Genomic DNA, 61720 nt, shown 5'->3' with positions numbered 1-61720 from the left:
GTTCCAAACACCAGGCCCACCCACTACTGAGAGTTAAAGCAGCGTATTCTTGTGATTCCTGGTTTTAGAACCAGCGTCCTGTGGTCTGGCATCTACCAGATGAATACATCATATTTTATATATAGACTATCATGGATACCAGAGGGGAACAGAGTAAAATAAATTCACCGGTTTCAATGTACCATTTCTATCACCATGGAACATCCTTAGTGGTTTACTTACATTAAGACAATTATTTATGTATTACAAATGCTCTAAAACTTTATGTCTAAATGTGCAAATAAGTTATTGTATAATAACAATAAGCTGGTTTGCATAAATGTCCTGATGATGTGTAAAATTGAAACCTAGAAATGTATTTTGGACAGGCAAACAAGCTCAAAGTATCAAAACCGCAAAACTTTTCTGTTTCTTTACTGTTTCGTCCGCCACTAGTTTTTATGCTAAGCTAGTCTAGCTGCCTCCTTGATCCAGCTCCATATTTAACGCACAGATGTGAGGGTGATATTGAATGACTAAAACAGTACAATAATACTATGTGAAACAATAAAAAAACAACAGGAAAATTTTAAAAAAATCAAACGTGCAGTTTGGCGTAGAGTTTTTTTCACAAGCAAAATTCTTTAGTTTATAAGAAATCTCGATGGGATTACCGTAATCCATGACTCAACAAGCCTGTCCATTAATCTGTGTGTGAGTGTGTCTGCTGCCATGTGATCAGTTGGATCAATGCTATTCTACGATCACTGACCTGGAAAAAGCTGAAAAAGCTTTGTCCGTTCAGCTGTCAATAGACAGTCTAATTAACAACACCCTCTGTGTCAGCAATGCTCAGCCTGCAAAGACACTTCGTAGGATTGTATGGCTCTTCTCCCTTATTAAACCTAAACCTTCTGCAAAGTAGCTATGATCTCCTCTGTCTTCAGTTTTAAACCGTAGAATATGAATGTCCTCGCCTGACATGGCAGGTTGGTTATCTTGGCACTGAAGGAGGCCATCTGTTCAGCCTAAAGTGAAATGTATTGGACCACTTTTAGGTCAGCCTTGCACAATTGTGAATCTGGATTGGGGCAGAACTCTTTCAAATCTGAGCGCTCCACTAAACCATGTGTCATCTGCCAGTTGCAACATTTAGTGTGAGGACACATCTGTGCACACCACATTCAAGCCGATGGATGCCACAAGCAGCGCAGCCTGCTTTCTCTCCCAGAGAGGCACAGGACAGCAGCCATCCCCAAAATCTTGGGCTTCCTGTAGCCCAGTGTGCAATGGTGATCAGGTCTGGCTGGAGGAGCTGATAGGCCTTTCGTCTAATAAGTCATCTCCCAGCCAGCCGCCCAGCCCCAGTATACTGAGCAGCAGCCCAGGGGGCAGCAGAAGCAGCAGCGAAAGCACTGGCAGCCTGCACAGTTGGAATTCTGGGGTTACCTGTCTCCTGCACAGCTCCATCAAGAAACAAAGCCAGGAAGCCTTTCAGACTCGACTCAGGGAGGAGCGAGGGTGGGGGAAGCTTGCAGCATGTTATTCCAGAGGCCCTCGTTGCAGAACTCATCAACAGGCAGAGCGGGGAGGGGGCAGCCATTATAAAGAACTGCAGCAGAGGAGGGGCTCTGCACAGATTAGCATTAAGAGTGTAAAACTACAGTGGGTGCTGGAGGAAAGAATCAAAGCCAAACTGAAGTTTTCACAGTTCTTGGATGAGGTAACTTCCAATGTGCTGGACACAAACAGCCTGCAGGCATTTGGAAAACCAGTGTCTCCCTCTGGCTCTATCACCACAAACCCAGATCAGCCTGAAGACCAAATCCAAGTGGTGCGCCCAAGGCTGCCCCGCTCAATGTCCAAGTGGCACAGCCTTTTACCAGAGCCGAAGACTCCAGAAGAGGAGACCTCCCTTGACTTGCCACGTAAAACGTATCTGGAGACGGACATTGACTCTGTCAGGAGGGATGATCAGCTACCTGACCTGGCTATAAAATCTGAGACGCCGCTGCAGCTGGAGATAGTCGAGAAATATGTGATTCCACCTCCTCCACAGTTCTATCAAGGATATAAGTCAAAGATTCCTTTTCCTGAGTTTTGTTGCGACTTCCCTAGATACCCCCACAGATCCGCCTCTCTGCCCAGGGGCGTTAACATGGTGAGTGATGAAAGTCATTCCAGTCTTTAATCAAAAGCAGGCCTCTGAACATATGGTGTTACTGGAGCAGAAAGTGTTTCTCATAGTTTGAAGTGATGTCTGAATTAATTAAGACTTTGAATGATTTGAGTGAGATTTTTTTGATTATTCCATCTTGTTCAGCTGTAAGAAGAACAGAAAAATGGGCAAGTCATAAATTTACAACTTCTCTGTCTAATACAGTGTGTGGGGTTTTGTATCAATCCAACCATCAGCAGCATAAAAAGAATAAGAATACAAGAAAAAAAATCAAAACAATGATTTATTAAAGCAAGATGTGTAGAAAAAAAATATTGGGGAAATCTTTTGTCCCAGATTGGAAATAAACTTTCACAATCTGTACAAGAATGTGTACATGCATGATTTTTCTCAACATGTACACATATAAACTCTGCTTTGCCAACATTAGCTTAAATATACAATTAACACCATCCTGCTGAAGCTGAAAACAGAGCTGGTGACTGGGGTGACCTAAAACATTAATGACAACAGCCCAAAATCTAATGAGCTTAGATGTTTCATGGGAATGGGGACTTATAGTCATTTCATTCAGTGCTACTTATAAACACATCAAGCCAAAAACAACATATTCGGTCATCACATTATAGTGCCGTGTTCTGCTTGAGTCTAGCACTCATATGGAAGCGACAGGGTAATGGGAAGAGCCCTGTGCATCGACCCAGCCACCAGACTTCCAAGATCCAAGTCAAATTAAGTACCACCACAAGACGCACTGCCATTCCTCAGCCCACGGGTCCCATAAAAGATCTGCTCCAGACGTCCCTAAAGGGTTAAAGGGTCCACAAAACACCTCCAGAGGTTGTTTCTGTTTTGGATACACAACAGGGAACTACATAATATCAGGCAGGAGGTTTAACTGTATCAGCTTATCGTTGATATCAAACTTTGGTTCACTCTTTCTGGTTTTGTCAGCATGGGTGGATTTGATTTCAGTATTCATGGAACAACCAACACAACGAATAATGATTTTAAAAAGGGCAGCTCCTGAAGTGGACACCATATACAGTATATGTATTTAGAGGAATTGTGGACGGATCCTTTGTCTGTCCAAAACTGTCACATTACCGGAAAAAAAAAGAAAAGAAAAGAAATGATGTTAAGATTCTTAAACACCGCTGTCAGAGTTGACAAATTGAGACAATGTTCTCATGGTTTGCCTTCATCTCACTGAATGTGGAGTTAAGCAGATCATATAAATAAACAAGGCTCAGTCACCAGCGATAGTGAATACTTTTTATAGGTTGAAGAATTGTAAAATCCACTTACAGATTTTACTGATTTAGAAATGAGAGAAGAAAATATATGGATATGTTTCTGCTTTCCAGATGACAAAAGCTCAGCAAACTTGCCTGAGTATCTCTCCTTCTGTCTGGTTGCCCAGTTTTCTTCTGTGTTGCTTTCTACTAATGACACCATTATGACATATTTTCTTCTGAATTTTGTTCCCTTTTCACAAGGATTTTGTTAGATTGCCCTTGATATTACTGAGGGTTTTCTAGTTACTTGACATTTTGATGTGCTGAAAATTTTTTTTCTTTTCTTCTGCCATTTTAATTGACCCGACTCACTAACAAATAGTCAAGTTATTCCAAATTTTAGCAAAGAGTCAGCGCCTCTTAACCAACACAAGGCCAATAAAAGCCATTAAATCCCTAATTATGTTTAGTTTTCTCAATGCAGCAAATTTTTTATATTTTTGCTTTTCATTAGATGTTTAGAAACTTTACTAATTGAGTTTTCATTTATTTCTATTATTAGAAACACAATTCATGCATTAAGAATGAAACAATATACTTAAAGCCTGATTTTTTTTGGATAAGTTAACCTGAAGAAATATTATCATTGTCATCCACAAATTATGACATTTGTTACGGCAAGCCACAATGTTAATTTGCATTTATTTACATTCATCAGGTGGTTGGACTGAAATCTTCAGAAGGTGTTGGATTTTTCAAGTATCGGGATTACAAAAGGATCCATCGTGCCAGGCTCCAAGCTATGTGTTAGTAGCCAAGACTGCTGGTCAGACCAATCAGTACCCTGTACTGGCAGGTATTCGATATGACACAGCCAACAAAGGCAGCTCTTAATGAGGCTACCACAGATGCTTATAATATCAGATGTATCATAACTGCAGAACATTTTTCCAAAAAAGGAGGGCAAATACTGACACTAAAGGCTTTTCTCTGTGGAAAAAAATTCATCCTCTCTCAGCAAAATTGATCTAACCATCCAGCTCTACTACACTGATGTGATTAGCTAGCTGATGATGACAGTGATAGAAAGATGGAAAGAGCGTGCCATGATCCAAACACTTTCTAACAACAGCTTCTCAGGTGTTTTTTTTTTTTTTTTGATAAGTCACCTTCTGCCATGATCCAGAAACTGTACTTCAAATAAGTATAAGTAAGCAAATGGTAATTGCACCGTATGTGAGCATTGAGTTTGCAGCTTGTTGCAGCCGAGTGGTTAAAAGATTGTTTTTGACACAAATGAGTTTGGGTAAGAAACGTTTTTATCGCACGCTACTGCTCAGCTGCTCCACTAGTTCAGGTAGCTGATGTGTGAGTCTGCAAAGGAGCTTCGTTCTGTTCATTGAGCAGGCTTTTATGGGAGTGCTCATTAAGATTCTGCCCATCACCAACTCCTCCACACAAACAATCTGAAGTGAACAATGCAGTCATTTACTGACTCAGCCCACTCACTTGCATTTATTTTGTGACATCCATCATGTACTCAGCTTGAAACAGAGCTTTGCTGAAATAGTTGTGGAAGCAGGGAAATTGTTTAAACGACTGTTTGCTTCAGGAACAGCGACCGCCGTTTCCTCTGTCTTACAGCAGCAGTGTGCAGTTTACACAAAGACGAGCCTGAGGGCTCAATCAGCGGTTACCGCATTAAAAGCGAGTGCATTTGCCGTCTCAGCATGACATTCGCTCGAGTTGTAAATGATTTTCCATTTGGCTTTGGTTACCTTGCTTCAAAATGCACATTACTTCTCTCACTAGTAAGCACAGAGGTGTGTCGTTCGACTATATCACTCCCCAGACAATGTACAGCGCCTCTTTCAAAGAGGTTGACCTGATACGCAGCTGGTTCAGCCAAAACTCTAAACATACCTGACAGATTTTCAAAATTGGCACTGCTTCCATTTGATAATAAGGGAGATCACATTGCCTTAATTTATTGTCTGATTAAAATTCAGCCTTTGCCGTCACCTTAGCAACTGCTTGAAAAAAGGTGGGTGGTGTGGGGGCTGCGAGGCAGGCTTGTGAGCCTGTTGGTGTTCATCTCGCTGTGATGTGTGAGTGTCTGTGTGTCGCTGCAAAGTTTCATCTCTTGACAGAAGTCCTTGTACGTGTGCAAACACAGTAGCAAAATATTCTCCACAGGCACTCCACCTTCTGTTGTGCTCAAGACACGAGCTAAATTCATTTGACATCCAATGGCTTAAAGCAGGTATTCTGATTTGCTTCCCAGCTGACCCTGGAGAAAAGATCGTCTCAGTTTGCATGCATACGTGCATTTTGTTTCCTAAGAAAAGACAGTTATATCAACTCTCCAGCTTTCACTATGTAGTGGCACATGATGGCATGGCAGCATGGAGGCCACACTCATCAGGCATGGGTTTTAAATCTGATTGACAATTCTTGGGTGATATTTACAACTTGATGCATAATGCATTCCTTTGAGAGAAAGCGCTTGTAGGAGATTTGTATGAAACGTATTCTTCCTAACAGCTTGGGATTTGATATGTAAGATTCAACAGATTGAACCACCTGTTACCCCTTGTTTCTCCTTCCCCCTCTACCCTCTTCCTCTTTCTCTTTCCACGTCTTCCTTTCGTCTCTTTCTATCCACCCTGGCTCCCACTCTTCAGCACCTCGACAGGGATACTGAGCTGCTGCCAGCATGCCCTCTTGGGGGGGCTCGCCATGTATCTGCAGTCTGGCTGCATTGGAGGTTCCCACTCTCCCTCCCTTCCCCTCTTTCCCTCCATTCCCCTCTCACACTTTTGGTATGATATGATTATTCTCTTCTCACCTCAAGTGAGCGCAGATGTAGACATCCGGGTGCAGTCTGATGGGTTTTCTCACGAGCAGGAGTGGAAAGGAAAGAGGGGAGGACGCAGATGAGGGAGCAGGCAGGAGAGAAGAGTTGGGAGGGGTGCGTAAACAAAAACAGAGGGAAGCAGAGTGTGCCCGCTGAATATGTATGTTTTGTTTCTCATTTGGATGAGTGTGTGTGCTGCAGCGGTGCCCTACTTGGCAGCTTCTGGACCAGTTTGATTAGTCCCCTCCACTAACAACCTGTCATTTCCTTTAGCTGGCTGACGAGGAGATGAACAACATAGACGCTATCAGGTAAGCTGCTCCCTCCGTGTCTCTCTCTCCCTCCCTATGTTCTGCTTATATCTTTCAGCGCTCCATCATCACGCCCCCGCATTCTCCCTGTCTTCTTCCTTTAAGCTCCTTCCCTCCCACTCTTCCTCTCTGTCTTTCTACTCTTGCACAGTCTTTCTGCCTCACTCTCTGTCTTCCCTCCTGGCTCAGCTGCTGCTGCTGCTGAAGTGGCGTGGTTTTGGTGTCGGCTGTGGAGGAGGTGGGATGTGAATGTGTTGGGGGTTTCTCTGAGCTTTAAGGGTGAGCTGGGTAAGCCAATCCAGATAACATATAGAGGGGGTTTTCTCCATCCCCGGCGAGACTCAGCCAGCAGGATTTTATCTGTCTGTCTCCAGGATGAAGCTCTGCGTGAGCAGAAGGTACTGCTTCACTGTTTGCATCGTAGATTTGGATTACAAAACTGCTTTGGTTTTTATCAGTACCCATGTGTGTGTGAATGTCTGTGTTTATGTTTTCATTTGTATGTGATGTGGCAGCACTTGCTGTGTTAGTTTGTGGTCTCTGATGCAGTGCTGATTGGAATGATATCTCTTTTCTGATAGTTTGTCAAAGATAAAAGGTTTTTTTTTGCCCGAACAACAGTGGTGGTTGTGTGCAGGGAATCTCTTGGCTGAATTCACCGCAGTGAGTGTGGCGTTACTGTAAAAGCTGTGGCTTCAACGGATTAATCACAAGGGTATTTAGTTCATCTTGAATATGTCGATGTTGTGAAATTGTCTGTCCATGACTCTTGTATTAGTTTCTGCATGATTTTGGGCAGTCACTTGTCAGAAGGCACTGATTAATGACCCTGCATAATAACACTGCCTTAGCATAGCCGATAACTAAGAAAAAGAATTTCTGATTTCCACATTTTCAAATACGCTGGATAGTCTGAAATGTTTACTCTGACCTGGGTGAGAACTGACTGATGCCTTCACATGCCTCTGTAAACAGATTTTAATGAGCTCATCATGAAATTAGAAGTACTCAACCACTTTTCTGATTAACGTTGCATTAGACAGGAACTGAAGCAGCAATGTAAAATTACTATATAAAGAAGCAGCTCTTCGTCTTCTCCCCCTTTCTCCTTTTTATCTCACTTCATCTTCTGTTGACAAGTTTTAATTAACATTACTACTAATGAGCCATTATTAATCCATCGCAGATGGAAATAGATCCCAAGCTCTTCCTTTTGTGTTCGATTTCTGATGGTGTTATTACGATTTCAGGCAGATTATAATTTGAAAGCCGTTTAACCAGCCGATGAGGGGTAATTAATCTTCATGGAGTGTTTCCCTAATGTGTGGCATCAATTGTTGTCACCTCTGTGTCACAGCTTTAATTGAATTATAGCAGCTCTGCCGAGATAAGAAGGGGTACTCCTGCACCTCTGTGCTTCACTGTTTGCAAAGGAAACAAGGTCATCGGTAGTCTAAGAAGAAGCCGAGATGAGGTGTAACAGGAAGTCGGACACTCATAAGAGTTTGACCCTACCTTTTTATCCCACCTTCACCCAACCCCCCACTGCACAAACCTCATCTCCAAGATGCCTTCCAGCTGAAATGATGAAATTTCCTGAAATCTCTCCCACTCTCTTGCTCTCTCCCTCTTTCGTAATTCCTGTCCCTCCCTTGGCTTGGCTCCTACATTTGGTGCCTTGTGGCGGAGATAGAAATGTAAATTTTACATGGCAACACATTGCAGAATAGGCTTCTTGGTTTGTTGGCAAATTTAAAGTTTCAAAACTGTTGCCAGAATAAAAATTAAGTTAAAGTATTCTAGAAAAGGCTAATAACTGTTTCAATCCTCATTGGCAGTACGAAAAGGTACTTTCTCATTTGGTGGATGATTATTAGTGTGGGGATCACTATCCAACATGTCATCTTGTTTTCTTTAAAAACATTGTAGTAAAGAGAATTGACTTTTTTTTTCACTTTCATTTCACATAAATACTGGAAATTAAGAAAATCAGTGCAAAAATGAACCAAATCTACCTCTTGGGTTTGTTAGTTGGCATGATGTATCTGAGTTTTTATCAACCAGCACAAAAAATAAAGTCAAACAGCAACTAGCCTTTTTTGCACTTTGGCCTATGAGCAGATCAAACGAACAAGATACATTTCAATTATTCAGCGTTAGAGGTGCTGGGAGATGGATTTTGCTGCGTTCAGACAAAACCGCGATAACTGTTTCCAAATCTAATTTGTTGTTGGCAAGATAACAAATAAATAAGTTTGCCAAAGTCTTAAACCATTTCTTTTATTTTGACATAACTCCACTTAAAGGGGAACTCCGGGGCATTTGAAGCGCATTTCCATTGCAAGAGGTTGTCAAATACTGATAGTAGGACACAGAGAGGTGCAAATCTGCGCTCCCTGTGTGGAGATCGCGCTGTTCGCTCAGCCTGTCATGCGAGGCTAATACGTGGTGGCTAAGGGGCAAGAGCTAAACCTTCCACGTTAAACAACAACTTGGACACTGCAGAAACGTCACACCACTTTATAAACCATCCGACAATAAAGTCACAAGCCTTACCATCAAAACCATATGCATGGTTCTCACATTACTGGCATGGGGACGTTACAAAACAACTTTATAAACAGCATGTAACTCACCGGTTAGTTGTACGCTCGCGCATGTGAAAGCCCAAAAGAGTCGATGGACGATAATCCCATATATATATATTTAAAACATTACAACAATATTACTGGGCATGTATTATTACTGGGCCAAAACATCTGCGACGGGTTAAATAGCTTTCAGCTTAAACTGACTTTTATTTGACAAGGTTGACGAATCTTTCAAACAGCCGGGCTTGTGAGGCGCTCCAGGTCATTGTGGTCAGTAGAGGGACGAACCCCAGACCTGCCACAATGCGGTGGATATGAAACGTGTCGGATCCACCGCAGGTCACACCTTAAATGAGTTAAAAGATCTTACGTTGTGTATTTTTCGTACCACAGGACATGTTAGGCGTCCGATTTGAAGTCTTTTGGCAGGGTAGTCATAATGTTTTGGGACATCGATGTAGATGAATTGGTGTTGAAGTAATAGAGGACATGTATTTGTTTAAAAATGGCACAGGAGAAAGGCTGAAGGTCTGAGGAGTTTAAAATATAGTTGTGACCTGCTGAAGTGAACAGTGTTGATCTAACAGATTATTGCTCTCCTCTGCCCTGTGTGGTTTGAACAGTCAGCCTCTTCCTCCCACTCTGTCTCATCCTCCTGAAGCACTGACTGCTCCTCTGGGGGTCATTAACAATCATCTCAACCCCATTATTCTTCCTCTCTTTTGCCCTTTTCAGCGCCAGCAATTAGATTGTACAGGTCAGATGTATCCCTAATGGTGAAGAAGCTGCCTAAATAGCTTCACTGCACATGACATCTGTTTTAAGTCTCCGATTGCTATTATTATGATTATTTTTTGTAATTTAACTTGAACTGAACATTTACACACAGTGGTGCTTGAAAGAACCCATTTTTCATCAAATCATTCAACTTTCAAACATGTGCAACAAATTGGACAAAGATATACTTGGCTATGTAGTCACTTAGAAATCTGATCTAATATTACATGTCTGTGTGTGTGTGTCAGGGATTAGCAGTTGATGTGAAATTTAAATTACAAAGGGAATCGTTTTCATTCTGACAGTCAGAAGTGATTGGGCCCCACGTGCAATCGAAAGAATGAGGATCTATCAAAGTCTGAGCTTTGTTTGGGATGTGTATGATAGCATAAACAAAGGAGATTTCTGGGAATCTCAGAAAAAAAAATTGATGCTCATAGCACTGGAAAAGGTTACATAACCATCTCTAAAGACTTTAGACTCCACTGATTCTCAATCAGAGAAATTGTGTAGCTCCCCAGGAGAGGTCAACCTACAAAGATCACTCCATGTGCAAGCCATGTGATATTCTGCAAGGCCACGAAGGAACCCAGCTTCCACAGGACGAACGGCCTCTTTGACATCAGCCAAGGTTAACATTGCTGTATGTCCGCAGTTTGAGAGGTCACGTGGAAAAACATTTGCAGACAGATGAGACAAAAATCAAACTTTTTTTGTTTAAATAAGTGGTGTAAGATTTTGGGGGAAGTGACATTATTATTATTATTGCACAGAAACTTTATCCAATCCATAAAGTATGGTGATGGTACAATCCAAAAAATCAACAAAGGCACACAAATTACTGACTAAATAGAAATATGCTTGCATAACACACATGCATTCAGTTTAGGTTTGTTTGTTCATTCTTGTTGGTTGTGAGTAAATGGTTTTCTTTCAAATTGTTTGGGTTTGGTCTACTTAATCTTTTACCATTAATTAAATTATTTTACTAGACCTGGGTCTTGATTTAATTGGATGGGTTTAACTCATTTTACATGAATTGTTAAATTAATCCGTGTAGGTTTTATGGGGTTTACTCATATCAGTCTTGTTTCAATTGTGATTGAAATATATCTTTTAATTCATTCAACAGGACTGACATCAGTAACATAAGCAAAATGCTCATACTACGAGATTCAATTTTGTTTCAATTAAGATCGTTGACCAACCCTTTATACATTAAGTGGCCTCAACAGAAGTACTCAATGTTTGAAGAAAGAAATATAATTGTGTGGAAACTTGTTCCATGTATTTTGAATTCATTCAGAGAGTCATTTCTTTGAGTGTGGTATCACTGTTTAAGACTGTTTTGCTTCCTCATGGTCTGAATAACTAAATAACAAATATGGCAAGTAGTTGTCTTGTTTGGGTAAGACTAAAGTTGATATTTTGGAATGTTTCCATTCCGATCGAGTTGATGATTTGATGATTACTTGGAAGCGAGCAGTTCGTCTTATGAAATCCACAACTCTTTTAGAATTTAAGCTGTTCTGTAAAGTGAAATGAGCAATAATTCCTCCAAGTGTGTGCGCAGCACTGCTCAACAGTTGCTGTCAATGTTTAATTCCACTTGCTGCTGCTACAGAAAGGAGCCACAGAAAATATCTAATGCAAAGGCTCATGTACTATTCTCACTCACAGAGATGTAATATTGGATCATTTTTCTCTACAAAGAAATAACCAAGTGTCACTTCTTTTCTTTTTAGCTTGTTCTCTTTTAGGAGTTGTGTGTGTGAAAATCTAATGATGGTTTAGGCCACATTTATGTAGAAAACTGTGAAAAATGATTAAAGGTTTACTAACTTTCACCTGCCATTGCATTAATCTCAGTATTACATGGTGTTAGGCTTAGAGGGATCTAGATAAACCTGTAGGAACATAGATTCACAGCCTGGTGTGAATATCAGTCTAATTATGCCGTAATATAACATTGAGCTAAATTATTGTTTAGCACTAAAATATAATGACGTGCATTATTTATAGAAATGGTGGGTCATCATCAAACACTTCAAGTTTGCTAACATTAGCTGAATTAGCCAACATTAGCTAACTAAAAGCTAACCGTCTAACAAGACCAACCAGGGTCAAAAGTAGCAACAAAACCATAGTGTGCTCATTAAAATGAGCAGTAATATATTTAGGGATATTTTTTTTAATTACAGTGCCTAAGCGTTACCATAACCTTATAAAACAATAACAAATGTAGACTTAGTTTTAGGTAACACTGGTAATAAAATACAACAACACAAGCAGCACTGAAACTAAAACTAATTTTGTGATATTTCATTAACTGTTACCAAGATTTCTGTAGCTGTTTCTGCACAGATACAGTATAAACCACAATTAACTGAAAGTTTCTTCTAAATTAAAAGAATAATCCAATATATTAACAACACTTTCTACACTAGATACCTCGTTTCTGGATTGCTAAATGTGAAGCTGATATGTAAGCCAACAACGTGTCTTTCATAAGCTAAAATTTTTGTGTATATTATGAGAATTTGAATGAACTTGAACGCAGGCGAGAGTTTCATTGATGTAAAATCACAGTGACCTTTGTAATGAGGTGAGTGAAATGAACAGATACTTTGTTTGCCAAATTCCAATGATGATCCCAAGCTTAACACTGCAGAATGCACATCTTTTTTTCTAAGCCACGCATAAATGACGCTGTGGTGGAAAGCTGCTGTATTGCTTTCTATATTTTCCCAATATAGTCTTTTTTTGTAAAAGCTCCATTCACTCATCCCACAGTTGAGGCTTTTTAGGCAGCCTCTTGAGAGGCATAGATGGATCACTAAGTACATCTGAGCCACCTGCTATAAAGGCCTATGTATAAGTGCACAAGGCAAACACACGGAGGAAAACAGAGCAGTACACTGCAGTCTAGCAGCCTTGCAGAGGCTGTTTCTTTGTTGTGTCTAATCACTACCTGTCCATTCGAGCTCAACTCGTAAACAATATGCTGTGATGGTGGGCACTGGGCAACATGCTGTGTATGTGTCCGTGTGCGTATGTGTATGCATGCGTGTGTGTTTGAGTCCGTTCTATTTTTAATGAGCTGAACCCCTTTGAAAGCTGCTTGTGTTTTTCCATCCCATCTCCTTTGGGTTGTGGCTACAAAGACTGCAAACACTGTTCTTATTTTTGTGTCACAAACAAGTAAAATGCCACAAAATGAAGTAACCTGTTTGACTCAGAGCGACTTTATAGTTCAACCAACAACGAAGAACCAAAAGATATGTGGCTAAAGAGCCCGGAGAGAAGCATTTTTTTATATTTTTTAAACTTTTGATTTTATGGAAAAATTTAGATGCAATATCAATTGAGAATCGCTGACTTGGAAAAAAGTAATCGCTCGGAAAATTCAGAAGTTTACAAAATAAATGTAGGGATTCTTGGTCGGAAAAATAAGGGGTCTTAGCGGTTTGCTAGGACAGCTCCCAGAAGGATTCTCTGGCACCCTAACGTAAATTTCTTGTCTGGAGGCGGATGCTGTTTTTTTGTTGAACAGCATGTGTTTGTGCTACGTGTGTTTGTGCTACGTGTGTTTGTGCTGTGTGTGTGTGTGTGTGTGTGTGTGTGTGTGTGTAGCTCGAGGCTTTTCTCGCCTCCACTCCTAACTTGTGTTTTCAATGTGCATTCATCAAAAACACTTGTGGACAAATAATTTAATAACATTTTCATTATATACAATTTTCTTACTGGTAACTGTTTCAAATGCTCTATGTGTTGTTTTGTGTGCCTACACATCTCATCTAGGGCTTGTTCTGTGGTTGATGTTCTTTGTGTTGATTTTTTGGGGGGATTTCAACAGCACAGAAATGTGAAGAATTTTTCTGATTGTGTTTGGGCTTTTGGATTTTGTCACCTCTTCCGCTCATCCCAAAATCCTCTTGGGATGTTGTTGTGATTACACACTCCCCTGTGCCGAGTACTATCAGCAGCACATGAAATCCGTTAAGCGGGTCATTATCCCCTGCTGCTGCTGCTAATGATGTTGGTAGTTGGTGTGTAACTACTTAGGTTCCTGCTCCTGACTTAATCAACTCTGCATAGAAAAATGGCAAAAACATAAACCCCAACACACTCATCCTAATTTGAAAGTGGCAATTTTTTTTGTTTCTGCGGGTGGTTGAGTCATCCACGGCACGTCTTGGGGCTGAGTTAGCTACCTTGTTAATCTGCAGGGGCATGCAGGGCAGAAAGAGAATCTTCTTTGCCTCCTTCCCGTGCTGCTGCATGAGTCAGCCACTTGGGTTCCCCCACTCTAATTCTGAGGTCTAGGCCTGTGATAAGGGCTTTTCCTGAGAGTCAATCTATCTGCCAGGTAGATGCAATCAAGAAGGCAGAGAGCAAGGGACAGATTGAAAGAAGAGGAAAGAGAAGCAGAAGTGAGGATTTTCAGCAAGTTCCCACCCACTTGCTTTGATTTTCCTTTCTAATTTGGCAACGCTTGCTTCCTCTTTACCGCCTCTGACTAAATTGTAAATACTCTGGCTTGCATTTCCTCCAGAAGCTTCCAGCTTTCCCCTCTGCCTCATTCTGCAACTTTAATGTCCTCCTCCTCCTCTACCACCTCCCTCTTCCTTCTCTTTTCAATGCTCTGAGTTCCTCTCAAATGTCAGCGTGGCACGAGTGGGTGGCAGGCAGCGCCATCAGAACGAGCCCTTTCTAAGGTTTTGCTGCAGTGTGAGGATCGGCTAAACTTTAGCCGCTAAAAGGAAGGAGGAACAAGCGAATGAATGAGTGCAGTATTGTGTGGTGTTGGCTGTTTTACACCAGAGTTGTGTGGCCAAAGATTTTTTTGTCCTCATATGCAGATACTGCTAGTTTATTTGGTTGTTTGGAGAAGGACATTAAATGGGCAGAGCTGATGCTGCAGCATAAACACACACACACACACCTACCCACACACACATGAAAAAATACACACTATAAAAAAATTGTATAAACACATGCACTAATCCCCAAGCACAAATATATACATAGAGACAAATAAGTATTCATCATTGATTTCTACATCTCATACACATGCAAAACCAGCTCACACCTGCCAAATATTACACACACACACACACACACATATGGAGAGCTGGTGTGCTATGACTCAGAGGGGAGCAGCTGGAGTGAAGGCTCCAGTGGCAGTGGTGAGCTGTCACCATCCGGAAAAGTACATGTCTCTGTGCCTCCACAGCCAGCAGAATAAATCACCTCTCAACAGCCGGGTGTCACTGGATCAACATGTTTCTGTATCTCATCTGGTTTTTACACACGTGTTTGTATGTGTGTATTCAGAATCTAAGACCACAACACCCCCCAAAAAAGATGCTTCGGTGAGATATAAGCGACTGCAGTCCCGTCCAAACAGTCTGTCATTGTTTTCCTCCTGAATGGTCAATCCAGCACTCAGACCAGAGGAGCTTTGATCAAGCTTTGACGGCTGTCTCCTCTAATACACTGATCCATTTGTCTGTGCGATGAAGGCTGCACCTGTGCTGCGGACACCATCGAGATGCAGAGGATGGGAGGGCTGGAGGACTTATTTCTCCAGGAAGTTTATATCTTTTGGCCTTGTCAAACTCTGTCCAGTCAGATCGGGTGGACGTGTCAACCCGTGTTCTTCGTGCTTGGACAAATATAAGATGAACACGGTGGGACTGCAAGGGATGTTTGTTTTTCCAAATGAGTCTGATATTGCCTGTCACAAAGGACTTTTCTAACCCACCAAACAAATATAGACCCAAATTGACTTTTTTAGACCTACGAATATCAAATATATTTTTGATAAGTGCTAAAAACTGATTTTCTCAGCTGAATTTCCATTTTAAGCGAAGCATGTTTTTTTTGTTGCTTGAGCAAATTTGTGTCTATTTAAGATATTGTGTTCATGTTATTTTCCTGCAGATGAACAAATCTTACATTACATATACACACATGTTCACAAGCAAAAAATAAGCAACATTTGAATTCTCTCTGTGTGGACAGTTATAGAATTCTTCCCTTCTGTCACAGACAGCCGGCAACGTATGATAATGCAGTACACACATAGTCCTGATGAGGCTGACTTATTGTGTAGTTTTTGGTTGGATAACTATATTGTTGTGCAAAAGTCTTGAGTCACCCTTCATTTCTTTATATTTAGCTTTCAAGGAGCTAGACTTTCATGGAACATTTCAAAGTGGTCTTGAGGAAAAGTTATCCAGACTCTAAAGGTCTTTCAACGTTTTTCTTCACACATTTTCTGCTTTTTCACTCATTTTAGTTCAGTCCACATACCTGACCATTTTCATAGAATGGTGTTTTCTTTGTTTGCTACTTGTTGTTGTTAAACCACCTATTAAACCACCTATTACTGATCTATGAATATTCAAAAGGCACTTACCTCAGGGGATGGAACAGTATTGTGTCAACACCTAACAGACAAACTTAGCAAAGATGCAATTCTAAATTGTATCATTGTCAGATGTTACTAAAAGCCTGTCACAAAGACACATTTTTGTTCCCATTTCTTTAGCTGCAACTACAAAAAATACACAGTTTGACAGACTTTAGATTATAGTAGAAAATAAGTTTGTTGAAGGTAAGATAAGATAAGATAAGATAAGATAAGATAAGATAAGATAAGATAAGATAAAAGGTAAGTTAGTAGTAGAAGTATTTTTAAACAAACAAGATTACTCCCAAATAGCTATTAGCTGTAAAATTGGCATATCTCAGCATGATGTGGTGTGGCCTTAAAAAAAATTAGGTAAGTGGACAAGTGGAGGGCAAGAGAAGAAGTGACAGGCCTAAAAAAAGCTATCTACAGCAGATGAACAGCATATGATGTCCTTAAGAAATTGGTAGAAATCCAGCAAAGACCTGACACAGGACCTGAGAGATGCATCTGAACCTTCAGATCCATCTACTATTCACTGAAGCCTCATCAGAAATGGTCTCCATGGAAGGGAAACAGGGAGAAAAGGCTGAGCTGTGCCACTCTTATAGAGTGATGAATCCTCCCCAGAGCCCGGACCTCAAAGTTCAGAATGTGTTGAAGAATTAAAGTGATCATACCAAATATTTACTTTCAGGCTTGTTAGAATTATTTTTTGGGGGGGAGGTGAAGGGCTTAAGGACTATATATTTATATATTTCCATTTATGCAATAAATTACTGCACATATTTTATGTTTTCTTGACAAGAAGTGAAGGGGGGTTTAAGACTTTTATACAGTACTGTAAATAGGTTTTTATATTCAGTTTTAAAGTAGAAATACTTCTACTTTGGATACTATTGCCTCTCCTATGGATTCTCTTCAATGTGACAGGTGAACTTTGCTGGATACCTGACAGGAACCTTTGCTCTTTATATCTGAAGCATTGAGTCTAAAACTTGACATTTACCGCCGTCTTCATTTCTTCTTTGATTTCTTCTTCAAAATTTTCATTGCCGCAAACAACAGAGTAAGTGGGAAAAAGGGAAAAGCTGCCCAAAAATCATCGAGGAGGTAGATTTTAGCCTGTTGAAGGAATTTAATGTTCAAAATTGTCTTTCACCCTATTTCAGTAGAGTTTAACATTCTTTAAGCTCTTCTCTTCCTACAAAGAACACAACTGTGGGGATTCTTGGCATTAAAAACTATGATTTCAAAATGTTGGCAACCATCAAACGGGATCCCTGCTTAAGTGTAGTTACTAATAGTTCGCAACCTGTGTGTTTGCTTTGTTTGGCAGGGTCAACACAGATAGATCACTCAGTAATTCTGCAGGCCACACTTAGCTGGTCTCCTTTGGGAAGCTAACATACATGCCAGCTCCCTGTGGTCAAGTCCTATAAACACATGAGAGGGAAGGAACGGAGACAAACCATGAAAAAGATATACATTGGCAAAACTGCCTTAAAAGTCCCCCGAAATGGCGGCAAACACCCGAAGAAGAGGTAAGAGTGAATCCCTCACGCCATCTCTCCATCCGTCTTCGTTTTTATGTGTTTGTCCGTTCATTCGCCCACGAGGTCTCTCCTCTTGCCGCCCAGTGGTACCAAAGCAGCCTCATCCTGCCTCTCAAAGCCCAGAAGTCATGCTGCCGCGTCATCTCATCTCACCAGAGTGAAAACACTCATTACGTCTGACTCAGCTCCTGTTCAGAGAGGAGGTCACTAATGGGGGATTTTTCATCCCTGGAGCTGCTTCACATAAAGTCATCCTGTAGCAAACAACAAACACCTGCATTCCCCTGTGAATGCCTCACAATCAAAATGAAGCAGAAGGTGAGGTGGTGGGCACTGTTGGATAATGCAGCACTCATATGTCATCCAGTCAGTGGAGACATTTGTTGAATCACTCTGCGGACAGCTATTTTTCACTCACTGGCATGGCTACAGATGTAGCTGCCTTTGATGAAACAATATTCCAGATCCAACCTGAAGTTAGACTTTCTCTTTTAATTCAGCATGGATCTTGTTATACCACTATATTTACAAGTGACTGATCAGAAACTGAAATTTACAAACATTTCTTTGTACAGAGCTGTGCTGGAGGCGAAAAATACTGAAATCGGACGAGTACAAACAGCAGAATGACGATTCCGTTTAGGATAACACGTCAGCTACGTAGCAACTATGACAGGAATTACAGACAAATGTGATAGCATAGATCAAAAGGGCTCCTTTTTTATTCGTTAGTTATTTTTGTTGGTGCAACTCAATGTACTGTTAGTTCATATGTTCAGTGTCAAGTAGCTAACCTTGGGTTTGGTCACAAAACTATTTAGGTCAGAGTTAAACTCACTGTTTAGTACTACCACCGATGATAAATATTATTCTGATCCTGGTGGATCTGATGCAGAAAGTATCCACAATTACGCTCGCTGTTTCCATAGCAAGGTGGTCAAATCCTAAAACACTGATGCACAAAACTGTTCCTCAGCTCCCATGTCCAAATAACTTCCTTTCTGCCAAACGTGATATTTCACTTACTTGAACCAAGAAATAAGTTTTCAGAGGTAGGAGTCCTGAATCACTTGGTTGAGTTAAAGATTTGCAGTCACTGGCGGTTTTTCTTAGATTTTTCTGTGAAGCTAATTGTGCCTACACAATAATTGTCACGTGCATATGTTGGAAGATATATTTTTTTTGCCTGAAGATAAGCTCTGTTCCGTGAATCTGCTGCACATATTTGGTGCATTTATATATGGAGTCAGTTCATCTTGGTACAGCTCTGTTCTGTTGTTCTACAGATCAGTCATGTATTGTATTACTGTGTGAGTGTACATATGGAGTAAAATTTTGTCCTAAATCGGAAATAAGACTAAGTGGCAGAGAAAATAATGTACTAATACAGCCCAACAAAGGCAGGCAATTTGTATGAATTCGAGACTGACCCGGTCTACTTTTCATCCTACTAATTGCAGAAATATTATCCTTTCTGCAAATGAGATGGAAAATGGGTGAAGCTTCCTCTGACCTGAAAAAAAGGTGTGGTAACATGTCCCTGATGTTTTTAACATCTAACTCAGCCCCCACCCTTTGTATCAACGATCTTGTTCAAAGAGAGAAAAACAGACAAATAGAGAAAGTGAAAAGAGCGACGTGAACACATCTCCATCCACTCTATCTGTTATCTGGCTGCAGATAGAGTCATTACCTTCCTTCCTCCATCTGTCCGTCAATACAAGATCCATTAAGCCGAGCTACGTACTTTCTGATTCATCACAGCAACAGACCTTTCCTCTTTTGCCACTCACATTTGCCCTTTTATTAGATTGAAGCCCAGGTAATGCACATACTCTCAAAATAGTCGTCATTGTGCTGTCTTGCTAAATTACATGTTGATATTTCTGTTTTGTAAATCTCAGCCTTCAGGGACTATTCATATGATGTATTAGAGTTCATTGGCTCATACTTCATTACAGATTACATCTCTATTTTATTCCATGAGGCCAGTCTCACAGGTGATTGGCTTAATGGGATGTTTCGCAGAGTTTTAATACTGAAAAGGTTATATGATCAAAGGTCTAATGGCTTAAAATGCTGTACTCATGTTTACTGCTGCTTGGCTTCTTAAATGGAGATTGTGTTTTGGTCACATTTTCTTTATACCAAGCACTTTTGCAAACAATTTCCCTGCTTTTATCACATTCTCATGATGTCCTCATTACAGCTGCATGTCCATTAAAAAGATGCGAAGACCCTAATAAGTCAATTTAAATAAGAATAGTAACATACTTGTTTACAAGCACATGCTCTGAACCCCTTCATCTGCTGTGTGTGTAGCTCATTGCTGGAGCAGAAGGAGGACTTGCGGAAGAGACTTTCCTACACGACACACAAGTTGGAGCTGCTGCAGAGCGAGTTCGACTCCACGCGACAGTACCTGGAGACAGAGCTGCGCAGAGCACAGGAGGAGTTGGACAAGTTCACCGATAAACTGCGCAGGTGGGCTCACATCGCATACATCATTCAGGGTATTAAGGACTTAAAGATGATGCTATCGTACGAAAGGATTTAGAAGTTGCTCGGTTAACATTTTTTGTTTTCAAGACTCTAAGACTAATTGTTCTCTTTTTTCTTTTCCTCCTATCAGACTTGTAATTGAGTATTTTGATCGAAACATGCTCACAAAATATTGAAAAACTGAAAGCTAAAACTAGGCCAAAGAAATCTCTAATAAGTATTCATAGTAAATTTCTTTGGTTAAATTAAACAAAAAAATACTTTTTTTCTTGTACCCAACTCTGCATGCTTTGGTGAGGACATGGCCAAGATGACCTGAAACAAAGAGCCGGGAGACTGAAAATAAAACTAGCATTGTGAATTATGAATGTCTCAAGAAGCTGCACAATGCAGTCTCACAGATTTATATAAAGATTTCACAAAAGGACCAGTTTCAACAGAGAAAAACTCAATCAATTACTGTTTTAAAAGAATAAAGGCAGACATGTTTTTTTTCTTTAATATTAATGTAACAAATCTAAAAAATTCAGGATTTTCAGACTTTTGTTAAAACAGTTCTTACATGAACCTCATGAACCTTACATTGTGGTTTCATCAGTCAAAAATATTATTTTTCTGACCTAATTGGTTTTCTTTCTTCTTTCTTCAGAGTAGAATTATTTTATATTTCAGTGATGTTTACCAATGTGTGCAGAACCTTACATATACTGTTTTTATTAAAGCAGTAAAATGTATTTTTGCTGACCATGTAATATTATATGTAAGCCAAAGTAATGTAACGTAACTTAAAAAAATCAAATATATCCCACTTACAGTTTTACCTTAAACAGTATGTAAATGGATTGTATTTGTGTAGCGCTTTTCCAGTGTAGTGCTTCTCTTGTCTAGTTGACCACTCGAAGCACTTTAACACTACATTCACCCAATCACTCACTCACACACAACACGTTTTTAGTCAGTGCTTTATTCTATACATTCATACACATTCATTGACCAATGGATGCATCGGTAGGCGACATGTGGTTCAGTGTTTTGTCCAAGGACACTTTGACATGCGGACCGGGGGAGCCAGGAGTAGAACCACCGACCGAGGAGGTGGATGGCTCTTCCCCCTTAGCTACAGCCGCCCCAAAGCACTGTGGGCTCATCTGTATGTGAACGTCTCAGGAAAGAAATGAGAAAGTTAAAAAGAGTTGATGCTTATTCTAATTAGCGAGTGCTGTTGTGCCTCTTTTCCGCCGCCCCACACTGCCATCAGTACGCTATAATGTTAGCTCTGTAATGGAATCGACCATCAATAACAAATGTCCCATCAACCGAAGTATAATTTGTATTTCTAGAATTATCCACAGTTTGCAGGCAAAGACTTAATACAGTCTTTTTTATCCATTAATCATCTTGCAACCCCTCAGATTTATATCTGTAAGGAAGCGAGTGAGAGTATATTACATTATACAGCTGTCAATAATGGAGTAAAACATGCACCTGTCTTCATATTACTTGACTTGAGTTTGATGAGATATGACAAATTACTTAAATGGGATAGATGAAAAATGAGGCAAGCTATTTAGCTTTGACAGTACGTTGCTGAGCCTGCCGATATGCCTCTTTCTACTTTGGAAAGGTCTCTGGTTGCTTCTGTATATTCAGCATGTAAACACAAGCTATTATCTGCAGTTGAGCGATGTTGATTTTTATCTTTTTTAGAATACAAAGCAGCTACTCGGCGCTGCAGAGGATCAACCAAGATCTGGAGGAAAAGATCCACAGAAATGTAAGTATCTAAACGTGTGTGTGTGTGTGTGTGTGTGTGTGTGTGTGTGTGTGTGTGTGTGTTTGAAAGCTTGTGCATTTGTAAGTGCATGCTGTAGCCAATAAGCACATGTGCATAGTTGCTGCAGAAAAAACAGAAGCATCTCAGGAAGTCACTGAGTGTGGAGATGATACAGAACACTCAGAGACCCAGATTGGAAATGAATCCCCTGCTGTTGGTGCCACTGACATTAATTATGGCTTATTAGAATTGGTTGTCCTCCTTCCACTGGCAGAGTGATAGCAAAGCCATTGTTCCTCAGAGCAGTGCAACTCACTTCATTTGTCAGATATTGCTTTTGCCTTAAGAAAGATACAATTAACTAGTCTGCCTGAGAACACTGTATGACCATCAGGTGTCTTTGCTTCTGAAAAGACAGCTGAAAATGCTTGTCGAATGGGTTTATTTCAGCAAAAGATAATAATCATTATAGTCGTCATCCTTGTGAGTACAATGTGAGATAGCAGGTACAGATAATAAGGAGCAGAAAGGTCATCCAGCCTTTTGAGTGAAGAAAATTGGTCATTTTTAAAATAAAGGCCAACATTTCTCCATGAGAAGCATTCTCATCAGTTGTTATGGATTCATCTCACGTAAATCCTCCTCAAGGGTTTAGAGAGGTGCTGAGTAAGTCTCTCTGCAATCGTAAAGCTTGTTTACTCCAGAGGTGCCACAAACCCATCTGACCCCTGGGCCCTGCACAGCTACAAAGAATGTAATTACAAGACAGATAAACACAAGGGTCTGTGCTTCTGCTTACACCACTTTCCAAACAGGTAAAAGTTTGCACAGTTGAACAGGAAAAAAACGACTAACATTCAGCTGCTTTGTATCCAAAAACCTTGGTCAAGTTGCATGTTATTGGCGAGTATGGGGACTGAGTGAATCTCTATCAATGAACTGCTGAGAGTGCACACAAAATCCACAATGCAAAGAGAATTTAGTCATTTGGAGCTCAGCCGAGTGACACACGATAACTGAATAATCAATTGTGGCCAAAAGTATTCAGCTATAACATCTCTTGTTGCCAATTCAGTTGCAAAGTGTTTTCTTTTCTGAAATCCTTCCTAAGATCTGTATTTACAGCCAGGTTCAGGTACATTCTGAATACATTTATATAGTATATAAGTATATCAGGGTCTACATTTGGACACAAGGGTGTCCATACTATGTGTTTCTCTGGCAGAAAAGAGGACTTGGATAAAGAACTATTGTGATAATTTCTGTCATCAGTATAACTTTCACAACCATGGCCAGAAATGCTTCTCCTCCATTTCATTACGAAGGTGAAAATTTCTGTCCATATTATGGGTTGCCTGAAAAGCAGTGTGGCTTTCTGAGAAACTCAGATTTTAAGCTACAGGTACTTGTCATGGCTACACAAAAATAAGATGGAGCACCCTGAGAGAGATGCATGGCGCTGCACTATTTCTCTAGGCAGCTTTATACAGCTCCTTGTGTTCTTTCGTCATGGTGAAAAATTCAAAAAGATGCTGTTGCTATGGAGATAAAACTCAATGCAAACACATGCCCCGAGCGGAACTTAGTAACTTGGAGAAGAGGGAAGTCTTAGCTTGAAAATCTGAAGAAAACCACCTGCAGTTTCCTCTCATCCCTCTCTGCTGTGCTTCAGCTCTACTGTTGCTTAAAAGGCATCAAATCCCTCAGGCTTTAGTTTGAACGTTTTGGTTAATTGTGTTTAAGGTCATCTATATTTTACTCTCTCCTGTAGGAAAAATACATCATAAAGACATTAAAGCATTAAGCAGCAGATTATTAAGAGCAAACAAGGACATGCAAGAAATGACTAAAACTGACTAAAAGAATTTGATGTATTAAGAATGTTTTTAGGCTTATTTCTAAATGGTGATAAAGCCCTCTCATATTGTTGTCAGTCACAGCACCATGATGATGAAAAGCGAGCTCTCAGCAGAGAGATCATCGTCCTCAACAACCACCTGATGGAGGCGAAGCTCACCATCGAGAAGCTACAAGAGGACAACGTAAGTTAGAGTCATGCTGGTGTTTTCTCTTGATATGCATTTATTTCTGCAGAACCAAGCTATTCATGTGTGCTTAATCATATTTAGTGTCTTTATTCGCAACATACAACATATTCCGTTTTCAAATGAAGCCAGTTTATTTTGTTATGACAAAAAAAAAAAAAAACTAAGAGGGGTTTTGTGATCACAATTATTTGAATGCTAAACCATAAAGATATAAACTGATTTCTTTCTGGACTTTGAATAGTAAGATAACTACAGCACGACAAAATTCACCCAACCTCTGTCTCCTAAGAATCATGTGTTAGTTGGAATAGTAACTCAGGATTTTAAGTAATCCAAAAGCATTAAAACACATCTAACTGTGCTAGATATATGTTGAATGCCAAAAACTGAACAATAATTTACTGACTTTATGCAAACATTGCTTTGTTTATGTTTTTTATAGATGTCTAAAATATTCTCATAGTAAATAGTAAGAACATTGGCTACCACTCCCTTCTGCAGCGTGGAGTTATGTCCTCTAGTGCAGGAAATTATAAACTCAAAAAATGCCATTAAAAATGCTCATACCTTAATTTCTCCTTTGTCATTTTAGGGCCAGATACTGGTGTATAGGCAACATACATTTCATACAAAAACAGTAAATGTCCAATTGGATTTCGTGGGAACTTTAAAGTTCTCTGTAATATTCTGGTATAACTCACTCAAAGGTATAACTCACTAAAGTTTACAGGTAAGCAAGCAACATCAATGAATATGATAATGACTGCCTAAGTTGGTCTGAACAAATTTATCAAACATCAAAAGACTATTTTCTATTATACTTCTATTGAGCTTTGTAAAGCTGGACAAAGACAACAAGATGGAATAAAAGGTTGAAATATTATATCCTAGAGATTCAGGGGAGTATTGTAAAGTGATAGATTTATATTGATTCCTGTCTGTTCTCTCTGTTGTTTATGTTCATGTTGTACTTCCACAGGACTTGTACAGAAAAGACTGTAACTTGGCTGCTCAGCTGCTGCAGTGCAACAAGTCTCTTTACAGGGCCCAGCTCTCCGAGGTGAACCCAACACTCACTTTTACGGGCTTGGATCCTTTTTTTTTCTCTCTTCCTGTAATCAACCGCTCTTTACCTTTTCTGAAAACCTGTTTGAACTGCTCCTCAGTAATAATGGAGTTTGATTTTTTTTTTCCCTGTCAGTTTATTCTCTTTAAGATCAAGAACCATAAGAGTTTCAAATGAGTGCATAGAAAAGTTTGAATAGTTTTTCATTAAAGCTCTATGTGGCAAATTGGAGGTTTCTGGAGCAGCGCTAAGCCTAATTTTTGGGGAAGAATTTGCAGTTTCGACTGTAACAAGAAGGTCGTCCTGCCCTTCATGAGCCAGAACAGATAAGAGGGCAGACTTGGCAGGGCGATGAGAACTGGAGGTGACTAGAGGACGGAGAGAGATGTAGTTGAAGAATCAGAGCTGTGTGTTATTTGGCTTAAGGAACCTTCACCGGAGAAAGATGAAAGGGGCAAGGTTTAAAAAAATCTGGCAGCTTGGAACTTAATGGGAATATAAAAGTTACAGCCTATCAACATCAACTATGCTTAAAAGGCTGTGGGTATTTATTTATTTAAATTTGATCATATATTGTATTCACCATTTAAATGCAACCTGTTTTGAAAAAGACACCAGAGGCAAATTCAGCTGTTACTTCTTTTTTTACAAAAATGTTTTCCTTTGTAAATCGTATGTTGAGATGAAACACAATCCGACACATGTTGTTCAAATTTAAAATGGAGGTAATTTGGCAGAGAAATAGAATTACATGCTGGCTTACAAATGAAAAATTGCAGTCGCACATACTGGACGATCAAACTCCCACTGACTGTATGAGACAAGCTTAGCCAGTCTTTTTCCTCCTGTCAGTCAATGTGCGGTCAAGTCAGCGATACTGCACTAGATTTGGTAATCACATAATCGTTTGACAATGGTTTAGCCAAAGTCAGCAGGGAAACTACTTCAAGGCACATTGTGAAGCAATCTGAAGGACAGTTAGGGAAAAGTACTGTGTGTGGCAAAATGCAGATGAAGAGCACTTTGCAGCCTCATCATACCACCCTGCTGTTGCTTGTGAAAAGAAGGCATGTGAGTATTGATGAGTGTTTTAACACTAGACCAGCTTGGCTCCACTTTCTGCTGCATCAGCCGTGGGCTTTATGCCTTGTCCATGTGACAATAAAGCTGGCGAGTGTCCACAAGGTTAGAGTATGCCTTTCCACATTTTATCTGTATGGGTGAGTGCAAATATCAATGGAAACTGCATTTGGTTGCGTAAGAGTCATAAAATATCAACCCTACATTTAAACAGCGCATGCAAAAACATGCACAGCCGAGGATCTATCGTAGCGTGAGAATCTGTTTGCTATCTACCAAACATAATGGGGGTCAGAGGCTATACATGCACTCACTGTACAGCATGTCCACCGGTCTGCTGGTCCTGTGGGTGGGAGCTAATCGAAAGCATATTGATGAACAGTGCTGCAGCATTTTTGAGAAGTGCAGTGGCTCTCCAGCGCCTACTGAAGTGCTTTAGTCGTTTGTTTTGCTGCAAAACAAGCACAGAGAGGGTATGAAATGACCGGGCTCGCATTTTGAATGCCAAATAAAAGGCTTAGAGTGATCTTGTTCAAAATGAGCCCAAATGGAAAAATGTGAAGATGGTCATTAATCTGCATTGAGTTTGTTTGTAATCAAAATGTTATGATAAGATATCTTTTCATGTTCTCTGTAGCATTTGTCTTGTCTCTAACTACGTAGTTATAATTAGATTGCCTCTGATTGGCAATTAGAAACAAGGCTAGATTCCTGGTCATAAAGCGCTGCAGTTAACTTATTGCTTGTTGCTATGGAGAGGTACAGATAGTGGATGGAAGCTTTCTTACTGAGAAATGCTCAAAATAGAATAAAATAGAAATGTCTTTCTCTTCTAGGAAAGGCATTGTCACATATAGGGTATATACTTATCTTCTGCTGAGGTTCTGGCCAGTGAAAATGACTTTTTACTGGAGTCATGGACATAATTATTGCAGTCAAAGCATGTAAATGCATAAGTATATGTTGTGGTGTCATACACAGAAGTCAGTGACATACTGACACACTTACTGCACTGAAGAGGGACAACAGAACCTGCATGTGGCAAAGACACATAGTCACATCAATCAGCGTCATTAAGAAATTACACTGTAGCTTAGGGCTACAGTTCCGCAAATAAATAAGCATTAATTGGCTGTTTTCACAACAACGCCCCTTTACACTGGTTAAATGCTGACAGTCCTGAGAGAGATGTGATTAGATCATTGGTCATCAAGCCAAACCAGTGAGCCTGACTCACATTAAGAGAACCGAACTGTCGATTTGGATCATTGGTGACTGAAAACAGTCGGTGGCAGATTACTGTCAGAAATGCTTCAAAATCAATGATTTATTTATGGAAGACCATGATACTTTACTCAAGGTGGCACAGGGTCACTAGAATAGAACTAGCTCCCGAAGTGCATACACAAAAAAGTCTAAACCTTTCTGCTGTAGAAGGTTTACTGATTGTGCATTGTGTTACTGTCGTATAAATAGAACATTACTTTATACACTGGGAAGTTTTTACAACGATAAAAACCCCCTCAGAAAAAAAATTCTCATTGAAAGGAGAATGTAATTACTGAGCTTTTTTTCAAGTTGAAGATGTTCTGACACGATCTGGACACTGTTCAGACCTTGTATTTCTGTGTACCCATATAAATAGAACATTTCTTTATACACTGGGAAGGTTTTACAATTATAAAACCGCCTCAGAAGAAAAATTTCTTATTGAAAGGAGAATGTAATTACTGAGCTTTTTTTCAAGTTGAAAATGTTCTGACATGATCTGGAGACTGTTCAGACCTTGTATATCTGTGTGCCCTTGGTAAACCGATTAAAATTGGACAGCTCTGACTGTGTGTGTTCATACCTGGCACATGTGTCCTGGGAGGCCATCTGTGATCAGATGACAGTTACCATCTTTATATGACCTTAAAAAGGCGACAATCAGGATCAACAGGACAGATGCATAGCTTTGGCATTGTGCTCGAATTTGCCCTGAACAATTAAATCTGAGTGTGTTCTCAATGTGCCCAGAGTACCTGTATTTTTGGCTGTCCACGTCCATGCTATAGGTCTGAACAGGGACTTATAAATAGCTCTTTCAAAATGGTGATCATTGGTAAAACCCTTTTGATTTTATATATCAATGCTATAAACTGCATTTGAAAATCTGCCAATGAGATCACTGGTAGTCAAAAGAATTTTAAAGCACAGTTTTTGAGTGGAGGTTTAAAACAAAGTCATGCTTATAAAGTCGCCACACATACATTGCCTATTAACAACCCAACAAATGAATACTGTTCAGCCTGACACAGAAAACCCTAACCTGCTGCTCAGCGTGACCTGCTGTAAACTTAAATTGTTTTCCCTTTTATAGGAGACTTTAATTTAATCCAATATATTTCCCTTTGCTGGTGCAAAAACACATTTAGAACACATATTCTAACTTCCTTTTTTCTCTTACATTTCTAGCTGCCTGCTGATTTTCAAGAGCGACTGACCATGCACCTGGAGGAGTCTCCTCTCTGTCACTCCTACCCTGACTCTGTCCCAGCATCTCTCATTGCCAAAGTGCTTGAGAAGCCAGATGAGGCCTGCAGCAGCAGCCAGGCCTCCCGCTCCCCCAGCCCCCAAACCCAGGATCAGGCTTTCATTCTGGAGAGATTGGGCCCTGGAGAGCGCCTGGGTCTCCGTGCAGCCTACAAATCTGATCTGTACAGCAGTGATACAGCCCTGTACTGCCCTGATGACCGTCACCGTGAGCGGAGGCCCAGTATGGATCTTCATGGTCAGAGGAAGCTGCTGTATGGGCCCCAGAACTCCACTGACAGCACCCCAGAGGAGGGTTCGGTGGGGTTAAGGGCCGGCTTCTCTCAGGAGCAGTTTCCTAAGTTCCCCACTACACTGGGCGGTGGCTCTAGCTCTTACTCCAGCTTCAGTGGAGGGGGGTCTGAGGACAAAGGCAATGGGCCGCCCAGCAGTGCTGCTTCCTCCCCGCACCATCACTCACTCTACATGGACTGGAGAGATGCAGGGGACTATGAGAGAAAGAGCGACTCATCTTGGGAGAGGGATAGTCCAAGAGGATTTGGCAATGCTCATCCCTTCCAACAGACGGAGATAAGCCACCACCAGAACGGCAGCTCACCAGTCTACAGCCGCACCATGTCCTCCTGTTTCAGTGAACCCTATGAGCCACTCCCTCCATCTTCCTCCCCAAGTGTCGCCTACGGAGATAGTCGTAGAGGCAGCACATTAGCCCCTGAGGAGGACGAGCTGATTGGTCGATGGAGACAACTCAGTGTGGAGGACTTAAGTGCCCATAGCTACCGCAGCCCGGGCCGAGCCTCACCTTACAGCTTCTCAGAGCAGCACTTCTCTGTCCGCCCTGCAAAGATCCGGCTTGGGCCGCTCTACAGCAGCTTCCAAGAAGGCGCTGATTACTACCATCATGGAGCAGGTGCCATGGACCCGGTTTGGGTTGCTGCCAGCCCTAGCCCTGAATGCAGCCCAGGTTTGCATCAGGCACACAGCCAGGCCCACTTGTACCGAGTTGAGGACAGCCAGGGGTCAGAGCACAGTCTCTACCACTCAGGGAGCTCCAAAGACAGGGAGGGCAATGTTGCAGTGGGGGGCCAGAGTACAGATTATGTAGATCCCAGCCCCAACAGCTCTACCGAGTCTCTCAACCAGAGGTCCCTGGAGATGGCCACAGAGCTGCAGCACTATCAAGTGGACATGCACAACATGCCTGCACAGGTGAGCCAGTCGCCACCACCGGCCCCACCCCCTCCTCCCCCGTACAACCAAAAATTTGGCTCTCTGGGACTTTCCAGGAAGGACAGTCTTACTAAGGCCCAACTTTATGGAACACTTCTGAACTGATATACTTTCCAATCAGGTTAAATTATTGATAGAATGAAACACAATGGGCCTTTGTGTGCTAAGCTACATCTTCTGTTGGCACTACCGTTTGACAAAAAAACGGTCTGACATGCAGCCAGGAGCTAAATCATTGAAAAAGATGTAACTGCTCCTGGTTATTTAAGAACCAAGATCGTATGATGGTGGATCGCACCTGTTTACAACACAAACATCTGGAAGAAGGGAGTCACGACTCAAGTGTTTGAGGCACAGGAATGGTCAGAGAAGCTCATAGAAGCATTAAAATGTATAAGAATGTCTACGTATTTAAATGACAAATGTAAAAATATATACAAAATAAAAATTGAGTGATATATTTTGTATGTAGCTGTTAGCGAGAATTACATCCAAAACAAGTGCAAATCTTCCTAATAATCTTGGAACTTGTAAATAAATCAAAAACTGCAGATGCTATATTCGAAAAATGAGTGTTGTATTGAAACTCCCCCCTCTATCAACTCCACTTAGACTAGTTTCAGTCATTATTTTTAACTGTCTGAAACATTGTTGGCCTTTTTAAGAGCATTGAAGAAGAAAAACAAAAACAAATGAGCCTCTTAGGTGACTAATATACACTTTTTTTTCTGTTAATTGAAATTGACAGTATCAATTGGTGTGTTTTGTTGTTATTGATGGAACGTTTTGAAATGTAAACATCTGTTTTAGCAGTCAATATAACTTTATTTTTTGCTCCTCTATATCCCTCTGAGAGGTTTTCCTGCCCCTGTTCTACCTCAGATTTGGATGCCCTCACCCCACCAAGCTTCTGTAACCTTCTTTTTTTTCTCCTTTTTTTTTTTGGACAATGATGCATGTTTCTATACTTAGGCTGTTTTGTTCACTTAATAAAGCACAAATTACACATATAACTCCCCCAGACTTTCATTAGTTTTACATGTGGGGATTTAAAATATGGATGCATGAAAGAGACATCAGGTTTTAACTTCTTGCGTTTTTTCAGTAACATGTGATCAGCTGCTGTTTCAAGATGATTACTTGACTGCTGATCCTTTGTGAAGGCAACCGAACGAAGAGGGGAGCCTTTCATTGTTCAGACTCGGATTGCTGCAACCGTGTGGTGCGCGCCTGCTGAGTCACCGTGAAGCTCTGCTTTACCACTGTTGTAAATTTAAAAATAGGTTGGTAGAGAAAAAACTCTAAGCAGGCGGGAAGTTTGGATGTCTTTTGCAGGGAATCGTTATCATAACAATATCACTGCGTAAATCATTTATATTTGTGATATCCAACACTCTTAGTAAGAGCTACTATTTTACATACACCACTATGTGTTTATCTTTTATTTTTTCTGATGGCCTGGAAGAAATGCCAGAACTATCCATGCTTTAAATACCACTTTTAAGAAGGTTAGACTTCTCTTTTCATGTTAAAACTGTGTCCGATACCTGCTAACTACTGGGTTTTTTTTAGCAAGTATATAGTAATAAGATGAAAGGTTGATACAATTATTAAGTTTAGAAATTGATTACGATTTGAAATTCCTAATCATGTAAGTCACATACTTTGAGAAAAATGCCAAACACATCACACATCATCATCATCTCAAGCCTCTAAGATTTTAGGATTTCCTGTGTTTCTCATTAAAACATTGAACATGTTGATGTTTTTGGTCTGTTCTTTGAACGAATCAGAACTCGAAAGGAAATTCTCACAATCTAAAGACCAAAAAGAACAAATAAATTAATTAAGTGTTGAAAGAAGATACTGAAAATATGTTTACTTTTGCAGTCACTCCATTTTATTCAGCACTTTAAGAAGACAGTTCTGTATCAGACATTTAGTAATTACATATATATATATATATATATATATAAATACAGGAAAAAACACAACATTACAACCATCTGTGTAATACCCAGATGAGTGTACGTGTCAACTTAACACCCACACAAATGCCAAGTCCCAAGGTTTTTCTCGCACATTTCATTGCAAAGAGGTGACCAGTCTAAATCACCTCACCCATCACTGATTTTTCATGTTGTGGCTGATTGGTATATTCCATCGCTGCGTCTCCCCCTGAGGTGAGAAGGGATTTACACGTGAGATTGAATCCATCCACAGGAGGGAGCCGCAGAGCAGCTCATTCACTGTTGACCTCATCCAGACGCAGCAGAAACCCTTTATACTTTAAACACATCAAAGGAAACCAGACCAACAGCCACTCCCCACCACACTGCAAAATACATCGCTGAAGTGTACTCAAATTTAGCCTTCAAACACAACAGCTCAACCTGAAATGGATGCATTTCATTCACTCTGGGGATTTGAAAAGGACGAGCAATAACATGACCTCACCATAGAGATGAATAGGACAACATAGCTTCGCATTCACCAATGCAGTGAAGCAAGTCCCTTTGATGTTGAGGTGTCCATCTTAAACTTGGTATGGCCATTCGAATATAAGAAAACAATATATCTAGGCATTATGTTGACTTGAACTGACTAGGCTTGCTGGATACAGCAACTTGGATAGATTTATCAATAATTTTACCACCTGTTTGCACTGAAATGTTTCATCATTTTATTCACAGACTGGATATTGTTCATCTTCTCCAAATGTGTCTTTCTAGAGGTGTACAATCCAAGCTTCTTGTGAGTGTAGTTTTAATCAATGTACTTATTACATGCACTTTAATAATCAGGTTACAGTTGTCATTTTCCAGTAAACTACTTACAACAAAAATACTTTTTCAAAATTGAGATTTTGCTGCACAGAAAAGGGCAGCGGTTCATATTCTGAGCCATCACATTTTCAAAGTCAAACCATATACAATCTTATTTCAGCTCACTGCAATGTAAGCTCAGACACTTAATTATCACACTTCAGTGGCACAATCTGTCATTTCATTAATGCTTTTATCCCCAGGGAGGCAATTGGTTTTCTCATAACCCATCTCTTGCAGAACAGCGTCTGCAGGGCTGTGAGAGATTACCTATCAAGTCCAAGAACATTTAAATCCCCACAATTGTGTCCTCGGAACTGGCCTCTGCTCAGTTAGCGAGTCCAACCATACTTCTACTCATGTCCCACAGTTTCTTGGCTGCCTCGTCATCTGTAGCTTTGGCCATCAGCTCCTCCTCCTCGCAGTTAGCAAAGCACTTCCCCGACACTCCCTCCACCTCTGGGGAGCAGGCCAGATAGAGCGGAGTCTGAGCTCCCTCCAATGGACTTTTGAAAAAAGCCAACGAGGCGAGGTAGAACAGCGGCTTGGCCAGGAGAGGGATTTGAACATGTCTGCCTAGTCTGGTCCGCACGATGCCCGGCGTGAGAGCATTGACCGTGACCCCCGTGCCCTCGAGCTGACGCGCCTGCTCAAGCGTGAACAGCAGGTTAGCCAACTTACTCTGACTGTAACAGAAGGCTTTGTTGTAGTTGCTCTCACTATTCAAGTCATCAAAGTTAATGTGGCCATATTTGTAAAGTTTAGAGGAAACCACGACGATGCGGCTGGGAGCTGAAGACTTCAGAAGGTCCAGCAGCAGGTGGGTGAGAAGGAAGTGACCCAGGTGATTCACTCCGAGCTGCATCTCAAAATCATCCTCGGTCTTTGTGTAGGGACACTGGTAGATGCCCGCATTGTTGATAAGCACATCAATCTGGGATTCCTCCTGACAAGCAAGAGACATTTAAAACATTTCAGACTCAGTTTCAGATCTTCACAGCGATGATTAACCACACACTAGTAGCAGTAATTTTAGATTGAATTCTTCTTTGGGAATTCTTCAAAGTAAATAGTGGTAAGCCTGTCATTTTAGGGGATTTAAAATTCATTGGAGCCTAATTTTTACTGTAATTAGCTGCCTCAAGCATACATTATATCCTTCATTTGTCCTAAAAGCCATGACAATTTTATAAAATAATCATTTCATTACTTTAAGAAATAGCCAATTCCATTTAATTTGATTGGATCTTTAAGTTTGTTTAACAAACATGGATTATTTAATTCATTTAAGGTACCTTGAAATTACACAAATAGACTAATGTAAGCCACACTGAGACACCTGGTGGTTGTGACAGGGAATTGTAAGAATGTAGCAAAAAAGGGGAATTAATACAGATGCCAACAGGGGGGCAAAAAATGAGAAAAGTACATCTCAGTTTAATCAGATGTTTTATAAGAAAACATATTTAACTATGATCTCAGTTTACTAAGAGGAACACAGTGTAAAATGCCATTAAAAACAGATCAATGCAGTGGTTTGCAACAGTGCAAAATAAGAATTAAAAAGCTGTATATGTGACCTTTTTTTTTGGTCATGCTGACGTTTTCTTTTGGGAGGTACTGTAAATAATGTTTTCCAATGTTTTTTTTATAGATTGTGAGCATAGGTTCTTATGTTACCACACTGTTGGCTAGCAACTTATTTGTGGAAATTCAGCACCACAGACAGCCCCATTACAGACAACTAAAGTACCTACAGGACCTTTGAAATGGACATGATATTCAACAGCACCTAGAATGTACTGGACATCCTAGAAGGTAAATAAGCAAACAATGATCCCCACGTCTATTCCCACCTGTGTCACCTCACTTACCGTATTTATTTCCTCACAAAAATTTCGTACAGATGTGAGAGAGGCGAGGTCCAGATGTTTGATGACCACCTCCCCCTGCTCTGGACCCGCTTGCCTCTTGATGTCCTGGGCTGCATCCTCGGCGCTCTTGCGGTCCCGACAAGCCATGATGATCCGGGCACGAAGCTTCAGCAGCTCCCCTGCCACGGCCTTCCCTATCCCGCAGTTCGCCCCGGTCACTATGACTGTCTTCCCACGCATGGTGTCAGCTGGGTAGCAGAGCAGTTTGACAGCTTGCCGTCGAGGGAAAAAACGGCGCATAAGGAGCAGAACCCCACCGCCGACAACAGCGGCTATGAGCACGGAGGTGGACATAGGACCTGAGTGGGTCTGCAAGGACAGGACTGCTGAGCGTTGCGGTGTGTTGTGTATCCAAGTTACACCTTAACCCGGAAGTAATTATGTGACTGGCTTTACACTACATGTTGTATGTGTTATACAGGCCACAGTAATCTTTAAAACGACACAATTTATCGAAGGAACCGAGCTTAATTAACAGTTCAATTTGTGGAGAGTTTATTTTTTATCTTATTTTTTTATTTTGGAAATTACTTCCGGGGGTCTTTTCAGAACATAACCATGTTACACGAGATGCTAAATTTACTATTACATCTGTTTAAGAAACGTGTCCTCTTTTAAAGACAAAATAAACGCATTACACAATATATCTGATATTTTGCTTTTAGTACTAAACGTTAGCAACATGAACGGAGCTTGTAAATAAGTTCAAATTTATCATTATTATTATTTTTTTATTGGCACTAGTGTTTTGAACTCGTCTGTAGGCCTACTTTATATGAACAATCGCCAGATGGAGCTGTTGGAGCAAAAAAAAGAAGAGGTGACATAACCGCGATCCCTATTACTTTGACCAGTAGAGACGGTAAAACAGCAAGGTGGGGTTTGCAAGAGAAGTCTTGGTTGAAAAAAGTGAATAAAAAGTTATTTCAGCCATCAATATATATATTTTTTATAAAGAAAAACGAAGATGTTAGAGCATGCAGGCATGAGTGAAAACCCAACAACAATTAAACAAAATAAAAACCCAATGTTTTTTTTAATTTTTTTTTTTCCAAATCTATTTATGTAGCTTTATATATTTTTAATGTTAATCCTACAGCAGCTTCCAGCTCTTGACATAACCAATCACTGAGATGGTTCCATTGAAATTTTCTTCTTTTTTTTTTTCAAACTAATTTTGAGTTGGAGTATTCTTATACACGCACTGTGCGTGTGTGTGTATTTCCCGTTGTATATTGGATTTACATCTACTGAAATGTGCCTGGCTGTAGAATACACCCATAAACATTTAACTTGCTTAAAACAGTCTATTTATCAGCCTATTATTTCCCAATTGCTCAACACGTGAGGCACTTCAATAAATATTTCTGCGTTTCATCACAGTCCATGCCATATTATTAGTATTACTCATTTAAATGTATTGTCTAATCTAATGTGTGAGTACTATCTACAACACTAGAGAGCGACGCATGCCAGTTACATAGAACAGATTTGAGGCTGTCCAAGTTTCTTCACTTCCTTTGTTTTTTGTGTTCCTTTTTTTTTTTTGTCTTCCCAGTTGAGTAATACCCTCCGTTTATTCCATTCCTTGCGTCAGTTCCTCTGTTCGGTTTCTTCAGTAGTCTCTGAAATAGTGTTGGAGATTAAACTGCGATGCAGTGCAGGGAACAGGCTGTTACAGATTCAACAAATACGATTAAGCTCATTATATCTCGCCGCTCAAATGTTATTTAAACGACGATTTACTTAACATCCGGTTCTAGAGGAACAATGTTTCCCTTCTTTGTCCCATTTATCATTGTTTTCATCTCCTCCATTTGTAAAGGTAAGTGAGGTCTTTTCTAAGTATATCGTGTGTCTTGTTGTTGAAAACGACTTTTATAATTAGCTCCAAATATGTGGATCCTCTAATTTGGGGAGTTTCGGGAAATAGTTTTGCTTTCATATTCATGCTGATTAAATCTTTTTTTTTTTTTTTTTTTTTTTTTTTTTTAGCAAATTGTTTCAAATCTCTAATGGGCCCAAAAATCAAATTGCTAAAACTTTCCGAATTCATCTAAACAGAAGCTGTAATATAACCCTCTAGGTTATAGCTCTTATTGAAGGATTTGTTCTTTAGAAATAATTTTTGGCATGCAGTTTAATATCACTATGTTTCAAGTTCTCAACGTCGGTAATGCAGCTAACAATATCCATTATTATTAGTGTCTAAAAATGTTTTGCTTCCACAAAACTCTTCAGTGAAAAACAGTTTTCTTTTCTTTAACAAGGTGAATTTGCCAGAATCCTGCATCTGTAACTGAAAATCAGCAACCCCACTAAATACTGAACCCCTGGAACTGTATGTCTTTGTTTAAATGTTGGACCACTCAGACAATGAAAGAAATTCGAAATCACTCATAATGACTTCAGTTAGTTTTATTACCAGTTTATATGATGTTAATTCAATTTTTTTTTCGGTTGCATCCATTCCGGAGTTGGTTTGAAGTTATGTCAGTTGAAGTTTTCAGTTGTTCATGTTGCCTTTCTTTATATTTCATGGACATTTGATTAGAAATCAGTGTCTTATGCCTTTTGCATTTAGTTCAATTTAAAAATAAAAAAAAATGTATATGGGTAACCAAGCCATACACTAAAAAGATAAGGAAAACATATCAAAAGTATTCACAGCAAACATTCTGGAGAATATAACATCAGCATGTGTGCAGCATTTTGTCGTTGTAGTGGGTGAAGTGAAGCAAATTTGAACAACTTTACTCTCTCTTCCTTCCAATGACTAGTAGACAAGTTTAATTAATTGGTCTTTCCTTTATTTGGAATTTTGGACTTTGTACCTTCACCTCCATGGGCCTGAAATGAGAGAAAATGTCTTATTGATGGTGCTCACAAGTGCAGGATAATCTTCTGAAAAGCAACTAACTCTAAAACAAGTGCAACGAGCTAAAAAAATGAAACCAAAAAGCTTGTTGTGCGCTGTGTGATATTGTAAATGTCACGATTACCCAGTGGAAACCCAGACAGTAAAAAAGGGATGCTTATTCTGTGTTTTTTTTTTTTTTGTCACATGTCTTGATATAGTTCCCGATCTATTTTGGGGCCTCAGACTTCGGAAAGCATGAGAAAGGTCCATCATGGATGGTTACTGTGCACACATGCAATGACTCTAGAGATTAGAGACTTGCTTCAAACCAGATGTGGAACAATGCTGTGCATGTTTCCATTCATTTAGAAAAATGGATGCTTGGCTTTGTGATGTGTGACTGTTGTTTGTGATTTCTACACATCTACTCATCTCCCCATAATGTTGACGTGGTAATAAAGTGTGATGCTGCTGTTGATTGTGGAGCAGCACCAGGAAAGTGTTGCGTCACTCTCATTAGACATTGACCCAAACCCTTTTTACTGATAATCACTGACGAATTGATTACTTTACTTTATTACTTTATTTTTGTTTGTTTCTGACTCTCCAGTGAAGAATGCAGGAAAAGACAACAGAAATTGTACATTTGTACATACAATTGTAATTGTTAAAAGGGGGAACTGCTTGCTTGGTTCTTTCCAGTGGTAACAAATCTTCACCAGAGTCCCTTGAGAGCTGGACAACAAGCAAAAACTAAATAAATACAAAAAAAATAGATTATTGTTGAATGGAGTGAGGCAATCTGTTTCCATATTCTTATTCTTATCTGAAAAAATAATCAAAGTATTTTAAACTTTATCTTTTCCTGCAGGCCAGCATGACAACACCTGCAACGTTTTCCCGAAAGATCAGTACATTGAAGTGGGATCCAGCACCGAGATATTCTGCCAGACTTCATGTGTAAATGGCAAAGTTTTCTGGACACTGAATAACGAAAAAAAGGACGAAAGCCTGTCAAAAACCATCAACTCCACGCACACGGTCTTCTTACTGAGAAACTTCACTTCCCCCAGTGCGACACTGCAGTGTCACAGTGCTCATAAGCAGGTCCTTGGAGGCACCATCATAAGAGCATACTGTAAGAAGTCATTTCATTATATTCTGTTTATTAACATGGCCTTTGACTCCTGCAGTGAGAGGAAAAATATGTCCCTAATTACCGGTATTTTTAAAAAAAATTTGTTTTCAGCAAAGCCCAGCAATATATCATGCCACTTACATTACAAAAGTCAAGAGGATGTCGGTGTCCCGGGTCACTTCACATGCAGATGGGAGAATCAGATCAATCCTTCAGTGAAAATAAACTACACAGTACTTTACGCACAGTAAGTTTCGTACCTTCTTCATTTTCAATTCAATCCAATTCAAGCCAATTAGAATCCAATTTAAAGTAATACGATCATGGATTTGATCAAATAATTAATGCACTTCTTTGTCTTTTCATCAGTATTTAAAAGAAAACTTTTCTTTTTCAGGCCCTCCTCTGTAAACAACTGGAGTGAGATCTGCATGTCAAATGTACCACAGTGCACATCTAAAGATGACAAGTTGGAAAGAGTTATCAAAATATTCTGGTCAAACAAATTCACTGTTATTATTAGAGCTGAAACTGCTGCTTGGGAGGCTGACTCCGACCCTTATGAGTTTTACTCTTCCCACATATGTAAGAAACATAAAACAAATTTAGCATATTTTTTGTATATATATATATACATATATATATATATATATATATATATATATGTGTGTGTGTGTGTGTGTGTGTATATATATATATACATCTTCTCAGGATGTTGAAATAATTGTCTTCTCCCAGGGAAAATTAACTACCCGGAAGTAGCAGTAACTGCCTTCTCTGAATATCTGTTGGTTAAGTGGAAACTTAACCAAGGACAAGGACGGGTGCCAGAAAAGCGTCACTGCCAAGTTAAATACACCAAGGTAAGAACATTTATGACAGCCATTGGAAAATAATAATAGAGAGCAGCTGTGAAACCAGTTGAAAATGGTGCATTTTAAACTAATTACGGATTACAGATCTAATAAAATGGGGCGATGCTTCCGGTCTTTAATCAGCCTTAAAGGACAGATATCTCTTCATTCCACATTCAGCTCATCTGGTTGCCCAAATCAGTCAATCTACAGAGTGACTGCAGGATCTGCACCCAGTTATCTAAATTGGCCATGTTCTTTCTTGACTGCTGTGCCTCCCCGTTGTCTAGATGACATTCCTGAGAATGAAAACTGTCCAGACTTGTTTCATTTGAGGTTCTATGTTGGTGAAATGAGCTACCAAATGGTATCGGAGCAGGGTGCTCCTCTACCTTCAAAAATCTCTTGAAGATCCATACCTTCTTTACTTACAACTCTTACACCTTGGACATGCCAAACCTGAGCCTACTGTGTACTTTATACCTGTTCTACTTTTACTTTTTAGCTTGATTTTTTTTTTACACAGTAGGAAGTCACTTTGGATAAATGTGTTAGCTAACTTATTAAATTTATCTAATTCAAATGTACTATAGCATAAGCCCAAATCATAATCCCTTACCTGTCAGAAAGGCTAGATGTGAAACATTTGAGACGCATGTGACACATTTTAGCCACAGGTGCCAAGATGTCATTGCGGTTGGGGTTATAAGGTTATTCCTAATAGTTGAGACAAAGTGATGAAAAATGTCACACGAGATGCTTGAAATATGTTCACATGACTGTGCATTCTGTAATTTAAAAGTTGTGTTTTGTGTTGGTTAAACAGCCTTTTTGTTAATTGCCTTGGTACCAACACAAATGATAGATATATAACACTGTTTTCTGAATTGTCATGAGACTGGGTGAACACATCTTCTTTTTAGTTGCACATGCTGCTACTACCAAAGAATTGTACTAAAAGACAAGTATAACATGTAGAAAATTGTTTTTTGTTCGTATTTGTTGTCTCCATTGAGGATAAAAAGGTGGAAAAGCTACTATCACTTGATTTAGATTCTGCCAGTGCTTTAAGAAATATCTCTTGTGACTGATTCATTGACTGATTGATTCATTTTTTTTGTCTTTTCTGTTCAAGGCTTCATTGTCTAAAGGAGACACATCAAAGGTAAGTAAAACATTGTTTTCTTGGCAGATTTTTGAGAATTTGATAGCTATAAGATGAATAATAACTATATTTGTCAGTGTGGCAACAGAATTGTCAATTAGTTGATAGAATATTGTTACTGCAACGTGTAGATTTCTGATTGCAGCAACGCAAAGAATGCATGAAATGCAGGTTTCATGACCAAATCTTTATTTATCTTTTGTAGATAATAACATAGAATATAGTTAAGATGTACTCAAACATTCATATTTGTATATTGTTTGCTTTCATTAGTTCAGGAAATCTTAACTTAAGAAAATTAATATCAAATATATTAAGATTCAACTGACTGGCAAAGACTAAAGTTCAAAGATTACATAAAGTTACAGTTTAACGACATTCCACACAAAGTATTTTCAAGCATGCATTCCAAAATGAATACACTGTGTATCGGTAGGATTGATAATAATTACATATTCAGATAAACCAGTCTCACCTGTTTCTCATCTCACATAGGTGCAAGGGAAATTTTAGATTACTAACTTGTTAACTATCTGATATTTAGGTTGATTTAGCATAAAATACTTAATTCATTCCTTGCTTCAGTTCCTCTGTTCAGTTTAATTTGTTCATGATAGCTTAAGAGAGGTACAGTATATTGTAGTCAAATTCAAATCTACAATTAGATTAAGCGGGTTTAGAAGATGGATGGATAAGTTTCTTTCACTAGTAAATCAGTATGAGCAATTTTGTAGTCTACCAGTGTTTCTGCCAATAGCTCCTAAGACATCCCAGGCTCAGTGGGAAGAGAAAAACATCTCATTTAAAAGACAAAAAAAGAAAAGGAAAATTGCTACATTTACAAAGATTGACACGTAAGGCTTAGTTTGCCTCTTTCATTTAGTGTAGGACCAAGTGATGACTCAAATTTTAATTTCGATTTTGACTTTGATGCAATTATGAAAACAGTGCAACTAATGCATTACAATGCAAATAATCATTGGGCAGCGTGCCATGTTGCTTGTGTGATACTTTAAATACAGTGCACCACTACGTCACAGAGACATAACCCACACTTCAAGCTTGGCAGAATTTATTTAGATTTAGAACTTTTCCATATCATTATTTGTTTTCTATTGTGTATTTCTCACTTGCCCGTTCATTTTCATTCATTTATTTAAATTTTCTTGCTTTTGTTCAAAGTTAAAAGTCATGTTGTTAAACTGAAGCACATGTGTTAAAATTTATTGAAAAAAAAGTTATGTTCTCAAATCAATTAATGCATGTGTTTGATAATCAGTGACTTCAGTATCAGTTCAAATAATCATGATTATGTTTTTTCCCCAATAACCGTGCACCCCTGAGTTATAATTTGAATTTGGCATTTCTAACCAAAAGCCTTGTTTTCCACGATAGGTTCTCGATCAGTATCTATATTCTGAAGGGCCTTGGAACACCACCATTGAAGAAGTGGAATCCTGCATGAACTACAGCATTCGGATGCGATGTGCCTTAGACAATGCCCCTTGGAGCAACTGGAGCCCAGAGACGACACTTCTGACCAAATTAAACAGTAAGAGCAGTGCTGGCTCAAAATGGCGTGCAAGAATGTTGAAGTCCGTGTATTTTGCATCCTTCTAAATAATCACATTGTATGTTTGACTGTGATTGAAAATTGGTATTAGTGACTGACAGTATATAAGGCCAGTGCGATGACATTTCTCAAGACATTTATTTTAATACAGAAATTAGGTTTAACTGTTAAGGCTTCGATATGAAGTACTGATGTACAGGTTGGCTGCAAGAATAATGTGGTCAAGGGTTAAGAGAATGTTTGCTAATCAGTGCTTATTTTCTACTTTGAAACACAAGAAGTACAAATCCTGATTCTTCAAACCAGATAGGTTTTGTTTGGCTGATGTTTCAAGTTTATCATGAAAGAAAGCAAGTTGCCTCTGTTGCAACAGCTAACAACCCCTCTAAATAAGTTCATGAAAATCAGTTGTCGTGCACGCTGAAATGAAGAGCACACAGTAAGTCTAACTGATAATATGGATTTGTCCAGTGACTACTGACAAAGATCAGCTGACAACAAGGAAGAGTTCTTGTGATGGCATGGAGAGACAGCTGGTAGGAGGGAATACACAAGGGCACATTCATGGGTTAGCTTCAAGTTTGTCTGTACTTCGTCATGCTTGGAGCATGCTGGAGACACCCAAAATATATAAACAGCTCAATAAATTAGAATATTGTGAAAAAGTTCAATATTTTTTGTCACTCATTTCAAAAAGTGAAACTAAAATATTCTATAGATTCATTACACATAGAGTGAAATATTTCAAGACTTTGTTTCTTGTACTTTTGACGAATATGGCCCCATAATCTACCAGTATGGGGCGGAATGTTTTGGAATTCAAAATGGGAAGAATGCAAAAAGGGCTTCAATCCCACCAGTTTCCAGGAGGCAAAAGGAGATCAAGGTCCTCGTTCAGGAGAGGAGATAACTTAGGAAGCGGTGGACCAAATGTCCTGAGGTTTTCTCATAAGAACAGCATGGGAGAAGAGGACCATACCCAAAGCTTGGCGTAGGGCAGGTGGGGTCCTGATCCCAAAAGAGGAAAATGCAGTGGACATCAGCTAGTTGCACCCAATTTCCCTGCTGAGTGTGGAGGGCAAAGTCTTCTTTAGCAGAGAACTGCTCAGAGAATGGTCGAGTACCTGAAAAGAAACTAGTACATCCATACAGAAGGCGGGAATATTGGGTTTTTCTGGGTGCCTAGAGCATTCCAGCATGATCTGGCATCAGATTCAACTGGCAAAGCTGGAGAAAACGTATCTCAGTGCCCCCTCAAATAGGGGAATAGGACCCTCCAGCCCCTCCAGCCCTTGGGACATTTGTCACTTGACAACAAGACAGCTCTTGTGATTAATTGGGCATGGGATGCAACGCCTTTGGTGAGGGTGTACAGTGTGAGTGGCCAAAACACCCCAGGGAACTAAAGGAACACTACTCATGATGTATCCCGACATTTCCTAAATTTAATATTAAAGGATAACTGCGGTATTTTCAACATTAAGCCTCTTTTCTGAGTCGTCTGCAATGTTTTAGAACCCCCCCTCACCGCTTTTTTGATGTTTACTGCTGTCTCCGGTATTTGCCTAATTTTGATTCATCTCAACCTGCTTCAGAATGGCAAGTCATGTGCATGTCTAGAAAGGTCCGTAAAAGCACAATAAACGTCCATTTTCAAAATCATCAACTCACCGGAGTGGTTACTGGTGTGCACTGGTAATCCATATCAAATTTCGTTGCGAAAAGTTGCTTCTGTCTTAGGTAGTATTTTTATGCGTGTGTGTGTGTGTGGGGGGGTTGTATTTTTATTTTAGCATTATATGTATAATATTTATTTATATATTTAGGAGGTATGTGCAATGGATATCCAAATGGGGTAGAATTACTGATGATGGGATGATAGAATCAAGAGGGAGGGTTGTGTGCACTAAATGGTTGTCTGCTATGGCTATGGCTGTAGGCAAACTAGGCTACAGTGTATCTATGTTTACATGTTTCCTTGTTCAGCATATATTGTATGTGTCTTGTGTGTTCCCTCTGTGGTACCTAAGTTGTGTCTAAGTCTTGTTCGTTCATTGTAAATCACACCTTCTCATGCCCACGCAAAATTTCTCTCCTGTAGAGACAATAAAGGCGAATCTTATCTTAACTTGTTGGGAGTATATCTGCTGAGATCTGTCACAATCTCTGTTGGTTGTATTAGGAATGTTACAGCAGTAAAATGTAACATTAAGATCGTCATCCTGATGATTAAAAGAGAAAAACAACTCACAGTCTCTCATGTTTTCAGTATTGGGCAACAATGAAGAAACAGAATAATTGATGCAATGCTTAAAACAACCTTCTTATCAACAACTTTGCTCTAGTGGATCCAGGAGAATTAGTATGGTTAGTAGGAATGGAACTAATATGAATAAATAATTGTATGCATTATTTTCCTACATACTATCTGTGCTATGTGGAGATATTGGAAGCTCTGAGAGAAAGTAAACTTAATTCATGAGATTGAAATCTGATTTAAACTGCGGGTTGGGACTTGAAAAGGAATCTTGTGACTCACCAAAGCCTCTCCAAAGCCCGGATCAGTTTAATTACAGGTGCTACAAATGCAACACTTAATAGTCTTCAAGCACGCAATCTAGTTCAACAAAAAATGACCGGATCACCAAAAACTGGGGGATGGTCACAGTTGTTTGAAGTAGTTGCTATCAACTCGAGGTTTCTTTGACTTAAGTGATTCTGCTCTCACTTTACTTGGCTGTCGTCCAGAATAATCTGTTATCAGTCATGTGTCTGCTTGTTTATTCCAGTGCGATTCTTTCAACATGTTTTATCCTTTTCCAGAGAAGCATGTCATGCTCCACCTTTGGAGAAAGGTGACTGAACTAGGAAAAAATGGAAAGAGGAAAGTCCGTGTCATGTGGATGGTAAGGAATTGTCTTACGACCTTTAATAGGAATTTTGTTTTTTTTTAATTTTACATTTTAATTTGTAAACTTATAATTTAGCTGTTTAACTACTTGTTTCTGCTTATTTGTCTTTGTGCTGAATACTTCTCCATAGGATATTCCTTCAACATGTAAAGAAACCATGAACTACACCATCAAACAGATTCCACTCATGACTGGAAATTATACTTCCACTTCATGTAGCGGCTCGACTTGTGATGTTGATGTGGACCAACATGCACACAGAATAAATCTCACAGTTTCCCATGATGAAGTGTTTACAGAGGAGTCAATTTATGTTCCAGCCATTGGAGAAAGTGAGTTTTATTGCTATTGATTTTGCATTCTTAAGGAGAAACCGTAGCTAAAGTGCTCTGATGCATCTCATCAGTTTGACCTAAGCAGTTTTTCCTCCATTTCACTTTATGTCATTAGCAGGCCTCCCTAAGGTTACTGACATCCAAACCTCAAATGATGAAGGCGTCATTGCGGTGAGCTGGAAGGCGCCTATTCCACCTGTCAGAGGTTACATGATTGACTGGACCCAAAATGGAATTCAATACTATTGGAGGGAGAGCAGTTTCACCAATACAACGCTGGATGGTAGGTTAGAGAATAGTTGTTGAAAGGTTAATTGATGTCACATAGAGTGATAAAAGTTGAATAGATAAAACATTACAACATGGAGTGAGCAATTATGAGTTTAAACTTGTTATATAGGCAGATCAGTTAATGCTATTGAGAGAAGAAGGTAATGGACTCATTAGTGGGGTTAGACTAGACCTTAAACGCTACTGTGTAATGCATTTCTCAGAAAGATGCTATTTCAAAAAAGCTTTAGAGAGCTGTGATTCATCATATGCTACGGTCTGCTTCTTGCTGTCTTCCTTGACCCCCTCAGCTCAAACAAAGGGACAGCTGTGGGCCATGTTGGCCTGTTTATGCCTGACATCAAAATTAGTTCTAGACGATCTGATCACACACAAATGTGATGCCCATCTGGACTGCAAGTACTGCCTACACAGCAATTGGTTTCTGCTAATTTAGCACCAAAGTCAGATATGTCCACATGACTTGAATTTTCAAAAAGCCTATTGAGATAAGTACAAGTGTGCTAAATATCTTTGGCAGTTTGGTTCAGCTGGAACAAACACGGGGCAAGGGATAGACCCTGTTATTGCTAGTGCCTAGCCGATTGATAAAAGGACCCAAGAGCAGACGCTGTACGACAGGTGTTGTAGCTGGCTGTGGTGCAGAGGTTCTGAGTCCGCAGTGGGGTGAGCAGGCTGGTAGGTACACCAGGTAGATGAGGCTGGAGGATAATGGTGGCGACCGCATGGAATGTGAAGTCTCGGGAGCCAGAGCAAGGGAAACGATGAAGGATGACTGGAAAGCAAGGAGGTTTTTTAGCAAAGAGAACACATGTAAGAGCCGGATTATCCCACTGTGAAGTGAGACAATCTGGCGAAGTCTGGTTGCTCCTGCAGGTCCTTAAGAGGAAGCCTTGATGAGTGCAGATGAAGGACATCTGTGTGTAAGCAAGAGCTGACCAGACTCCACCCTGGACTTCCCGGAACCTGCTCCACCCCACCTAGAGCACAGAAACCAAAACGAACACCACAGCAAGCATGATTGTGACAGACCCAGTCTGTGTCATTTCGATTTCAGAAATTCAATGCCTCCCGCCATTGAATTACTACACATTTGATAGAAAAGAATTGAAGTGATGAACATACTTATGCAGATAAAACAGAAGAATATTGTCTGATATCTAGTGGTTACTTGAGACACATTCTGGTGCCTGGGATCACACTCAGAGCTGTGACATTAACCCTCTGAGGTCTGGGATCACGCCGGCGTGATCAGATCGCATGACGTCATTACGGCTCAGACCCCAGAGGGTTAATGCTAGTTTTGACCAATCTCCAACTCATGTACTGAGGAAAATCCCTTGTTGCCTCACTGTAACTTGTAATTTTCTTTCCCTCTTTCCTGAAGACCTCCTGGATAAAAAGCCATATAATATCACAATAACTCCCATCCTTGATGATAGGACCGGTCACAGCACACAAGCCCTTCAGATATGCTCCCGAGTTGGAGGTGAACTTTTCAAATAATTTTTTTTTAATGAGTCTGAAACTGTGTTATTTTATCATGCTTTACCAAACACAATTTTAAAATCTTTTTACTTCAGATCCAGGACATGTTGAAATCAAAGATGTTCAATTTTACGACAAAAGTGCCAATGTGAGCTGGGAAACAAAGTCCCACGATGCATGTAGTGGAGCTGTAATCAGTTACATGGTTTTCTACAAGGACCAAAATGGACAACTCAGTAAGTTAACTGCAGACTTGTATGAGATTTGCACTTTTGCTTTAATGCCATATTACTGATTAATTTCTGTGAAATGGTTTCTTCTAGATGTTACTGTGGATGGCAATTACGTCTTTTTGAAAGATCTAACTCCAGACACTCAATACACTGTCTATGTTGAAGCCAAGGCTCACACTGGAAAAACCAGAAGTAAGGAAAGGATCTTTAGAACCACATTATTTGGTGAGTAATCAGTTAGGACTTCAAATATAAAAAATACATATTTGAAACATTTCTTTGCCCTTTAACTGTAAGTACAGCTGAAGACAATGATAAATGTATTTACTTGCTGTGCTTTCCGGCAACAAGATGACAAAGGCAGGACTTCTCGTAGAAGTAGGGCTGCAGAGTGTAACCATTCAGTTTCACACAGTTGTCACCCTCTAATGAGTCTGAAACCTCAAAAAGACACAGCCAAGTGTCCCCTGCTATGGAACCTGTCAAATCAACAGTGAGAATTCAGATCTTGAAAAACAAGAGAGTTTTTCTCAGAGCACCTTTCTTTTTCTAACTTTTGGCTCATCACAAAAAGAAATGACCACTTGATAAAAGGCCTGAAAAATAACCAACACTACAGTTGTCTCTGAAACTGGTGGGGTCGCATTATGCTTTGGGCTTTCTCTTTTTTTTGTGTGTGTTACATTGCTTTTTGTGCTTGTAAATGTTCACCAAAATGACTAAGCCTATAGTGCACTCTAAAGCAAGTTTTTCCCAGAAGACGCTGGATGGCTTGTAATGTCTTGTTTGCACACAGTATCCCAACAAACACATTTGAATATTGCCTGTTCTATTAGATGTTTAAAAAAAAAAAAAGAAGATGACGCTGTTGTTTAGAATGATAATGACACTTTAGAATAAATTGATTGAAAATGTAAAACAGTACCATGTTCAATTCAGTCAGTTCATGGAGAGATTTTTGTCAAAAAGCAAAAGCATTATTATGTAAAAGAGCATTACTGAATCAATTATTCACACCTTCCTTCTACACACTCTCAGACCATTTGCACAATTGCTTTGAGGAGCTGCTACATTTAAGAGCCACTCCAAACCTATTAGCCTTACAAAGATATTTTTATTTTATTTTTTTATAAACTGGGGTTATGGGAAGTACTTAGGTAGTTGATTAGCACAGTTACATGCACAGCTTGATCATTTAACTAGACATGGTCCTTGTAACAGTATACCTTCACGGGAGTCTATTCATTGACTGAAGTATGGCCGATGATCTGATGCTGTGGACAAAGCTGAGAAGTTTTTTTGCGTCACTTTTGCATCAGAGAGATGTTTACTTTGTCACTATATTTTCTTAACTCTACATGTCCTCACATGCTTCATTGCATTTCTCATTTCCTTGGGGCTATGATGACAAGAATCAGTCCTTTTTAACAAATCGATGAGATGTCATTTCATGATAAAAGTATTAAAATTTGAAAAGTATCAAAGTTTGAAAAAGTAATGGCATATCACATCCTCGCTTTTAGGACTGTAATACCGAAACCAAGTGGTAGAAATGGCTATGGTAGCAATGCAGTCCAAGTTGCAACACCGTGTCACAAAACAGATCGCATTGATGCTCCTCCCAAGTGCAGCGCCATATAGAATAGAATAGAAAAATACTTTATTCATCCCCCAATGGGGGAAATTCAAAGTGTTATATGTTACATATTCGATACAAATGTTTCCATTTCCAAATGTCCAGAGGACAGAAAAAGACAGAAATCTTTGCGGAAGTCACAGTAATTCATAGCCTGTAAGTTTTTTTTATGTATATAACAGGCAGAACAAAAATTTATTTAAAAAAAATGTTTTGCAACATTAAAAAGTTATAAGCTCAGGGCTGCTGGATTAAAGTTGTATGAAAAATCCTTTAGCTTCCAAAAACGTTTCCCTGTGGAATACATTCCTTTGGTAACAGGTCGACAAAATACTGCACTGCCATATAGAACTTTTTTTGTGAAAAAAGAAAGAAAAACTTATGTCCAGGAGTACTACATACTACTAACTAGAACTACATACTGCTCTGTGAAATGTCTCATCATTTGTGTTTAGTATACTACTGCAACATCCTTAATGTCCCTTTCAACAGATCCAAGACTCATTATAGTGCTCAGCATCTGTGGAAGCATCATCATACTCCTTGTGTTGTCTCTTGGACTGTTCTGCGTCATTCAGTAAGTTTTAGTCTTTGGTTGTCACTGATGAGAAAATAAATCCTTAAACCAGGACGTTTCATGTCACGATGTTTTTAATATTCATGTGAACAAAATCTCAAGAGAAATACATATTTCTAATTAATGTTTCCAATGTTTTAATCTGATTTTAGGTGGAAGAAATGTAGCAAGAAGCCAGTACCAAATCCAGGCCACAGTTCTGTGGCGACGTGGCTGTCGCAGAGTCAACAAAAGGTGAACACAGAATTTACTTGAATAATTTACATCCATTTTAACTTGGCTAAAGGAGTGAGAACATTCAGTTGTTTGTGATCAGAGGGTGAATAATCCATGGCTTTTTGCGTTGTGTACATGGTGGTCATGGAATAAGTATGTAGTATTAAAGCATTATTCAGTATTCTGAGAGTTTTTACTCGCAAGTTTTCCACATTGTGTTTTGTTTAAATCATTTACTGTAGATGAACAAGGATGGATACCTAACTGAAATATCCCATCCATCCATCCATTATCTATACCGCTGAATCCGTCGATCGGGTCGCGGGCGGGCTGGAGCCTATCCCAGCAGTCAATGGGCGAGAGGCGGGGTACACCCTGGACAGGCCGCCAGTCCATCGCAGGGCCACATAGAGACAAATGAGACAAACAACCATGCACGCTCACACTCACTCCTAAGGACAATTTAGAGATGCCAATCAACCTAACATGCATGTTTTTGGACAGTGGGAGGAAGCCGGAGTACCCGGAGAGAACCCACGCATACACAGGGAGAACATGCAAACTCCACACAGAAAGGCCCCAGCTGGGTGTTGAACCTGGAACCTTCTTGCTGTGAGGCCTGAAATATCCCATTTATGTAAATACTTACATATTTCATTTAGTGGTGAAAATGCCTTTAGCCAAGTTGGCCATGTGTCTCAAGGGGAACTTATGCTTGAATATTAGAGCTTCCAACACAACCTTGTACCAACATAGCTTCTCTGTAGCCTTACATACACCTGCAAATGTAGACTATGGCACCTGTGACTGGTCCACTTTGTATGGCATATTTTCAGAGCAAATTACTTTGCTAAAATACAGTGTCCCTGTGGAACGAATAAAAACATCAGATATACTAGGCTGTAAGTGTATTAGGATATATGTCCTAATAATATATGTCCTCAAAAGCAGGTACAAAAGCATATGCTTTTTCATTCTCACTCAGAGAAAATACAACTAATGTCTTGATAGAAGTTTAACTCTGCAAATATCACTTTTATAAAGAACAGGTTTCATGTCCTGAACAGCACATAATGTCTTTTTTTTCCTTTTCCACACTTTCTATGTGTTTCAGGATGTGTGCCCCTTCCAACCGTACAATAATCCATCTGACGGCCTGGTTGAACGAGTCTACACAGAGGAAACTCATGAAGCATTCATCTCTTCAATAGCTGCAGATTCTAATGGTAATACAGCCATGGAACAAACACAGGAATACTCTGACTCAACTATGACTCATGTGTCAGCGGTGGAGAAAAACAGGCAAGCTGAACATGCAGAGACACACTTCAAATCTTCCCCTGGAGAATCCGCAGCATTCCTTTCCACAGAAAGTAGACCTGTCAGTCCATATCGAAGTCAGTCTTTTGTGGAAAGTCCAGTGCCTAGGACCTCGAAACAGCGTAAGCAAGCTTCAGGTAAACAGCCAGAGAAAACAACAATGAAGACTATATACGTCAGTTTGGACATGTTTGAACCAGCTGATGTTTGGTGACCCTGATGGAAAGAAACAGACTTTGGTCAGGATGATTCAGCTCTGAATTAGACTGCCGTGACAAGGCAAACTGGAATGATAATTTGTTTAGCGCTGATGTTATTTACTGCACAGTGTGGATACAGTCATCCAAACATTTACAATGCCATGCGAAAGCCTTGTCACCCTTAATTTGCATTTATTTTTCTTCCAAGGAGCCAGACTGTCTGGTCATCTTTGGAAGTGGTCTTAAGCAGTAGTTCCAAATGACCATTTTCATAGACGTGGGGTTTTTTTTGGTCTGTTTGTTAAGCCACTTAACACTGACCTATAAATCATTTAAGTATTAAAAGGTACCTAACTTAAGTGATAAACCTATGTTCTTTCTACACATAACAGACAACTTAGCAAAGAACCTATTTTAGACTGTATCTTTAGGCATTTTATTACTAGCAGCCTGTCACAAAGACACACAATTTGTTCCCATTTCTTTAGTTGCATCTATGAAAAATGCCAAAGATAACACAGTTTGACAGACATAGTATTTTTTACTCAAAAAGGGTGATTCTTGGAATATGTCAGCATGGTGTGCAGTGGGTCTTTTCAACATTTTAGGGAAGTGGAGAGCAAAAGAGGATGTGTCAGGCCTAAAGAAAAAAGTATCTACAACAGATGAACAGTATCTGAAACATGCGTTGGGCCCTTCAGTTGATCCATCTACTCTTCCCTGAAACCTAATCAGAAATGGTCTCCATGGAAGGGTGGCTGTCAAGAAGCCATTCTTAAGCAAGGGAAACAGGGAAAAAAGGCTGAGATATCCCAAATGACACAAGAAGTGGACGGAAAATCAGTGGCAACAGGTCTGATGGAGGGATGAATCCTCCCCAGAGCCCGGACGTCAATAATATTGAAGCAGTGTGGGATCATCTCGACAGAGAACGGAACAAAAGGCAGCCAACATCCAAAGAAGAGCTTTGGGATGCCCTTCAAGAAGCCTGGAGAACTATTCCTGAAGACTCCTTAAAGAAATGACAAGAGGGCTTGTCTAAAAGGCTTCAGGCTGTGTTGGAGAATAAATATGCTCATACCAAATATTGACTTTCAAGCTTCTTTAAATTGTACAAACTCTGTTTTTGCATTGTATACTATATTGACATTTATGTTTGCACATGTTTCAGTAAAATTGCTGCACTTATTTCCAAACAGTAAGAAATGAGGGATGGCTCAAGACGTTTGCACAATACTGCACATTTTGTTTAGCAACAGCAACATGTGCATTCACATCATGCAGCCGAGGCTGACCTGATGCAAAATGTGCTGTCGCGCAGTCTGTATCATTTAACCCCATAACCGTGCTGTGACATTTTACTGTAAAGCTCAAATATTAAACATCAAATATTGTGGTATTTTACTGATTTTATTTAAACCAATCCTCTCCTGTTGTTTCCTCTTTTTTTTCATGGCCGTATTGTTATAAAGGTGTAAATCTGATACCACATTGTTTCACTTTTAACAGATGCATGCACTTTTCAAGTAAACATCAACTAACATGTAAGAAATGGTGTCCAGATGTTTTGAGCCGGATGAGTGCAGAACAACAGTATAATTAAGAACATAAGTGTTGTTGTTGTCTGAGAACTAAATGTTTCAGTGCACTGCTTGTTGGCTGTTAGAGAAGGCAAAGTAAGAAAGGATTTACAAACTTTTTAGGGAGATAATTAATAATATTTACATTTGACCCAGTCTGATGACTGATAAATGGAGGAAAAATTCAGTGACCTATCCTGAATTGTATTTCTTTTTATATACTTTTATATACAGCTGGTATTTTCACAGTGAGAGGGGAGAGAATCATCCCCCCATGTGTTGGTTAGTTGGTGGTGTGTGAACATGTGAGTGCCCACACATCCCCCATCCTTACAAAATATCACCACAAACATAAACGCTTTAACAAGATGCATCCACATCAGGTAGATCATACTGTATTATAATCTTTATTTGCCTTTTTATGCCATTGGTGTTATGTCTGCATTAAATGTTTGTAAAAAGTTTTGTCGTTGCCACCGCAAGACGAAGAAAAATATTGTACAGCTGTTAAGAATATTCAAAATAGATATGTCTGATTCAATGATTACTCCACCTATCAACCAAATATTACAAGAGAAAAAAAAATCAAACCCATCATATCACATATGACAAGTGCTGGCTTGTTAGTGGCTCGATTTTACAGGAACTTCACTGATCGTTTTAAAGAGGAAGCATGACACCACTGGGAATGGGAATCGAGAACCGGAATCGTTTGGCGATTTTGCAAACGATTCCCTTACTGATTCCAGTGTGCGCGAATGACGTCACCACGTCACAATGTTGCATTGCAAGTCCAGTGCAGCCAGCAGTCAACAGTAAACATGGCGCCCAAGCGGTACAAACGCTCGAAAGTTTGATTACACATCCCTAAAAAAGACGGCAACAGGGCAACTTGCAAAGTGAATATTTCACCAAAGGGAGGAAATACTACCAACATGCAAGTGGACCACAGTGATGGCTCACAGCTTAGAGGAGGGACACTACGTAATCGGACCCAAGATTGACATTCCACTGCAGTACCAGGGTGAGCACACACACACACGCACGCACACATCACATCACATCACATTACATCACATTGTCATTGTGCATGCAATCATACAAAAAAAAGAAAGGAAATCAGATAAAAATCACTTAGTAGCCAGTCCAAATTTTGTCCACGTTCTAAAAATACTTATTCTCCCTAAAATGTCAAATTCCCTCTGAGGGTAAAAATAAATACACTCTTTTTTTTCTAAACGTCAACATATTCCACTTTTTCTATTTTTGGTGGGGATTTTCTGTTTCTTTGAAAGAAGGCAAGACAACATCCCAAGCCAAGAAGCCAAGAGTAACGTTGTCTTTCATGTTGAAATGTCTTTCGGAATTACCAGTGATGTTTCATTAGATTTGTTCAACAAAGCTGATTTTATTTGATGATTTGGTGAAAAATGTGATCAACTGCTGGGTATTTGCAGGGCTGGTCACCGGAGACAGATTTTAGCTTCTGACTGTGTGTTGACGCTCAGTGGACAGAACTCGGTACTTGCATGTGAACCAAGTGAATAACCGTGGCATAGAACATTCTAAAGTTTAGAGTCATTATGTCCGCCATGACTATGATTCAGTTCATGTTGATTATTATTTAAAAAAAAGTTAAAGAGTACGTATTCTACGTATAGTTGTGCCCAGGAAATGATTGTGGGTTCTAACCCTATAAGATTTGATTGGAACTTTTCTCAATTTTATATTTTTTTCCATCCTATTTTCTTCTGGTTCCTTTCATCTAAAAGACACACGCATGTATTAATAGCCCTGTCGCCTATGTTCTTTATATCATTGGATTCAAAACAATGTTCCCAGAAAATACACAGTACCTGTGCTCCTAATTATATTGGCTATTTCCCATTTAGAGCCTGTCGAGATAAATTAACCACTTCAATTTACAACTATTAGCTTGCTTATAAGCCAGGCTCTACTAATTCATTCTATTCAGACAAACTTTGTTTCACCTTGCAGAAGTTTGGAATTCCACAAGTAATCAAAAGTGAATCTTTTGTAGTTTTGTTGTGAACAGCTTGGCCAAAGAAAAATCAAAACCTAGATTTAACTAAGTAAATAGAAAAGAGTTTTCCATTGGAAAAATACAGCAGTGCTTAATACAGTCGAGCTGGCAGCAAGCTATTTAACTCTAACTGAATCTAAGTGATGCTTCTCATTCCTTAAACGGCCATGTGAGAAGACACATCCTGTGGTTGTGGAAAAGATGTTTCTGTGTTTACGAAGGGTCAAACTATCAGTGCGCATCAAACAAACAAAGCAACTAAGGAGACCGCTGAAACTGTCCAACACATGATTAAAACCTGGAAGGGTAGTGTTCCAGGTAGTGTTCAACCTTCATCTTTGAAGAAAAAATGTATTTCAAAGAAAATCTTCAGCGATTGTGATTGGAAATCATTTTAACGTTTGGTTAAATCAAATCAAAGAAGATTAGCAAAAGAGCAGCAATGTTTAATCGTAAAAGTAAGAGTTTTTCCAAATGCACGATGCAAAGAGATGAGCAGCACATGAAGGCTTAGTGCCTACTGTGAAAAGCCTGTGGGGGGGACATTATTATCTGAGCTGCTTCAGTTGCTCTGATGGTACAACCATATTCCACAATGACAATGCCAGGGCTCAAATTGTAAAAGACTGGTTATGGGAGTATGAGATATTTTCATACATGGATCGGCCACCGCAGAGTCCGGACTTTAAAGGAGAAGTTCGGGTTTTTAAACCTGGACCTTATTTCTCGCATAAAATACGTTCATCTACTCACCGATAACAGTTTGGTGAAAGTCAGCGTCCTTCAGGTTATATATATAAAAAAAAAAAGACCTTCTCCTTTAACTCCACTGAGAATCTTTGAGATGTGCTGGAAAAGACTTTACCCAGTGGTGCAACTTATCAACTCTGGATGGAACATATGTTTTGTAAAGGGGTTAAAAATAGAAGACAATAATTATTTAAACCACTTATCCAATCGAATGTCTTTCAGAAGTAAAGATGAGGACAGCTTCACCACTCTGTGAAAGTCTGCCCAGTTAAATAGTTAAAAAGTGAAAGAATAACTTTTGTCAGTACGAAATTGCAAAGATTCTGGGGATATCATCATCTGCGAGACAGGAAATTAAAAGACTGAATCTAGAGAAATCTCTATATGCAAATAACAAGGCTGAACACCAGTACTGAATTACTTTGACCTTCCTGTCCTCATTTTGCACGGTATTAAAAACAGATTCTGTTGTGAAAATGACAGTTTGAGTTCAGGTATACATCTGAAAATGATTGTCAGTGAACACATATTGTTGTCGCATCCACAAATGGAGGTTAAGATAAAGAATAAAACTGAAGGGAAAAAAAGAAAGAGATCCAATTACATTACCATCTTCTTTTATCCTGTAATTTAAAGGATAAGACCGGTTTTTTGACATTGGGCCCTTGATTTCACATTATAGCATGATGTTCTACTCACCCCTGCTTGTTGTTGATCATTTGGAACTGTTTCGAAGATATTCGAGAGGCGTCTGGCTGCTCTCTTGAGATATTCGGCCATGAAACGGTTTCCTATGGGCAAGCTCATACAGGCACAAACTATGCTGTTTATAATTTATTAATTACTCTACACTAGCACTGATAACGTGGAGGTGCGTCGCTTACTTAAAAAAATCCAGGTTATTGTAATTTTGATTTTTTTGTCGTAAAGTGGGTGTTACTGACGTCATCGTCGTGCTACTGCCACAGGCAGCCCACAGACCTGCTGCCTATTTATTCATTCGGCTAAAATTCAAAATTAGTAACCCGGATTTTTTTAAGTAAGCGACGCACCTCCACGTTATCAGTGCTGGTGTACAGTAATTAATAAATTATAAACAGCATAGTTTGTACCTGTATAAGCTTGCCCATAGGAAACCGTTTCATGGCCGAATATCTCAAGAGAGCAGCCGGACGCCTCGCGAATATCTTCGGAACAGCTCCAAATGACCAACAACAAGCAGGGGTGAGTAGAACATCATGTTATAATGTGAAATCAAGGGCCCAATGTCAAAAAACCGGTCTTATCCTTTAAAGGGGAGTTATGTGAAGTGGGAAATGAGTAGTTGTGATTATTCTTGGATGCTGAGTCAAATAAGATAAAGCGGAGTCCATCTACCATTCATAGCATAGATCAAAATCCAACATTTGTGATAGTATAAGAGTGCATGTGGCATGAGCAACTTACAAATCTATTTGAGCATCCTTAATGCTGAATGATGTAGGTGGAGCAACAAATGTCTTCCATTTACATTACTTCAGTTTTCAGTGAAGGCCTTGTTTATTTTTACAAGACAATACCAAACCACATCCTGCGCGTCCGACAGCAGCATGACTTCAGTTGTCAAACTGACCCGCCTGCAGCCCCCACCTCTTACTCACTGACTAAAATAAGATGAAAAATACATTATGAACTCAGACCTTGGGAAGCCTGCTACCACGTGACCTTCCCTGACTCCTCCTGCCCATTGACTCGTGGTCTTCCTGCTGAATGAATCTAGTTGGTATGACCTCACCGGAGCTCATCTGCACAATCCCATTGTTCAGTCTCAGTCCAGTCACATTATTCGCTGTGTAACTGGATCTTAATGCCTCCTATCTGATGCTTCCTCCACTGATGGATCGCTGATGTCACCTCACACTGCTGCCGCCTCTCAGGCTCCTTTTCAGTAGAAAGAAAGAATATTTGGTTGGAAGGGGGAAGCTGAGATCATTGTAACTGCAGACGTTTCAGTTTAATGGTGGTAGCATATAACAGTCAGTATTGCACACGTTTGTCATTTTTTGATAATGGATAACACATATAAATAGAGCAGATATGTGCTTATTAAATATCATTTTCCAGCATTGGTAAGCTCTTTGAAGATTCCCAATAAATAGATAAATGTTGTTATACACTGTAAACCTCTACTAAACACAAACATTTCATCATCTTTCTACAAAGTAATGTTGCTAACCCACACTCCAAATCTTTGCTTTGCACGAAAGGGCGTTAGTGTTACCATCAGGCTACCCCCTCCTTTTAAACCGGAAGTGCATACAACCAATATAAAGAGTACACTGACAGACACAGAGGCGGCCGTGGCGGCGATCGCGGGAGAAAAATGAGGCGGAACACTGTCTTCTAATACGTCCTGTGACAAAAGTTCACCACCGTTAACACCGTTAGAAGCAGAAGGCTTAGAGGAAGTTAGCAAAGTAGTTTTACATCTGTGGAGTGAAATATATTTAAATCGAAGCAGTTTGAACACATGCAACATATATAGAGAGATGACACACACACAGAGGTCCTGCGCCGGGCGAAAGCTGAAACGCAAGACTCCATACTATGACATCCTGTGACAAATGTTGACCAGCTAGAAAAATAATTTTAACACCGTTAGAAGCAGAAGGCTTAGAGGAAGCTAGCAAAGTAGTTTTACATCTGTGGAGTGAAAAATATTTAAATGGTAGCAGGTTGAACTCACTTGAAGCCGATTTTTGACGACTCAAAAAGTTAACATTGGAGTTGATGGCAGATTTCATCAGAATTTGAGATTTTGTTCAAGCTTAAAGGCTCATAGTTCAAAATCTGTCCATGTGAGCTCTTTAGGAGTTACATTGGCTGAAAGAGGACAGGTTTTCCTACATTTTAAGTTATAATTTGTTTCTCTCAGTTAAACTGTATGAAAGTTATAGTAATTTGTTTGAAAAGTTGAAACTTATCAGTACGCACTGCTGAATGTCTCATTCATAAAATCGAAGAAGGATCTTAATTTTCATATATTTTAAACTGTCATATTTCAAAATTGGCCGAATATTTTAAAAAGCTGAAACATTTGGTAATAGCTGAATGTCTTATGAACATTTTGAAATTTGAATGGTGTCTCTAGCTGAAAGTATGCTGAAGTAGTTAAGATTTAAAAGAGGAGGAAGCTTTTTGAAAGGATTTGAAGGATTTACCATTACTTTTAAAGGGAGGAAAACTTGCACAAAAAGCTTAATATCTTAAAAAGTTTAAAAGTTAGAAATACCAGAAATAATAGCAGAAATGTGCTGAAAGAGCTGAACATTTTATATAGCTGAAAGTATGCTGAAGTAGTTGAATGCCAAAAATCGGCGGAAGAATAATAATAAAGAGAAACAGGAACTTATTAGTGAGAATGCTTAATGCATTCTCACAATTAAAGAGAAACAGGAACTTAATTGTGAGAATGACTTAATGCATTCTCACAATTAAAGTAGTTTCCCAGAGAGAACGTCTGGTCCAGCATCTCATGGCTGTCTCTGCGTGTCTCAGGTCTGTTCGTGGACATCAGTGAGGAGGATCTGAAGTACGCTCTGGAGGGAGTCGCAGGGATGGGCCGGCTGAAAGTGGCAAAGCAGGGAAGCTGCAGGCGGCCCAAGTGGAGGGTGGAGTGGCTGACGAAGCCCGGAGACCAGCCTCTGATGAAGGTCCGACTCTGTGCTCCAAACAGCTGTTACTGACACAAAAAGATCCCACAGACACGTGAAATAACCTGTAATTTACAGGGTGGAAGTTTGTGCAGTTAGATTTAAAGTGAAATGACCTGCTTATGTCTGTAGGATACAAGATTTAAATGAGTCAAAGTCATGAAAAGTAATTCAAAGAGTCAATGCATCACCTAAGTTATCTGTTTCCCTCCGAGCAGCCAGACTTTCCTTTAATCCTTTAAAGTGTCCTGATCAATAGTTCTCCAGCTTTCAGAGTTTTTTTTTTTGGACATTTTCTGCTTTTCCCCTCATCTTCAGTCCATTTTTTTCTTTGTTAAGCCACTCTGAGCTGTGAACCATTCAGGCAGGAAAAAGGCTCCTAACTCAAGGGATGAACCAGTGTTGTGTCCACACAGAACAGACAATTTAGCAAAGAAGCCATTTTAAACTGGATCTTTAGGCACTTTGTTTCCAGCAGCCTGTCACAGAGACACATCATTTGTTCCCATTTCTTTAGCTGCATGTGTGAAAAACAGCTTCATAGTTTCAGCTTTTTTGTACGTTAAAACTGCTTTCAGTTACCAAAAGAGTCAAATTAATATAAGAAATTCAGTTTAAAAAAAATCCTAATCCCAAAAATATGAACGTTATCACGTCTAAAAGTAGGAAAGTAGGAAAAAAACAGACAACAATAAGAATTTTATGCTATTCAATATCAAGAAAAAGTAAATAAGATTCACTTTAAAGCTTAAAAATGAATATAAGATATAATCTAATGACTAATTATGGAAAAATTATTATAAATTACATGATGAAACTGTTTTATGCCACCAAAAATGAATAATCTAGAAGCTCTTTGTGGGTTTTAGACTGGAATTAAGATTTGTTCCCTTTTCTTTAGCTGCATGTGTGAAAAACAGCAAAGATAACACAGTCTGACAGACAGAAAACAGGATTTCTGCAGCAAGAAGGTGATTCCCAAAGAGCTGTTAGCTGAAAACTTGGCATATCTCAGCATGGTGTGCAGATATTCCCTTTAAAGCTGCTCAGAACTGAAGAAACCATTTGTGTGATGCTACCTTTGCTTGCCTTTAGAAAACATGGCATCTTAGATATAGAAATGAATGTGCTAATGGCTGAAATTAGGGATGATTGTGCTATAAAACTGCACAGTGAGGCTTTACACTAACATAACCCATTACGGATGCAACAATAATTAGTTTTATGGTCAAATTACAGCATATTATCATATTATATAGATTCAAGATAGTTTTATTTTCATACACAGTACAATGTGCAGTGAAATTCTTCCTTGTCCTGCTACCAATAAAAAGAGAATTAAAATTAAATATGAAATATGAATAAAAATGAATAAAAAATATTAAAAAAAATGTAATAATTTTTTAATGTTTAAAAAAATTAAATAAAAAGAAAAAAAGTTTTAAAAAAATTTTAGTTTATTTTTTTAAATGTTAAAAAAAAATGTTTAAAAATTACGGAGCTTAGAATCAGTACTTTTATTAGCAGTCTTCACTCATTATATGTAACCAATATACAGAGCAACAACAGTTACGGTGTATTGTTGTACACACCTTGTACATTTTATATACATATATTTTTATTCTTTATTTTTTATCATTATATCCTATGTGACATGTTTGCACCTTACACCGCAGCAAATTCCTAGTAAGTGAACACTGTTAACTAACAATGGCAATAAAACGAATTCTGATTCTGATTCTGATTCTGATTCCGACTTCCTCTGTTCGGACTTTTGGAGTTTCTCCAGGAACTTTGTGACCACCTGTGAAGGTTCTGGTTCTGATGGTGACTCCTGCTCCTAGGCTCGGCCGTTGTGGGCAAAGACGTCGTCGTTTCGGCCAACGAGAAGAAGAAAGGTGGACTGCTGATCCGAGGCCTGACGGGACATTTCTTCCGTGTGGTGGAGAACAAACC

The 61720-nt window shown here is 39.4% G+C and overlaps 3 protein-coding genes across 10 annotated transcripts; 2 read left to right on the top strand and 1 right to left on the bottom strand.

The window, feature by feature from the left end:
* The first annotated feature begins 6136 nt into the window (after positions 1–6136).
* LOC142375486 (brain-enriched guanylate kinase-associated protein) lies at positions 6137–31900 on the top strand. 6 transcript variants are annotated; one of them, XM_075459517.1, is made up of 8 exons: positions 6137–6218; positions 6304–6367; positions 6527–6564; positions 20229–20390; positions 22116–22182; positions 24117–24224; positions 25210–25290; positions 28834–31900. In XM_075459517.1, the coding sequence occupies exons 3-8, from the start codon at positions 6542–6544 to the stop codon at positions 30244–30246; spliced, it is 1854 nt and encodes a 617-aa protein (XP_075315632.1). In that variant the 5' UTR covers positions 6137–6218; positions 6304–6367; positions 6527–6541; the 3' UTR covers positions 30247–31900. The 6 variants fall into 6 exon arrangements, with proteins under 6 accessions (XP_075315632.1, XP_075315627.1, XP_075315629.1 ...); XM_075459514.1 differs by lacking the exon at positions 6137–6218 and adding an exon at positions 17690–17894 and having other exon boundaries at positions 6310–6367; XM_075459512.1 differs by lacking the exon at positions 6137–6218 and having other exon boundaries at positions 6252–6367.
* A 900-nt stretch (positions 31901–32800) lies between these two features.
* Positions 32801–35257, bottom strand: rdh14b (retinol dehydrogenase 14b). The gene is made up of 2 exons (XM_075458625.1): positions 34841–35257; positions 32801–33912 (listed from the first exon to the last, which is right to left on the bottom strand). Exons 1-2 carry the CDS (start codon positions 35192–35194, stop codon positions 33295–33297), a joined length of 972 nt encoding a protein of 323 aa, XP_075314740.1. The 5' UTR covers positions 35195–35257; the 3' UTR covers positions 32801–33294.
* Positions 35258–36488: 1231 nt separating this feature from the next.
* LOC142375122 (interleukin-31 receptor subunit alpha-like) lies at positions 36489–53182 on the top strand. Of its 3 annotated transcripts, XM_075459048.1 has the most exons (17): positions 36489–36725; positions 38632–38898; positions 39010–39145; positions 39296–39483; positions 39637–39761; positions 40888–40917; positions 42313–42469; positions 45314–45396; positions 45533–45734; positions 45853–46020; positions 47416–47517; positions 47612–47752; positions 47840–47974; positions 49878–49962; positions 50115–50196; positions 50683–50815; positions 51293–51383. In XM_075459048.1, exons 1-16 carry the CDS (start codon positions 36671–36673, stop codon positions 50770–50772), a joined length of 2046 nt encoding a protein of 681 aa, XP_075315163.1. In that variant the 5' UTR covers positions 36489–36670; the 3' UTR covers positions 50773–50815; positions 51293–51383. The 3 variants fall into 3 exon arrangements, with proteins under 3 accessions (XP_075315163.1, XP_075315162.1, XP_075315161.1); XM_075459047.1 differs by lacking the exon at positions 50683–50815 and having other exon boundaries at positions 45856–46020; positions 51293–53182; XM_075459046.1 differs by lacking the exon at positions 50683–50815 and having other exon boundaries at positions 51293–53182.
* Positions 53183–61720: the final 8538 nt, after the last annotated feature.

Source organism: Odontesthes bonariensis, chromosome 24 (assembly GCF_027942865.1).
Source record: "Odontesthes bonariensis isolate fOdoBon6 chromosome 24, fOdoBon6.hap1, whole genome shotgun sequence".
Taxonomy (NCBI): domain Eukaryota; kingdom Metazoa; phylum Chordata; class Actinopteri; order Atheriniformes; family Atherinopsidae; genus Odontesthes; species Odontesthes bonariensis.
This window is presented reverse-complemented; position numbering and strand designations above follow the sequence as displayed.

What these genes read in the sequence shown, in the direction of transcription:
- LOC142375122 (XM_075459046.1), top strand. Translation starts at nt 36,671, where the DNA reads ATGTTTCCCTTCTTTGTCCCATTTATCATTGTTTTCATCTCCTCCATT. An exon ending in GTTTTACTCTTCCCACATAT is followed by an intron (nt 39,484 to 39,636) that starts GTAAGAAACATA and finishes GTCTTCTCCCAG; the next exon opens with GGAAAATTAACTACCCGGAA. An exon ending in CTTTAGAACCACATTATTTG is followed by an intron (nt 47,975 to 49,877) that starts GTGAGTAATCAG and finishes CCCTTTCAACAG; the next exon opens with ATCCAAGACTCATTATAGTG.
- LOC142375486 (XM_075459512.1), top strand. Translation starts at nt 6,284, where the DNA reads ATGGGTTTTCTCACGAGCAGGAGTGGAAAGGAAAGAGGGGAGGACGCA. An exon ending in TTCACCGATAAACTGCGCAG is followed by an intron (nt 20,391 to 22,115) that starts GTGGGCTCACAT and finishes TATCTTTTTTAG; the next exon opens with AATACAAAGCAGCTACTCGG. An exon ending in AGAAGCTACAAGAGGACAAC is followed by an intron (nt 24,225 to 25,209) that starts GTAAGTTAGAGT and finishes GTACTTCCACAG; the next exon opens with GACTTGTACAGAAAAGACTG.
- rdh14b (XM_075458625.1), bottom strand. Translation starts at nt 35,194, where the DNA reads ATGTCCACCTCCGTGCTCATAGCCGCTGTTGTCGGCGGTGGGGTTCTG. An exon ending in TTTGTGAGGAAATAAATACG is followed by an intron (nt 33,913 to 34,840) that starts GTAAGTGAGGTG and finishes CTTGCTTGTCAG; the next exon opens with GAGGAATCCCAGATTGATGT.